Raw genomic sequence first — 72089 nt, 5'->3', positions numbered from 1 at the left:
TGCGCCTGTCACCAAGTGCATTTAACCCTCAGTAGTGTGGTTGGTCAAGCTGTCACACCAAGTGCATTTAACCAGCAATAGTGTGTTTTTTTTTTGGCCATATCCCAGTCTAATTCTGTCAGTAAATCCATACCGGTCACCCAGCGCCTAAATACTAGGCCTCAAATTTATATCCCGCTAAATCTGTCGTTACCGCTGTACTGTTCTGGCTGGGCAAGTTATTTAGTGTCCGTCAAAGCACACTTTTTTGTTCTGGGTTGAAATACAATTCCCAATTTAGCAATTTCATAATTTAGTGGTTTCTGCTGTATCAGAGCTATTTGAAATCTATCCCTAAAAGGGTATAAAATATTCAAGGTGCACATAGGGTCATTCAGAATAACTTCACACACACGCTACTGTGCATTTCCAAGTCTAATTCTGTCAGTAAATCCATACCGGTCACCCAGCGCCTAAATACTAGGCCTCAAATTTATATCCCGCTAAATCTGTCGTTACCGCTGTACTGTTGTGGCTGGGCAAGTTATTTAGTGTCCGTCAAAGCACATTTTTTGTTCTGGGTTGAAATACAATTCCCAATTTAGCAATTTCATAATTTAGTGGTTTCTGCTGTATCAGAGCTATTTGAAATCTATCCCTAAAAGGGTATAAAATATTCAAGGTGCACATAGGGTCATTCAGAATAACTTCACACACACGCTACTGTGCATTTCCAAGTCTAATTCTGTCAGTAAATCTATACCGGTCACCCAGCGCCTAAATACTAGGCCTCAAATTTATATTCAGCTGAATTTGAATACAATACATTGGGCCAAATAATATTTTTGTTGTTGTGGTGAACGATAACAATGAGGAAAACATCTAGTAAGGGACGCGGACGTGGACATGGTCGTGGTGGTGTTAGTGGACCCTCTGGTGCTGGGAGAGGATGTGGCCGTTCTGCCACATCCACACGTCCTAGTGTACCAACTACCTCAGGTCCCAGTAGCCGCCAGAATTTACAGCGATATATGGTGGGGCCCAATGCCGTTCTAAGGATGGTAAGGCCTGAGCAGGTACAGGCATTAGTCAATTGGGTGGCTGACAGTGGATCCAGCACGTTCACATTATCTCCCACCCACTCTTCTGCAGAAAGCGCACAGATGGCGCCTGAAAACCAACCCCATCAGTTTGTCACATCACCCCCATGCATATCAGGGAAACTGTCTGAGCCTCAAGTTATGCAGCAGTCTCTTATGCTGTTTGAAGACTCTGCTGGCAGGGTTTCCCAAGGGCATCCACCTAGCCCTTCCCCAGCGGTGGAAGACATAGACTGCACTGACGCACAACCACTTATGTTTCCTGATGATGAGGACATGGGAATACCACCTCAGCATGTCTCTGATGATAACGAAACACAGATGCCAACTGCTGCGTCTTTCTGCAGTGTGCAGACTGAACAGGAGGTCAGGGATCAAGACTGGGTGGAAGACGATGCAGGGGACGATGAGGTCCTAGACCCCACATGGAATGAAGGTCGTGCCACTGACTTTCACAGTTCGGAGGAAGAGGCAGTGGTGAGACCGAGCCAACAGCGTAGAAAAAGAGGGAGCAGTGGGCAAAAGCAGAACACCCGCCGCCAAGAGACTCCGCCTGCTACTGACCGCCGCCATCTGGGACCAAGCACCCCAAAGGCAGCTTCAAGGAGTTCCCTGGCATGGCACTTCTTCAAACAATGTGCTGACGACAAGACCCGAGTGGTTTGCACGCTGTGCCATCAGAGCCTGAAGCGAGGCATTAACGTTCTGAACCTGAGCACAACCTGCATGACCAGGCACCTGCATGCAAAGCATGAACTGCAGTGGAGTAAACACCTTAAAACCAAGGAAGTCACTCAGGCTCCCCCTGCTGCCTCTTCTGCTGCTGCCGCCTCGGCCTCTTCTGCTGCTGCTGCCTCGGCCTCTTCCTCCGCCTCTGGAGGAACGTTGGCACCTGCCGCCCAGCAAACAGGGGATGTACCACCAACACCACCACCACCTCCGTCACCAAGCGTCTCAACCATGTGTGGGGATGTGCTCGTGGTAGGCTACGGTAGCGGCGGCAGTATTGAGGCAATCATAGACAGTCTTTGTGATACACTGTGACTTTATTCACACCAACGGCATAACAGGCAATGTGCAGGCCACACAGGTGCATATCCACATAGTGCATAAAACAAAAGTCCTTCCATAGAAAATAAACAGCAGGTTTGAGTCACCTTGTTTTGGACAGACCACAGCAGTTCTGCAGGCTTCTAGGCTATCTGCCTTTGTCTCCCTCAGGCCAGAGCCCCTTCGGCTCGCAGCACCACAGGTCCCAGGGCTATCCTTCAATGTGTGCTGCGCCCAGACTCTCCTTCACCAGCACTCACTCTGTCTGTGGAAATCTCCAGCACAGCAAGACACACCCCACCCCCATCATCAGCAGGCTGGGTTCTTAAAGGCCCAGCTCCACCAAAAACCTGGGTGGCCGTGGGGAACAGTAAGAACCGGCCCGGACACGCTGCGCCAGCAGCATTCGCCGCTGTAACCGCAATGATCCGGTTCTTACTCCACCGAGGCCAGGACCTCTGGTGGCACGTATCGTCCGTCCATTATTATTCCGGGGACTCTCCTACATATCCCCCCCCTTTGTTCACCCCTGAGGGCTTGAACATACCGTTCAAGCCTGAGGGGGTGAACACACGCACAGCAGTGTACCCGGGACAGGGCATCTGCGTTCCCCTGTAAGCGGCCGGCCCTGTGCTCAACAGTGAACTTAAAGTTTTGGAGGGACAAGAACCACCTGGTAACCCGAGCGCTCCCCTCCTTAGCCCGACTCATCCACTGGAGAGGGGAGTGGTCGGTCACCAGACGGAACCTTCTCCCCAGAAAGTAATATCTGAGAGACTCGAGTGCCCACTTGATGGCGAGGCACTCTCTCTCCACAATGCTATACCGGGTTTCTGCTGGGGTAAGCTTGCGGCTTAGAAAAACCACGGGGTGCTCTTCCCCGTTGAGCTCTTGGGAAAGCACAGCCCCTAGTCCTACTCCCGAGGCATCTGTTTGAACTACAAACTCCCGCTTGAAGTCGGGCGTCACCAGAACTGGGGACTCACATAGGGCCGACTTCAAACGGGAGAACGCCTCCTCCTCCTTCTCCCCCCAGCGAACCATCACCGACTTTCTACCCTTCAAGAGGCCGGTTAACGGGGCTGCCAAGGTGGCAAAATGGGGAATGAACCTCATGTAGTACCCAATCAGGCCCAAAAATGACCGTACTTGCTTGGACGTACGAGGTCTAGGCCAATTCCGGATTGCTTCAACTTTATTCACTTGGGGCCTAATGACTCCGCGTCCAATCACATACCCCAAATAGCGAGCTTCCTCTAGTCCCACCGAGCATTTTTTTGGGTTGGCAGTTAACCCCGCCTTCCTTAGAGAATCTATCACTGCCTGAAGTTTTGACAAATGACCCTCCCAGTCTGGGCTAAACACGACTATATCATCCAGATACGCGGAGGTATACTGGTGATGGGGCTTGAGGACGACATCCATCAGACGCTGGAACGTGGCCGGGGCGCCATGCAACCCAAAAGGCAACACCCTATACTGAAAAAGCCCCTCCGGGGTGACAAAGGCCGTCTTCTCCTTTGCCGCCTCCGTCAGAGGTACCTGCCAGTAGCCCTTCGTGAGATCTAGGATCGAAAAATACCGGGCTTTTCCCAGCCGCTCTATCAACTCGTCTACCCGGGGCATGGGATAGGCGTCAAATTTTGATACCTCATTCAATTTCCTAAAATCATTACAGAACCGTAATGAACCATCCGGCTTGGGAATAAGGACAATCGGGCTAGCCCACTCGCTCTTTGACTCTTCTATGACCCCTAGACGTAGCATCGATCTTACCTCCTGCGAAATGGCCTGTCGCCGAGCCTCCGGTACTCGGTATGGTCTTAGGCGGACTTTCACCCGGGGCTCGGTGACAATGTCATGCTCGATCAAGGTGGTACGTCCAGGAAGGTCAGAGAATACGTCCCTATTCCGACTAACAAATTCTTTCACCTCTTGTGCTTGTTTGGTCGACAGTCCGTCCCCTATCGTCACCCCAGCGGCGTTCTCCGGAACACCTGGTGACCCCGGGTCACTCCCTGACGTCCCGACAGAGGGCGGGCTGTCTGCAAACAAATTCTCTCTGTCTCTCCAAGGTTTTAGTAGATTCACATGATATACCTGTTCGGGCTTCCGCCTCCCTGGCTGGTATATCCTGTAATCAACTGGGCCCACCTTCTCCTTAACTTCATAGGGTCCTTGCCACCGGGCCAAGAATTTACTCTCGACCGTGGGCACGAGTACAAGAACTCGGTCCCCCGGGTGAAATGTCCTTACCCGGGCGGTTCGGTTATATACCCGACTCTGGGCCAGTTGTGCCGCTTCCATGTGCTCACGGACGATCGGCAACACGACCCCTATTCGGTCCTGCATTTTTCCTATGTGCTCTATCACACTTTTATGAGGCGTAGGCTGTTGCTCCCATGCTTCCTTAGCGATATCCAGTAGCCCACGGGGATGTCGCCCATATAACAACTCAAAGGGCGAGAACCCCGTGGACCCCTGGGGCACCTCCCGTACCGCAAACAAAACATAGGGCAACAGTAAGTCCCAATCCCTCCCGTCCTTAGCCACGACTCTTTTTAGCATGGACTTCAGGGTCTTATTAAACCGTTCTACTAACCCATCGGTTTGGGGATGGTAGACGGACGTGTGCAGGTGTTTAATATTTAATAGCTTACACAATTCCTTTGTTACTTTGGACATAAAGGGTGTCCCCTGGTCCGTCAGAATCTCCTTTGGTATCCCCACCCGGGCAAACATACTCATGAGCTCTTTAGCTATTACCTTGGCCGACGTATGGCGCAATGGGACCGCCTCCGGATAGCGAGTGGCATAGTCTAACACTACCAGGATGTGTTGGTGACCTCGGGCTGACTTAATAATGGGGCCTACCAGATCCATGGCGATCCTTTCGAAGGGCACCTCTATAATGGGCATAGGTACCAGTGGACTGCGATAGTGAGGTTGGGGGCTAGTCAGCTGACACACTGGACAGGACTGACAGAACCTCCGGACTTCCTCAAATATCCCAGGCCAATAGAACCGTTGTAGAATTCGCTCCAGCGTTTTCTTAACCCCTAGATGACCACCCAACACATGCGCATGCGCTAAATCCAAAACCATTCGCCGGTAAGGCTGGGGCACCACCAGTTGTTCCACCACCTCCTGCCTCACCTTGTCTACCCTATATAACAGGTCCTGGTTATAGGCCAGGTGAGGAAATACGGTATCGGCGCCGGGACGCTGGGCAACACCATTAACCACCGACACACCTTCTCTAGCCCGCAATAACGTCGAATCCTGGAGCTGTGCGGTCCCGAAGGTTTCTCGGGGTACCTCCAGATCCAGGATGGATGAACTTTCTACTGTCTCACCCGCCAATACTTCTAGGGGAAACCGGTCAGGGTTACACTCTACCTCCTCTACGGTGACCCCTACAGCTGGGGTCCCTGCCTCGGGGTCCTCGGGCTCGGGACCTGGACATTTTCCTTCCCCATAGGTAGGCAACCCGTTCCTCCACAAAGTCCAGAACAGGGGAAAGTCCCTCCCCAATATTGCGGCATAAGGGAGCCGTCTCCCCACCCCGACGACATGTGGTACCTCCTGTCCACACACTGCCAGGGTAACCTTAGTGGTGGGATACTCCCTGCGATCCCCATGTATACAGACAATGGTAAGGGTTCGCCTTTCTGGGAGTTTTTCCGTTACCAGCGACTCATGGACCAGAGTTACCAGGCTCCCAGAGTCCAGCAGGGCCTGCACAGAGTGTCCATTAACAACGACATTACACACCGGAGGGTTGTCCGCCGCCAGCAGGGGGTCAGCTATATACACCGGTTGGGCATAAAAAGAGGACCGGCGAGCGAACCCGCAGTCCATGGGTTCGGATGCCCTAGGGCAGTTGGATGCCACATGTCCCCAGTCCTGACAATGCCAACATCTGATCCTCGCAGCCTCCCTCCTCCCCAGGGTATTCCTCCCACGGACTGGAGATCCACTCCCCTCCTTATGTGGTGGGATCCCTTTTTCAGGATCCCGGGTCGGCAGCGGGGGCTGACGTGACTTCGGTAGTACCGCTGAGTCCCGCACCAAATCCTGAGTGGCCATATACCTCTCCACCAGGCTAACCAGTTGTTCCAGGTTGCCTGGATCGCCTTGTCCCACCCAGCGCTGTATGGCTCTCGGGAGGGTACGCACGAACCTGTCGACCACGACCCTTTCAACCATCTGAGAAGTGCTCAATATTTCAGGCTGAAGCCATTTTTTTACTAGGTGAAGTAAGTCATAGGCGGGTCGGGACTCGGCAAACACCCACTGATACACCCTGTGCGCTCGCACATAGGTGTTTACCCCCAACCTGGCCAACACCTCAGTTTTTAGCCTCTCATAGTCCTTGGCCTCACCGCAGCTGAGGTCAAAATAGGCCTTTTGTGCGTCCCCCACCAGAAAAGGCGCCACCACCTCGGCCCACTGCTCCAACGGCAGCCTCTCTTGCTCCGCGGTTCTTTCGAATACCATCAGGAATGCCTCTATATCATCTCCCGGACCCATTTTCCTCAGGGCGGATCGGACTTTGTCCCTGGCGGTAGACACAGTCGGGGTTGTCGCAGTTGAAACTCCTTGCAGGGATGTTCGCACCGACTCTTGCATGGCTAGCAGCTGCTGCATTAGGAGATTGTTTGTTTGCTGCTGTGCACACATAGCCTCATCATGTCTTTCCTTCTGAGCCTGCAATGCCTGTTGCTGCTGTACATTACTCTGAATCAGGTGCTTAATGGCCTCCTCCATCTTGTCAGGAACCATAAAACTTGCAGGCCTGATATATGACATGCAGTCCAACACAACTTTTGCCTCAGGCCTGCCTCACTGCAGGAATGCCCGCTCCAAGCCACCAATTGTGGGGATGTGCTCGTGGTAGGCTACGGTAGCGGCGGCAGTATTGAGGCAATCATAGACAGTCTTTGTGATACACTGTGACTTTATTCACACCAACGGCATAACAGGCAATGTGCAGGCCACACAGGTGCATATCCACATAGTGCATAAAACAAAAGTCCTTCCATAGAAAATAAACAGCAGGTTTGAGTCACCTTGTTTTGGACAGACCACAGCAGTTCTGCAGGCTTCTAGGCTATCTGCCTTTGTCTCCCTCAGGCCAGAGCCCCTTCGGCTCGCAGCACCACAGGTCCCAGGGCTATCCTTCAATGTGTGCTGCGCCCAGACTCTCCTTCACCAGCACTCACTCTGTCTGTGGAAATCTCCAGCACAGCAAGACACACCCCACCCCCATCATCAGCAGGCTGGGTTCTTAAAGGCCCAGCTCCACCAAAAACCTGGGTGGCCGTGGGGAACAGTAAGAACCGGCCCGGACACGCTGCGCCAGCAGCATTCGCCGCTGTAACCGCAATGATCCGGTTCTTACTCCACCGAGGCCAGGACCTCTGGTGGCACGTATCGTCCGTCCATTATTATTCCGGGGACTCTCCTACACATGTCACACGGCAGCGTTCAGCTCTCCATCTCACAAACATTTGAGAGAAAGCGTAAATTCCCACCTAGCCACCCTCGATCCCTGGCCCTGAATGCCAGCATTTCTAAACTACTGGCCTATGAAATGCTGTAATTTAGGCTGGTGGACACAGACAGCTTCAAACAGCTCATGTCGCTTGCTGTCCCACAGTATGTTGTTCCCAGCCGCCACTACTTCTCCAAGAGAGCCGTGCCTTCCCTGCACAACCAAGTATCCGATAAAATCAAGTGTGCACTGCGCAACGCCATCTGTAGCAAGGTCCACCTAACCACAGATACGTGGACCAGTAAGCACGGCCAGGGACGCTATATCTCCCTAACTGCACACTGGGTAAATGTAGTGGCAGCTGGGCCCCAGGCGGAGAGCTGTTTGGCGCACGTCCTTCCGCCGCCAAGGATCGCAGGGCAACATTCTTTGCCTCCTGTTGCCACCTCCTCCTTCTCGGCTTCCTCCTCCTCTTCTTCCACCTGCTCATCCAGTCAGCCACACACCTTCACCACCAACTTCAGCACAGCCCTGGGTAAACGTCAGCAGGCCATTCTGAAACTCATATGTTTGGGGGACAGGCCCCACACCGCACAGGAGTTGTGGCGGGGTATAGAACAACAGACCGACGAGTGGTTGCTGCCGGTGAGCCTCAAGCCCGGCCTGGTGGTGTGCGATAATGGGCGAAATCTCGTTGCAGCTCTGGGACTAGCCGGTTTGACGCACATCCCTTGCCTGGCGCATGTGCTGAATTTGGTGGTGCAGAAGTTCATTCACAACTACCCCGACATGTCAGAGCTGCTGCATAAAGTACGGGCCGTCTGTTCACGCTTCCGGCGTTCACATCCTGCCGCTGCTCGCCTGTCTGCGCTACAGCGTAACTTCGGCCTTCCCGCTCACCGCCTCATATGCGACGTGCCCATCAGGTGGAACTCCACCTTGCACATGCTGGACAGACTGTGCGAGCAGCAGCAGGCCATAGTGGAGTTTCAGCTGCAGCACGCACGGGTCAGTCGCAATGCGGAACAGCACCACTTCACCACCAATGACTGGGCCTCCATGCGAGACCTGTGTGCCCTGTTGCGCTTGTTTCGAGTACTCCACCAACATGGCCAGTGGCGATGACGCCGTTATCAGCGTTACAATACCACTTCTATGTCTCCTTGAGAAAACACTTAGGGCGATGATGGAAGAGGAGGTGGCCCAGGAGGAGGAGGAGGAGGAGGAAGAGGGGTCATTTTTAGCGCTTTCAGGCCAGTCTCTTCGAAGTGACTCAGAGGGAGGTTTTTTGCAACAGCAGAGGCCAGGTACAAATGTGGCCAGCCAGGGCCCACTACTGGAGGACGAGGAGGAGGAGGAGGAGGAGGAGGAGGATGAAGATGAAGCATGGTCACAGCGGGGTGGCACCCAACGCAGCTCGGGCCCATCACTGGTGCGTGGCTGGGGGGAAAGGCAGGACGATGACAATACGCCTCCCACAGAGGACAGCTTGTCCTTACCCCTGGGCAGCCTGGCACACATGAGCGACTACATGCTGCAGTGCCTGCGCAATGACAGCAGAGTTGCCCACATTTTAACGTGTGCGGACTACTGGGTTGCCACCCTGCTGGATCCACGCTACAAAGACAATGTGCCCACCTTACTTCCTGCACTGGAGCGTGATAGGAAGATGCGCGAGTACAAGCGCATGTTGGTAGACGTGCTACTTAGAGCATTCCCAAATGTCACAGGGGAACAAGTGGAAGCCCAAGGCCAAGGCAGAGGAGGAGCAAGAGGTCGCCAAGGCAGCTGTGTCACGGCCAGCTCCTCTGAGGGCAGGGTTAGCATGGCAGAGATGTGGAAAAGTTTTGTCAACACGCCACAGCTAACTGCACCACCACCTGATACGCAACGTGTTAGCAGGAGGCAACATTTCACTAACATGGTGGAACAGTACGTGTGCACACCCCTCCACGTACTGACTGATGGTTCGGCCCCATTCAACTTCTGGGTCTCTAAATTGTCCACGTGGCCAGAGCTAGCCTTTTATTCCTTGGAGGTGCTGGCCTGCCCGGCGGCCAGCGTTTTGTCTGAACGTGTATTCAGCACGGCAGGGGGCGTCATTACAGACAAACGCAGCCGCCTGTCTACAGCCAATGTGGACAAGCTGACGTTCATAAAAATGAACCAGGCATGGATCCCACAGGACGTGTCCGTCCCTTGTCCAGATTAGACATTAACTCGTTCAACATATGGCTTGGTAAATGGTGTCAAGAGCAAGGATTTGGCTTTGTTTCTCATAATAGCTCTACTTGGAATAGTAAGGAACTGTACAAAAAATATGGTTTGCATCTTTCTCTCAAAGGAACAAATGTACTTAGTGAACAACTCCAAGAATTTGCGAAAGAGTATTTAAACTAGGAAGGGGGGGCAAAAGAGTGAAAATAAAAGAGTCCAATTGCCCCCCGAAACAATGCCAGAACAGGTCAGAAGCACAGAGGGTAAGAAATGATAAGCTCCGAGTTCTCTCTACAAATGCTCGCAGTTTAGGTAAAAAAATCAATGAACTTGGGTCAATAATGGCATCTGAGAATGTAGATTTAGTGGCTGTTACGGAGACATGGTTTAATGAAAGAAATGACTGGGACATAACCATACCAGGGTACTCTTTATACAGAAGAGACAGAGAAGGCAAGAAAGGAGGAGGAGTGGCCCTGTATGTGAAAGATAGCATTAAATCTAACCTAATACAAGTTGGTGAGGCCAACATAGAGTCAGTTTGGGTTACGTTGCAGTTTGCTAATCATGCAGTAACTCGTGTAGGTGTGATATATAGACCACCTGATCAAGTTAAAGAACTAGATGATCTACTAGTTGAAGAAATAGCTAAAATGACAATGAAAGGAGAAGTTATCATTATGGGAGATTTCAATCTTCCAGATATAAACTGAAAAACCAAAATAGCAAGTTCTACCAGGAGTACAGATATTCTAAATTCCCTACTGGGGTTATCACTACAACAAATGGTTGAGGAGCCAACCCGGAGGGAGGCCATTTTGGATTTGATATTCACAAATGGGGATTCGGTATATGATGTCATTGTAGGCGAAACCTTGGGATCTAGTGATCACCAGTCAGTGTGGTTTAATATAAGAACTGTGAAAGAGTCCCACCACACAAAAACAAAAGTTTTAGATTTTAGAAAAACAGACTTTTCAAAAATGAAATTAGTCATAAATGAGTCCTTATCAGACTGGAACGGATTACATGGAGTCCAGGAGAAATGGGACTACTTAAAAGGTGCATTATTGAAGGCAACAGAAAATTGCATTAGACTTGTCAGTAAAAGCAAAAAAAGGAAGAGACCACTGTGGTACTCAATAGAAGTGGCCCAAATCATTAAAAATAAAAAGCTAGCATTTTGTAATTATAAAAAAACCCAGAGCAATGAAGATAAGGAAATCTACAAGATTAGGCAGAAAGAGGCCAAGCAAGTTATAAGAACTTCTAAAGCTCAGGCAGAAGAAAAACTAGCTCAGTCTATGAAAAAGGGGGATAAGACATTCTTCAGATATATAAATGAAAAAAGGAAATTAAAACAAGGAATAACTAAATTAAAAATAAAGGACGGAAGGTATGTAGAAGAGAATAAAGGGCTAGCCGACTGCCTTAATGAATACTACTGTTCAGTTTTTACAAAAGAAAAAGAAGGAGAAGGACCTCCACTAGAAAGGATGACTATTAAATAGTTTGAGGCATGTGTCTTTACAGAGGAAGATGTTCTAAGTTTGCTGTCTAAAGTGAAGACAAATAAGTCACAGGGGCCTGATGAGATACACCCAAAATTATTAAAAGAGCTTAGTGGTGAGCTGGCAAAACCGTTAACAGATTTATTTAATCAATCATTAGTAACAGGAGTCGTCCCGGAAGATTGGAAATTGGCAAATGTCGTGCCCATTCACAAGAAAGGTAGTAGGGAGGAATCGAGCAACTATAGACCAGTGAGTCTGACATCAATAGTAGGCAAATTAATGGAAACCCTATTAAAGGATAGGATTGTGGAACATCTAAAATCCCATGGATTGCAAGATGAAAAACAGCATGGGTTTACTTCAGGGAGATCATGTCAAACAAATCTTATAGATTTTTTTGACTGGGTGACTAAAATAATAGACGGTGGAGGTGCAGTAGACATTGCATATCTAGATTTTAGTAAGGCTTTTGACACTGTCCCACACAGAAGACTTATCAATAAACTGCAGTCATTGAGCATGGACTCCCATATTGTTGAGTGGATTAGGCAGTGGCTGAGTGACAGACAACAGAGGGTTGTAGTCAATGGAGAACATTCAAAACAAGGTCATGTTACCAGTGGGATTCCACAGGGATCTGTACTGGGACCAATTTTGTTTAATATCTTCATAAGTGATATTGCAAAAGGCCTCGATGGTAAGGTTTGTCTTTTTGCTGATGACACAAAGATATGTAACAGGGTTGATGTTCCTGGAGGGAAACGCCAAATGGAAAAGGATTTAGGAAAACTAGAAGAATGGTCAGAACTCTGGCAACTGAAATTTAATGTGGATAAGTGCAAGATAATGCACCTGGGGCGTAAAAACCCAAGGGCAGAATATAGAATATTTGACACAGTCCTGACCTCAGTATCTGAGGAAAGGGATTTAGGAGTAATTATTTCAGAAGACTTAAAGGTGGGAAGACAATGTAATGAAGCAGCACGAAATGCCAGCAGAATGCTTGGATGTATAGGGAGAGGTATAAGCAGTAGAAAGAGTGAAGTGCTTATGCCGCTGTACAGATCACTGGTGAGACCTCACTTGGAGTATTGTGCGCAGTACTGGAGGCCATATCTCCAGAAGGATATAGATACTCTAGAGAGAGTTCAGAGAAGAGCTACTAAACTGGTCCATGGATTGCAGGATAAAACTTACCAGGAAAGGTTAAAAGACCTTAATATGTATAGCTTGGAAGAAAGAAGAGACCGAGGGGATATGATAGAAACTTTTAAATACATAAAGGGAATCAACTCAGTAAAGGAGGAGAACATATTTAAAAGAAGAAAAACTACCACAAGAGGACACAGTTTTAAATTAGAGGGGCAAAGATTTAAAAGTAATATAAGGAAGTATTACTTTACTGAGAGAGTAGTGGATGCATGGAATAGCCTTCCTGCAGAAGTGGTAGCGGCAAATACAGTGAAGGAGTTTAAGCATGCATGGGATAGGCATAAGGCTATCCTTCATATAAGATAGGGCCAGGGACTATTCATAGGATTCAGATATATTGGGCAGACTAGATGGGCCAAATGGTTCTTATCTGCCGACACATTCTATGTTTCTATGTTTCTAACTACCTCCCCTTAACCATATATTATTGTACTCCAGGGCACTTCCTCATTCAATCCTATTTTTATTTTCATTTTACCATTATATTGCGAGGCTACCCAAACTTGAATGAACCTCTCCTCTGTCTGGGTGCCGGGGCCTAAATATATGCCAATGGACTGTTCCAATGTTGGGTGACGTGAAGCCTGATTCTCTGCTATGACATGCAGACTAATTCTCTGCTGACATGAAGCCAGATCCTCTGTTATGGGACCTCTCTCCTCTGCCTGGGTGCTGGGCCTAAATATCTGACAATGGACTGTTGCAGTGGTGGCTGACGTGAAGCCTGATTTTCTGCTATGACATGCAGACTAATTCTCTGCTGACATGAAGCCAGATTGTCTGTTACGGGACCTCTCTCCTCTGCCTGGGTGCTGGGCCTAAATATCTGACAATGGACTGTTGCAGTGGTGGCTGACGTGAAGCCTGATTCTCTGCTATGATATGAAGACTGATTCTCTGCTGACATGAAGCCAGATTGTCTGTTACGGGACCTCTCTCCTCTGCCTGTGTGCTGGGCCTAAATTTATGAAAATGGACTGTTGCAGTGGTGGGTGACGTGAAGACTGATTCTCTGCTATGACATGAAGACTGATTCTCTGCTGACATGAAGCCAGATTCTCTGTTACGGGGCCTCTCTCCTCTGCCTGGGTGCTGGGCCTAAATATCTGACAATGGACTGTTGCATTGGTGGCTGACGTGAAGCCTGATTCTCTGCTATGACATGAAGACTGATTGTCTGCTGACATGAAGCCAGATTCTCTGTCACGGGACCTCTCTCCTCTGACTGGGTGCCGGGGGCTAAATATCTGAGAATGGACTGTTCCAGTGGTGGGTGACGTGAAGCCAGATTCTCTGCTATGGGACCTCTCTCCAATTGATTTTGGTTAATTTTTATTTATTTAATTTTAATTTTTATTCATTTCCCTATCCACATTTGTTTGCAGGGGATTTACCTACATGTTGCTGCCTTTTGCAGCCCTCTAGCCCTTTCCTGGGCTGTTTTACAGCCTTTTTAGTGCCGAAAAGTTTGGGTCCCCATTGACTTCAATGGGGTTCCGGTTCGGGACGAAGTTCGTATCGGGTTCGGATCCCGAACCCGAACATTTTCGGGAAGTTCGGCCGAACTTCTCGAACCCGAACATCTAGGTGTCCGCTCAACTCTAGTGAGTAATTAAGTGCAAAAAGTTCAGATGGGTTGGGGCTTATTTTGATTCCCAAATAGGTTAAATAAGGAGATGACCAATCAAATGGAGAGTTTTTCTTAAGGCTTTGTTGGGTACGTTGAGATATCTTTATGCATATCACTAGGGATTTTTGTTTATTAATTTTAAAATTGGATAGAAGGCCATAGGTATCAATATGTTTTTGGATTATAGGAAGTGAATTTTTCAGATTAGAGGTCATGATCATAATATCATCAGCGAAGGCCGCAATCCTATGGTCATGATCCCCCAGCGTCACTCCCTGGATTTCCAAATCTGCTCTCAGTTTGATAAGAAGAGGTTCCAGAGCTAAGACGAAAAGCAAAGGAGAAAGGGGACATCCCTGACGGGTGCCATTCTGTATGCGGAATGTCTCAGATAGGTCCCCATTAATTAATACTGAAGCTGATGCTTGAGAGTACATTGCAAAGGTGGCTTGTACATGGGGATCAGGCAGGCCAAACCCATATAGGATCTGTTTCAGATATGTCCAATTGATTCTATCGAATGCTTTTTCCGCATCTGTACTCATAAGGAGCAAAGGTTTAGAGCGGAAGTTAGAATGATATATTACGTTTAGGACCCTGGACATATTGTCTCTGCCTTCTCTTCCCCTGACGAAGCCTACCTGATCCCCATGTACCAGCAAGGGAAGAAAGGTTGCAAGCCGGTTTGCTAGCATTTTCGCTAATAATTTGAGGTCTATGTTGAGGAGAGAGATGGGTCTGTAACTTGCGCATTGTTTGGTATCTTTCCCTTCTTTGGGTATCAGGGTTATATGAGCCATCGTCATATCTCTGGAAAGTTGTTTCCCCTGTAAGGCCAGGTTGCAAACCGAGAGCAGATGAGGTAGGATAATTTGTTGATAAGTTTTATAATAATATACTGGTAGTCCATCCGGGCCTGGACTTTTACCATGAGGGGATTGTTTCAAAGCCATAGTGAGTGAGTAAACTGGGATGCCAGTTCAAGTTTTTGGCTGGGTGAGATGTTTGGTAAGGTAATTGAGTCAAGGAATGACGCTAGGAGAGATGAGTGGGCTTCTGAGTTCAGTGTTGGTGGAAGGTTATATAATGATTCATAGAATGTACGGAATTAAGTACCTATTAGTTTTGAGGAATATAAGAGGCTGCCCTGGGGGGAGTCTAACTGATGAATATAATTTGTTGATCTTCTATTCCTGACCCTTCGCATCACAAATTTAGATGCTTTATCTCCATGCGCAAATAATTTGTGTTGCGAATTAAGGAAGTATTTGGCTGTGGAGTGTTGCAAAAGGGATTTCAGTTCTGCTCTAAGGTTTGATAATTCTATACCTGTAAGGTAACTGTAATTCTGAAAGAGAGTGTTTATGTAAGGATTCTTAGGAGTGTATCCTACTACTTTGATATTCTGGTTGTCTAATAGGGACTCTTTCAAGCGCCATTTAAATTTATTTGGGCTGGGTATAGGTGGGGAGATCGAAAGGAAGATAGGGGCATGGTCCGATAAAAGAATGGAACCTATTTTTGACCCATGACAGAGCTGGAGATGTTCCTTGGACACAAAAAGGTAATTCAAGCAATGATATGTGTTGTGGGGATGGGTATAGAACGTGTAGTCAATCGTGTCAGGATTTAATGTGTGCCACACATCAATAAGGTGCAAATTCCAAAAGCCCTCTCTTATGAAACGTAAACTTCTGTGAGCTAAAGCTGATTTACGGGTTGATGAGTCGAGCTGTGGGTTTAACGTGGCATTCAGGTCACCTCCCACGACTATCAAGCCCTCAGCAAAGGATTCTATGATGGGGAAACAAATATAATACCATACATGTTGTCTAATGTTTGGGGCGTAAAGGTTAATTATTGTATAGGTTTGGGGGCCAATAGAACCTTTGACTAATAGGTATTTCCCTTCTGGATCTTGTAGGTGGGACATGTATTTAAAGGGAACTTTCCTCTGGAATCCAATGCTCACCCCCCCAGAGGCAGCAGAGTCACCTCCACAGTGATACCACTGGGGATAGCTGGAGAAGGATAGATTAGGATAACGATTGAATTTGAACTGCTTTTCCTGGAGGAGAAGGACACTGGCCCCAGATTTGCGCAGCAATGCAAAGACTTGGCTCCTCTTAGAAGGGGAGTTAAAGCCTCTAACATTGTAAGACGCAAATGATAGATCAGCCATATTGTCTATTGTAAAGGGGATTACCTTGCTGGAGCCAGGTCCCCCTCCAGGAAGTCAGCTTTTGAATGAGTCCGCTGTGAGAAGTCTGGGAGGGTGAGGTAGGAGCCAGAGGGGTTCTTAGTGTTGTCATTTGCATTGGAATGGAGAAGACCAGTACCTTGAACATAAAGAAAACAAAAGAACATGTAACTAAAAGATAAACTTTTGAGTAACAGAACCCATTAGCATGGGTTCCCTCCAGGAAGTCAGCTTTTGAATGAGTCCGCTTTGAGAAGTCTGGGAGGGTGAGGTAGGAGCCAGGGGGGTTCTTAGTGTTGTCATTTGCATTGGAATGGAGAAGACCAGTACCTTGAACATAAAGCAAACAAAAGAACATGTAACTAAAAGATAAACTTTTGAGTAACAGAACCCATTAGCATGGGTCATTCTGAAAGTTAGAGTAAGGATTGCAAGGGGGGAAAAGGTTTATCAACCCTATTGTGACCCTCACAGCACTAGAGGAAGCCTCAACAGTGAGGCATATCGACAGACGAATAGAAAGATGTTAATGGAAGGAGGGGGAGGGTAAACCAGGAATATCAAGGTAAGGTGAATCGAGGGTACGTTGCAGCCATTAATGACAAATCAATGGTATACGGAGGGGTTAGGTGAGTGGCGGGGGGAAGGTAAGTCGGGGGGAACGATGAGGAAGGAAGTTCGTAAGTTGTCAGAGCAGTTCTGATGCTTAAGTTACAGTCTTAAAGCCAGACTCTACGGTGCCATCTGTGTGGTCCTCCGCTTGAACCTCTGAGACTTCAGAGTGTGTGGTGGCTCAAAAAGTGAGATCTTCGGTAGTTCCGGCAGATCCGTCAGGTCTTGGTATAATTCCCAATTTTCAATCTCCAATTGAGCTATTTGGAGATGGTCGTACACTCCGTTTAAATCGGCGAATGAAGTGATAGTGAGACGGCGCCCCTCATAGAAGAAAGAGATTCCAAATTGGAAAGTCCATCGGTACGGCATCTTCTTGTCTCTAAGCCAGTTGGTCAAAGGCTTCAGAATCCTTAGTTTTTTTTTGTGTAGAGGGAGCCAGGTCTTGGTATATGGATATAGGGACTTCTTCATACATCAGATCTGTGAGGTTTCTTGCGGCTTCCAGAACCGCCGTTTTTACCTGATAGTTGAGGAATCTTCAGATGATATCTCTGGACGGTTCCAACGGTTTAGGCTTGGGTCTCAATGCTCGGTGTGCCTGTCCCACGATTATCTCTGTCTGCTGTTCTGGGCCCAGAATGGAGCTGCAGACCGCCGTCACTGCCGCTAGGATGTCCGATGCAAGGACAGATTCAGGTATTCCCCTGAAGCGCAAGTTGTTTCTGCGCCCTCTATTCTCCTGATCCTCCAAAGCATTATGGAGGTCATTCAGGTAGGTGCAACATTTCTGTAAGGAGGTAGCAGTTGCTGACTGATGATCCAGGACCGCAGCTTGACGTGTTTCCAGGGCTACAACCCTGTCTCCTATCTAGTGAACATCGTGGCGAAGGGCCGTTAGTTCGCTCAAAATCGGCTCCATGGCCTTGCTAAGCGATTGCTTTAGGAAGCGGTGAGTAATCGGGAGAGCTGTTTTGCAATGGGAGTCCTCTGTATCACTTTCCCCCTCGGAGACTTCAGTGGAGCGAGCCTTGTGAGATGGAGTCGGCGCCATCTTAGCTTCCCGGGCCACAACAGTGGCGGCCGCTTTTTTTATGAATTTGTCCATATCTCCACTGCTGTTCGGGGGTTTGATGGAACCTGGGTTTTCTCCGGCCCTGGGGTGACCAATCTTGACCATTCTCACGTCTGTCTGCAAACAACGGAACGTGAACGGGCCGAGTCAATACCAGGAGAGCAACAATGTACAAATGGAGCAAGCGGAGAATAGTCAGGAGAAGCCGGGGTCATAAATACCAGGAGTGTTGTGAAGTACCAAAGGAGTCAGCAGAGGATCGTCAGGAGGAAGCCAGGGTCAGAATACCAGGAGAGCAGCAAAGTACACAAGGAGCAGGCAGAGGATTGTCAGAGAATAAGCAGAAGGTAAGTACGCCAGGAAATGCAAAATCACAGAAGGAACCTAAATAACAGGCAACCTGTGCCAGCAGGCTGCCTGTTTAAATACTGAGCAACAGGTGTCATGTGACGTGGCTAGCGCACATGACTCGCCCTGCTGTAAGTGGCTGAGCACCGAGTGCCTAGCTCGGTGCTCAGGCTTCATCTGGTTGCTGGGGAAAATGCGGAAGCCGGCTGCACTGAGAAGACGTGCGCGGCCGTGTCCGTCCCGCCCCCCATCACCTGGAAGATAAGGACGCTACATGCATCATCGCTCCTTGATAACAATGCTATGTACACATAGAAATACACAGTGGGGAAGATTTATCAAAACTGGTGTAAAGTAGTTGCTTAGTTGCCCATAGCAACGAATGAAGCTGTGAAAAGTTAAAGGTGGAATCTGATTGGTTGCTATGGGCAACTAATCCAGTTCTACTTTACACCAGTTTGATAAGTGACATATATATATATATATATATATATATATATATACACTGCCTGTCCAAAAAAAAGGCCACACCTGGATTTAACTAAGCAAATAGTTATGAGCCTCCTATTGGATAATTACTGCATGGGCAATTATCTTTCAGCTGGCAATAAGTTATTTAACCCCAACTGGTGCAATGAGTTGCTTCTCATTTCTTAAGCAACCATGTCGAAAGACACATCTCGTGGTGGTGGACAAGATGCTAGTCTGATTGAGAGGGGTCAAATCATTGGCATGCATCAAGCAGAAAAAACATCAAGGAGATTGCAGAAACTACTAAAATTGGGTTAAGAACTGTCCAACTCATTATTAAAAACTGGAAGGATATTGGGGACCCATCGTATTCGAGGAAGAAATTTGGTGATAAAAAAATCCTGAATGATTGTGATCGGCGATCACTTAAACGTTTGGTGAAATCAAATTGAAGAAAATAAACAGTAGAACTCAGGGCTATGTTTAATAGTGAAAGTAAGAGCATTTCTATACGCTCAATGCGAAGGGAACTCAAGGGATTGGGACTGAACAGCAGTGTAGCTTCAAGAAAACCACTAATCAGTAAGGCAAACCAGAAAAAAAGGCTTGAATTTGCTAGAGAGCATAAAGATTGGACTCTGGAGCAATGGAAGAAGGTCATGTGGTCTGATGTTCCAGAGTGATCGGCACATCAGGGTAAGAAGAGAGGCAGGTGAAGTGATGCACCCATCATGCATAGTGCCTACTGTACAAGCAATGTGGGGGCAGTGATATGATCTGGAGTTGCTGCAGTTGGTCAGGTCTAGGTTCAGCAACAGTATGTGCTCTAAGAATGAGGTCAGCCGAACTTTAGGATTTTTGGACCCGAATCAGAACATTTCAGTAAAAGTTCGGGTTCAAGTTCGGTGTTCGGCGCTTTATGGTGCTTTTTGAAAGGCTGCAGAGCAGCCAATCAACAAGCGGTTAACTGTCTGACCTTAGAAGCCATCATAGCCATGCCTACTAATGGCATGGCTGTGATTGGCCAGAGCAGCATGTGACCCAGGCTCTATATAAGCTTGAGTCACGTAGCTCTGCACGTCACTCTGCTGTTACAAGTGTAGGGAGAGGATGCTGCTGGACTTGTGATTTCAGGGAGAGAATAGAAGTGAATCTAACTCAGCAATCTACATAGAAATAGTTGCACAATCGTTTTACCCTGCCCCGAGCCCATTGACCCCCCAAAAAAAAACTTTTATTATTCTGTTAGTTAGGTGGGCAGCGGCGGCAACCATTTTATACAAGCTCAGTGAACCAGCACTGCATCTGAGCTTTTGGGACATTGCAAATCACAATTTTTTGGGCAATCTACAACATCTGGATTAGTGTGCAATTTAAGGTAGAAATACACCCATCATTTTCTGGGGTTTTAAAAACACACTTTATTGCCAAAAAAAACAGTATTTTCCTGATCTGTAAGTGTTAAATTCAATTTTAATATATACAACTTTCATATTCTGTTATCAAAAATACACTTTTTTGGCAATCTATAACATCTGGATTAGTCAGTGTGCAATTTAAGCTAGAAATACACCCATCATTTTCTGGGGTTTTAAAAACACACTTTATTGCCAAAAAAACAGTATTTTCCTGATCTGTAAGTGTTAAATTCAATTTTAATATATACAACTTTCATATTCTGTTATCAAAAATACACTTTTTTGGCAATCTATAACATCTGGATTAGTCAGTGTGCAATTTAAGCTAGAAATACACCCATCATTGTCTGGGGCTTTACAAACACTTTTTTGACAAAAAACAATATTTTCAGGCCTTGCAGCATCAGCACATGTGAAATATCAGACTTATATACTGCTGTCAAATTCAGTTGTTAAACGAACAATCGTTTGGGCCAAAAAAAAATTGTTGGCAGCCTTTGATGCAGATGTCATTGTGAGATACAACCTTAATACATATGGGTTAGATTCAGAGATTTGAAATACCACCATTTTGTGCACCAATATTGAATTTAGGCCTACACTGGTTCAGGTCGTGTGAGATACACCCTATAAATACAGGGGTTTGATTCAGGCATTTGAAATACAGCCATTTTGGTCAAAGAAATCTTTAATTCAGGCCTACACTGGTTCAGACCGTGTGAGATACACCCAATACATACAGAGGATTGATTCAGGCATTTGAAATACAGCCATTTGAAATACAGCCATTTGGGGCAAATAAATCTTTAATTTAGGCCTACACTGGTTCAGGCAGTGTGAGATACACTGCCTACATACAGGGGTTTGATTCAGGCATTTGAAATACCGCCATTTGGTGCACCAATTTTGAATTCAGGCCTACACTGATTCAGGCCGTGTGAGATATACCCTCTACATACAGGGGTTTGATTCAGGCATTTCAAATACAGCCATTTGAAATACAGCCATTTTGGGCAAATAAATCTTTAATTTAGGCCTACACTGGTTCAGGCAGTGTGAGATACACCCCTCTACATACAGGGGTTTGATTCAGGCATTTGAAATGCAGCCATTCGAAATACAGCCATTTTGGACAAAGAAATATTTAATTCAGTCCTACACTGGTTCAGACCGTGTGAGATACACCCTCTACATTCAGGGGTTTGATTCAGGGATTTGAAATACAGCCATTTGGTGCACCAATTTAGAATTCAGGCCTACACTGGTTCAGACCGTGTGAGATAAACCTTCTACATACAGGGTTTTGATTCAGGCATTTGAAATACAGCCATTTGGTGCACAAATTTTGAATTCAGTCCTACACTGGTTCAGGCCGAGTGAGATACACCCTGTACATGCAGGGGTTTGATTCTGCCATTTGAAATACAGCCATTTGAAATACAGCCATTTTGGGCAAATAAATATTTAATTCAGGCCTACATTGGTTCAGACAGTGTGAGATACACCCTCTACATACAGGGGTTTGATTCAGGCATTTGAAATGCAGCCATTTTAAGGAAAAAATCTTTAATTGAGGCCTAGAATGGGTCAGGCCGTGCGAGATACACCCTTTACATACTGTTGTTCTATTGTACTATAAATTAAACACCCATTTAGGGCAAGATCCTAAATTCGAAAAATATGAGGAGAGCGTCAAATAAGGGACGTGGCCCAGGTTGTGGTGCTGCTGGTGGAGCTCCTGTTGCAGGGAGAGTACGTGGTCGATCTGTTCCAGCTACACGCACAAGTGAAACCTCTTCCTCAGGTGTGAGTAGGCGTCAAAACCTGCGGCAGTATTTAATCGGGCCTAATGCTGCTCTACAAATGGTGAGGCCTGAACAAGTACAGGCGATAGTAGATTGGGTTGCTGACAGTGGATCCCGTTCCTTCACATTGTCTCCCACCCAGTCTCCTGCTGAAGGACCTCAGTCGGCACCTGCAGCCGATGTCCATCAGTCTTTCACCTCAACCCCTTGCAAATCAGCCAAGCAGACTGAGCCCCAAGTAATGCAGCAGTCTCTTCTGCTTTTTGATGACTCTGTTAGCAGGGTTTCCTAGGGCTATAAACCTAGCCCTGCCCCAGAAGTGGAAGAGATTGAGTGCACTGATGCCCAACCACTTATCTTTCAAGATGAGTACATGGGAGGACCATCGCGGAACGTCTCGAATAATGACGAAACACAGATGCCAACTACTGGGGCTTTCGAAAGTGTGCAGATCGACAAGGAAGGCAGGGGTGAAGACTGGGTGGAAGATGATGTGGAAGATGATGAGGTCCTCGACCCCACATAGAATCATGGCCATGCGAGTGACCTATGTAGTTCGGAGGAAGAGGCGGTGGTCGCACAGAGCCACCAGCACAGCAGAAGAGGGAGCAGGGTGCAAAAGTGGAGCTGCCGCAGCAAGGGGCCGAGCACACCAAAGCCAGCTCCAAGGAGTTCCCTGGCGTGGCGGTTATTCAGACAATGTGCTGACAACAAGACACGAGTGGTTTGCACGCTGTGCAATCAGAGCCTGAAACGAGGCATAAATGTTCTCAACCTGAGCACAACCTGCATGATCAGGCATTTAAGTGCACAGCACGAGCTGCAGTGGAGTAGACACCTCAAAAACCAATAAAGGTCTCTGGCTAGCCCTGAATGCAAGCATTTCTAAATGACTGGCCTTTAAAATGCTGTCATTCCGTCTAATGGAGACGGACAGTTTAAAAGGCCTTATGGCGGTGGCTGTCCCACAGTACGTCGTGCCCAGCCGCCACTACTTTTCAAGGCGAGCCATCCCTTCCCTGCACAACCAAGTAGGGGACAAAATCAGGTGTGCACTGAACATTGCCATCAGTGGCAAGGTGCACCTGACTACGGATACGTGGACCAGTAAGCACGGTCAGGGACGTTATATCTCCATAACAGCACACTGGGTAAATGGAGTGGCGGCTGGGCCTGAGGCGGATAGCAGGTTTGCGCATGTCCTTCCACCACCGAGGATTGCAGGGCGCTCCAGTTTGCCTCCTGTTGCTTCCTCCTCCTTCTCTGCTTCCTCATCCTCTACCAACTCCTCATCCGGTCAGCGTAACACCTTCACCACCAACTTCGGCACAGCCGGGGGTAAATGACAGCAGGCAGTTTTAAAACTTATCTGTTTGGGTGACAAACCCAACACCGCGCAGGAGCTGTGGACGGGCCTTGAACAACAGACCGATGAGTGGTTTGTGCCAGTCAACCTCAAGCCCGGCCTGGTGGTGTTCGATAATGGGCGAAATCTCGTAGCAGCTCTGGGACTAGCCGGTTTGACGCACATCCCTTGCCTGGTGCATGTGCTGAATTTGGCGGTGCAGAGATTCCTTAAAAATTACCCCGATATGTCAGAGCTGCTGCATAAAGTGCGGGCTGTCTCACCTTGCTGTTGCTCGCCTGTCAGCGCTACAGCATAACTTCAGCCTTCCCGCTCACCGCCTCATATGTAACGTGCCAACAAGGTGGAACTCCACCTTGCACATGCTGGCTAGACTGTGCGAGCAGCAGCAGGCGATAGTGGAGTTTCAGCTGCAGCACGCACGGGTGAGTCGCTCGGCGGATTAGCACCAATTCACCACCATTGATTGGTCCTCCATGCGAGACCTGTGCTACTTGTTGCGCTGCTTGAGTACTCCACCAACATGGCCAGTGCCGATTACGCTGTTCTCAGCGTTACTATCCCACTTCTATGCCTCCTTGAAAAAAACGATGATGGAAGAGGAAGAGGGATCATTTCGTAGGGTTTCCGGCTAGTCATTCCCAAGTGGCTCCGAGGGTGGGTTCCTGCACCCACAAACCCAAGGTACACAATTGTCCAGCCAGGGCACAGTTCTGGAGGATGAGGTGGTGGAGGATGAGGAGGAGGAGATGGAGGAGGAGGAACCATGTTCACAGCTGGGTGGCACCCAGACCAGCTCATGGCCATCACTGGTGCGTGGATGGGGGGATACAGAGGACACAGACGATACACCTCCTACAGAGGACAGCTTTTTGTTGCCTCTGGGCAGCCTGGCACACATGAGCGATTACATGCTGCAGTGTCTCCGCAACGACCGCCGAGTTGTCCACATTCTAACTTGTGCTGATTACTGGGTGGCCACGCTGCTGGATCCCTGCTACAAAAACAACGTATCATCCTTATTTCCCTCAATGGAGCGTGATTGTAAGATGCGTGAGTACAAGCGCACGCTGGTAGACGCGCTGCTGGTGGCATTCCCACCTGACTGCGGGGGCACAGTGGAAACACAAGGCGAAGGCAGAGGACGATGAAGAGGTCGCCAACGCGGCTGGGGCACCGCCAGCACCTCAGAAGGCAAGGTTAGCATGGCCGAAATGTGGAAAAGCTTTGTCAGCACGCCACAACAACCAGCAGCACCAGCTGATATGGAACGCTTTAGTAGGAGGCAGCATTTCACCAACATGGTGGAGCAGTATGTGTGCACACGCCTGCACGTATTGAATGACAGGTGTGCCCCTGCAACTTCTGGGTCTCCAAATTGGGCACATGGCCTGAGCTCGCCCTTTACGCCTTGGAGGTGCTGGCCTGCCCTACAGCCAGTATATTATCTGAACGTGTGTTTATCACGGCAGGGGGTGTCATCACAGACAAGCACAGCCGCCTGTCCACAGCCAATGTGGACAAGCTCACGTTCATTAAAATTAACCAGGCATGTATCCCTTAAGGACTTGTCCGTACCTTCTCCAGAATAGACATGTATACCGGCACTAACCAGCCATTTTTATACTGCAGCGCAATTGCTCATCTTTGTATTTTGGTTATTTCACACTCGTTTGGAGTGTACCCTAATTTTAAAAAATTAAATTAAAACCAAAGACCAGTGTTGGCTTCCCCATCCTCCACCACTGCCGCTTCCACCTACACCACTACGTCCACCGCCTCCTCAAACTCCTACTCCATATAGAACTTCACCTCATAAATCAAATTTTTTATTTTTATTTGTACGTGTTTTATTTTATATAATTTCACTACTTTGTCATTAACATTTTCAGGTGAAATTGACCAATTGTTGGGTGTATAGTACCACTGCTATACCTAGTAGGCCGTTTAAAAAATAAAATTAAATTTCATTTACATTTTAGGGTGAAATTCACAAATTTTGGTCTGTGATGTACCACTCCCATACCGAGTAGACAGGTTTAAAAAAAAATACAAAATTGTCTTTTACATTTTTTTGTGAAATTCACCTATTTTTGGGTGTAATATACCACTCCTCTACCTAGTTGACAGCTTAATAAATTTCAATAATTTTTCTGTTACATTATTGGGTTGACATTATACAATTTTAGACGTGAATAAACACCTGCTATGCATAGGTGACAGGGAATAAAATTTTATATATTATTCAGTAATTAATGCACACAACATCCTTTCATTCAATGCTTAAACTTGAAAAAAGTTTTCACACTTTTATGCTTTAATAATTTCTCCCATATTTCAACTCTATAATTTTAAATTTGGAAAAAATAAATCCTCCCTTGGATTTGGTCTCTCTTTCTCACGCTCCCTCTCTGGCCTGGATCCCTTATTCCCCGCCACCCGTGATCACCATGGTAGGCGCATAAAAGAACATCGAAAGTTGATAGAGCAGATATCAAATTGGATCGTGAACATCACAGGGACGTGCGAAATGGTGATGCAGTAAGTGTGCACACGCCTACACGAACTGACTGACAGGGGTCAGCCCCTGCAACTTCTGGGTCTCCAAATTGGGCACATGGACTGAGCTTTCCCTTTACCCCTTGAAGGTGCTGGTCTGCCCTGCAGCCAGTGTATTGTCTTAACGTGTGTTTAGCATGACTGGAGGGCGTTATCACAGGTTATATTTCCCAATGTTTTGGGGTGTACCCTAATTTAAAAAAAATACAAATTCATTTAAAACCAAAAAGAAGTGTAGGCTACCTACTCCTCCTCCACCGCCACTTCCACCTACACCACCACATCCACTGTCTCCTCAACCTCCTACTCCATATGGACCTGGTCCTCCTAGAGCAGGGATGTCAAACTCGTGGCCCTCCAGCTGTTGCAAAACTACAACTCCCATCATGCCTGGGCATACTGCAGCTATCAGGGAATGCTGGGAGTTGTAGTTTTGCAACATCTGGAGGGCCATGAGTTTGACATCCATGTCCTAGAGCAAGATTTATTTATTTATTATTATTACGTATTTTATGTAATTTTAAGTAATTTCCCTATCCACATTTGTTTACAGAGCACTTGCCATGCTCTTAACCACATTTTGACAACATTTGCAGCCCTCTAGCCCTTTCCATGACATTTTTACAGCCATTTTAGTGCTCACAAGTTCAGGTCCCCATTGACTTCAATGGGGTTCGGGTTCAGAGTCAAGTTCGGGTCAAGTTCGGGTCCCGAACTCGAACTTTTTTCTGAAGTTCGGCCGAACCCGTCGAACCCGAACATCCAGGTGTCCGCTCAACTCTAGTCAGCTGACTACCTGAACATACTGAATGACCAGGTTATTCCATCAATGGATTTTTTCTTCCCTGATGGCATGGGCATATTTCAAGATGACAATGCCAGGATTCCTTGGGCTCAAATAATTGTGACAGAGTGGTTCAGGGAGCATGAGACATCATTTTCACACATGGATTGGCCACCACAGAGTTCAGACCTTAACCCCATTGAGAATCTTTGGGGTGTGCTGGAGAAGGCTTTGCACAGCAGTCAGACTCTTCAATCATCAATGCAAGATCTTGGTGAAAAATGTATGCAACACTGGATGGAAATAAATCTTGTGACATTGTAGAAGCTTATCGAAACAATGCCACAGCGAATGCATGCCATAATCAAAGCTAAAGGTGGTCCAACAAAATATTAGAGTGTGTGACCTTTTTTTCTTGGTGGCAACCTTTTTTTGGGACAGGCAGTGTATATTGTGACACAGTGAGGCGAATGGTCTGGGAAAACAGATATTTTTCTCCCAGCGTGTGCTGCTGGGCTGATTTGCAGCCAGGTGGGGTCAAATACCGGACTGGATTTTATTTGCCGGTCCGGATTTTTGGCAGCACCTGGCTGTGCTTAAATAGGCAGCTGGGCTTAGCAGAAGGATCTCTGTGTTGGGATCTGAGGCTTGGTGCCAGGTTAGAGGGCTTAGACCCGAGCAAACAGGTCCCCTAAAGCCTGCCGTGGACTGCTGGAGGCAGAACTGACATCACGGTGACTTGTCTTATATGAACTTTCCAATTTGTGTGAAGTAACACCAAGATGTACTTTCCATTGTGTGTCAAGTAAACACCAAGACAGCAAAGTAACACATTTGTGCATTTGATTCAAGTGTGAATAAAACACTGAAGTTTTGCATTAAGAACTTGTCTTTTGCCCCTGTACTGCGTCCACTTACCTTATCTAACAGAGCAAAACCCCACAATTGGTGGAGGAATGCGGGTAAGCACAGTAAGGCAGGCGTGATCGCCAAAATATAGTTTCTTTCATTTTTCCGCCGGTCACAGTTGTATGGCTTGCATTAAACCCGCTACATTTCAACCGGTGACCCTCAATAAAATGGAGGCCATAATGAAGGCTCTTGTGGAGGCTAACCAGCAGCAGCGAGAAACCAACCTGTAACAACGGGAGGCTAACAGGCAGCAGCAAGAAACAAACTAGCTGCTGTTACAACACATGATGGCCATACAGATGGCAGGAACATCCCAAAGCATCCATGATGTCCGGAAAGCAGTCCATGCGGTGATCCCCAAGATGACACCCTTAGATGACGTTAAAACCTACCTGGCGATGTACGAGAAGGTGGCCACAAGGGAGAAATTACCCCGAGACCAGTGGGCTGAGGTCATCGCTCCGTTCCTAGCATCCAATTCTCAGCGATTGTATTTCAAGTTGCTGAACGATCAAGCGGCCGACTACCAGAAAGTAAAGTGAATGTGTTGGTCCGGGCCCACCGGGTGCATCAGTGGGGGTTTAACCCGGCTGATCCCGTGAGACCCCAGTATTATGACTTATTTCACCTCTTGCAAAAGTGGCTACAGCTTGATGTGCTGAGTCCCTACAGCTTGATGTGCTGATATGTTCTGGAAAGCTTTGTCACCCCTTCTCCAGTACCGGATTGGCCAGGTGTCTCCTGGCAATGCCCTGGAGATTGTGGACCTGGTGGAATGCTATGAGGTTACTAAGAATCTACAGGGGAGTTCCTTTGGGAAGGGGGCAGTCTAACCCCGTAAATTTCCACCCCAGACCCAGAGATTTGAGCCGATGATACCCACCCCGAGATATACCCACCTTGGGTCTGGCTCCGTTAGTCTGCTGGCAGTGTCAGGAGCATGGCCATGTAAGGGCTGACTGTCCTCATCGGGTTGAGCCCATGGACACTAATTGTGGTTACCATCAGTCGCTATATACCAGGAAACTGTGTGCAACAGGTACCCCGGAATCTATAGACCACTTGTGCCAGGTAGAAGTGGGAGACACTCAAGTGGAGGCACTGCAAAACTCAGGGAACCTCGTGACCCTAGTAAGAGATACCCTAGTGCAGGCCACTGAGTATACTGGCCGGAAATTTGGGGTGATGTGCATCCATGGAGGCTTTAAAGACTACCCCACCGCACTGGTGTCTTTAACCACAGTAGCTGGCAGGTGGACACACGAGATGGCAGTCGCCACAAATCTACACTACAAACTCATAATAGGGGGGAAACTTTCCGGGCTTCCCAGTCCTATGTCCGGTTGTGAGAGTTACTGAGTGGGGCTACCTAAAGAGATTCTGACTGACCAGGTATTACAGTCCTTCAGGTGACTGATGTCAGGAAATCAAGGAGATTGGCTGAACTTGGAGGAATCTAACAGCCTCCATGATTTCTCTTGATTCAGTGTTTATAGGGTTAATGACCGCTTCCCTTTTCGCAGCTGTTTCTCAGTGGTCATCACGTCTATCCTTTATAGTCTCAGCCCACCCTTCTGACTATGCGGCTGATAGCTTAATTTGAGCTGGTGTGAGATCCTCTCTGGTGTTCCTGTTCTTCCATCTCTACTGAAGTTAAGTGTCACGTTAGTTTGTATTTGTTATATTCCCTATTGTTGTATCTGGTCATGAGACAGAGACTTCCATTCGTCCATCTGGGGACGAATGGGGTGTCTCTGGTCTAATACTTATTCCAGGGCCTTATAGGGGCCTAGGTATACTGCTTATGAACATTCCTACCTTAAAGGTCTATTCATATTGATAGGTAGCCAGGGCCCGGATTAGGGTTGTCTAGGAGGTGACCTGTTTCTTCCTTAGTTTCCAGGCCCAGTTACTGCTCCCCTTCCCTCCTGTTTTCAGTGTGGAATCCCCCCCCCCCTACTGATCGTGACACCAGGGGACCCCTTTTATGTTCAAGGTCATGAGGGAACTCTATAAGTTGCTGCACATCAAACAGCTACGGATGTCCGTTTATCATCCGCAAACTAACAGCCTGGTAGAAAGGTTTAACCAAACATTAAAAAACATGTTAAAAAGTGGTGTCTAAGAATGGGAAGGACTGGGACCTCCTTCTTCCCTATCTCATGTTTGCAGTGTGAGAGGTACCCCAGGACTCTACTGGGTTCTTGCCCTTCGAACTGCTATATGGCAGACATCCTCCTGGTCTGTTGGACATAGCCAAAGAGGCATGGGAACAACAACCACCCCATATAAAAGTATTATTTAATGCGTCACCCAGATGCAGAAACGTATGGAAACAGTGTTGCCTCTTGTAAGAGAGCATATGGAGGCAGCTCAGCGAGCTCAAAGTTGGGTCTATAATCAGCAGGCTCGGGTCCGGATCTTTAACCCGGGAGATCGGGTTTTGGTTCTGGTACCGACCGTGTACAGTAAGTTCCTGGCTAGGTGGCAGGGACCCTACGAAGTAATTGAAAAAGTTGGAGAGGTAAGCTACAAAGTACACCAGCCAGGGCGGTGAAAGCCAGAGCAGGTGTACCATGTGAATTTACACAAACCTTGAAAAGATAGGGAGACTGGCACTGACGACAGCCTGCAGCTGGAAGAGGTTCAGGAATTCAATGGGGAGGAACATCCTGTTGTTTTCCTGAGCCGCAAACCCCAGCCGAGACTAGGTACAGTATAATGGAGAGAGAGTGCCTGGCCATCAAATGGCCACTTGAGTCTCTCCGCTATTACCTGTTGGGGAGAAAGTTCCGTCTGGTGACCGACCACTCCCCTCTCAAGTGGATGAGCCAGGCCAAAGAGAGGAATGCTCGGGTGACCAGATAGTTCTTGTCATTACAGAACTTCAAGTTCTCAGTGAAACACAGGGCTGGCCTCTTGCAGGGAAACACGGATGCCCTGTCCCGGGTATACTGTCTGGCAAATTTTCACCCTTCAGGGTTGAACAAAGGAGAGAGGTATGTATGAAGGCAAAAGAGTCCGTTTTTTTTTGTTGAAAATCTTTATTTATGTCAAATTTTTCCGCATAAAGACATACAGAGTTCAAATAAGTACATCAGATATTAGCCAAAGTCAACATTATTGCATCAATTTGACCTTCAAACAAAGCAGAGAGAGGGTCAACCGGATGCCCGGGTCGTCTCCAGCCACAAGTAAGAGATGCCATGTATCCGCCTTAAAGGCCAGAGTCAACTAACTCTTCCATTCACGTTACTTCATCCGAGATGTAGAATTGGCCGAGATGTAGAATTGTCTGAGAGACAAACCCCCTCCCAGTCATCGCCTCCACCCCGCTCAAGGCAGTATAAGAGGAATACATAAAAACCATTGAACAAAAGGACAAGGGGGAAAAATACAAGTCAGTCAGGATGTCAAGCATTCAATCCTAAGGCTATCACCATAGTACCTACAACTCTGTGATATATGGGATGTGAATGAATGAAACATGCATTATCTACTGTACCTCAATAGTGTGGATGACACTAACCCGTGCCCTGAGCATATTTCTCCTCCATATGCACGAGCCAGGGTTGCCAGGTTTTAAGGAACAAGTTCCTTTTGTTGTTTTCCCACCCCGCCAACTCCTCCATCCGACATATCAGATTCATTTTATCATACCACATTGTCAAGGTTGGTGGGTCTACCTCCCTCCACTTAATGGGAATAAGGAGTTTTGCAGCCTGTAATCATATGAGTGGCCAGCGAGGATCTATTTGGTCTAAAGTTTTTCTCTGGACGCCACAATAGGACTAATGGGCCCGTGAGAACAATTTTGGCATGGCATATCTTATTAATCGTAGTTTCAATTTCATGCCAGAAATGTCTCAGTGACTGGCAAGCCCACCAAATGTGTGAGATGCTACCTACCCCATTGGAACACCTCCAGCAAACATTGGAAGGGATTAGGTTAATTTTGTGGAGAAATTCCGGCGTTCGATACCACCCGCACACACCTTGAGAATCCATGGGAATGAGATAGTATAAATGCCTTATCTAGGTCATCCAATGAGATATTCAGTTCTCTCTCCCACTCCCTCAAATAAGCTGGGGTCTGCTTATCTCTCCCAGTCAGTAATTGTCTATATATCAAAGAGAAGCACTTTGGGGGAGTGGAAGGGAGAAGGACATAATTTTCCAACCAGGTAGGATCTGGAAGGGGCAGGAGCGAAGACCTTGAGAACCTGGCACATGTACTCTCAAAGTCCCATTTCTGAATCATATCTATCTCATCCACAGGGTTTCCAGTTAGGGCAGTGTAATAGTCAGAGTTCGGGATGATTTTAACTAAGTCCCCTAATCTGAGGTCATGAACAAATCCCCAGATCTTGGGTCGTTTAAGTGACGTGGTTGAGAGTATTTGTGGGAGTAGCTGAAGAGGCACCATGGGTGAAAGGCAGTCCTTCCCCATATTGAGAGCTGAGGTAGCATTACAGTGCATAATTGTACACCTAGTGATGTCGCTCAAGACTACCTGTCTATTGGGAATCTTGCTACTGTGTCTCCATAGGAGGTGTTCTTGATTCACCCCCAGAAGGGCCTTTTCTAGAGAAATATGTAGGGGGAAAGGTTGCGTCCTGGAAAGAGTCAACCATCTCTCCAAGTGAATAGCCTGAATGTACATAGATAGATCCGGAAGGGAGATACCCCCTTGTTTCCAGCGCCTGGTTAGGAGTGCATAAGACAGTCTGGCTCTTTTGTCGGCCCAGAGAAACCTACCCATGAGTGTTTTCAGTTTGTTCAGGAATGACTTTGGGACCGTGATTGGAAGAGACCTAAATGTGTACATAACCTGAGGTAGGACATACGTCGTCAAGACCAAGAAAGGTTAGGTAATGAGGGTTTAGAGAGGAAAGCTTTTATTTTATTTAGTAAGGGGACATAATTAAGCCTGAAGAGGAGAGCTGGATTAGCCGGCACCATGATCCCAATATATTTTATAGCTTCAGAGGGCCATCTAAAAGGGGTCAGAACTTCTAACTGCTTCTTTTTGGCCGGATCCAATGAGAATCCTAAGGCTTCAGATTTTTCCATATTTATTTTGAAATTAGAGACACATCCAAACTGTTCAAAAATTCCCAGGACATGAGGCATGGCTTCCTCTGGGTTCGTAATGATCAAAAGAAGGTTGTCAGCAAACGCCACCATCTTATGATGTACGCCTCCAATTCTCAATCCTTTAATGTTGGGGGACTGTCTAAATTTCAATAAAAGAGACTCCAAAGTCAAAACAAACAGGGCTGGGGAAAGTGGGCATCCCTGCCTAGTTCCATTTTTAATCTGAAAGGCGTCCGACAGAGTTCCATTAACCAACACTTTGGCCGAAGGGGCAGAATATAACGAAAATATTGCATCAATGACCTGCAAAGGAAAGCCAAACGCAACCAAGCAGGATTTCATGAAAAGCCAATTAACTCTGTCGAACGCCTTTTCAGCATCTGTCCCCAGGAGCAGGAGTGGGATCTTTCTTTCCTTAGCTACAAATATGGAGTGTAGTACTCTACTGATTTTGTGTCTTCCCTCCCTCCCTGGCACAAAACCCACTTGTTCTTCTCCTATTAGATCTGGGAGCAATTTGGATATGCGCTGGCTCAAGAGCTTCGCCCACCACTTCAGATCCTTATTAAGCAAGAAAATGGGTCGATAACTACCGCAATCCTCCGGATCTTTTCCTTCTTTATGCAAAATAGTTGTGTGAGCCAATTGGGCCTGGGGAGTGAGTGAAGAACCGGACATCAGAGAGTTGCATAAATTACCGAAGTGAGGCAACAATACCTCCTTAAATTTTTTATAACAGGAAATCGGGAACCCGTCAGGACCCAGACTTTTGCCAGACGGGATAGTGCGGAGAGTTGTTTCTATCTCCTGGATAGTGAAAGGTGTTAAGAGGCTAGCTTTCCCAGCTTCAGAGAGAGTAGGTATTTTGATGGATTGAAGGAACGTATCAATGTGGTCATGCATGTGGGGAGGGGCGTTCCTAGAAGCGTCCTCTAGGTTGTATAGCGAGGTGTAGAATTTACAAAATTCTTCGGCTATGGCAGGGGTCGTAGTCAATCTATTACCCGATTTAGTCTTTACCGCGCTGATAAAGGTCTTATTTCTCTGGGCCTTCAAAAGAGCTGACATTAGTTTAGAACCCTTGTCTCCATGTGAGTAATATTTAAACCTTAACGTTTGCAGAGCCCTGGCCGATTTAACATTGAGCACATCCTTTAATTGAGAACGTAAGAGATTTAAATTATTTTGAGCTTCTTCTGACATATTGGATTTGTGCTTTTTCTCCAGATCGGAGATTTGCAGTAAGAGCATTTCTACTTTTTTTGCTCTTAATTTCTTTACCCTGGTTCCCATACTAATCAATTCCCCTCTAACAACTGTTTTATGGGCTTCCCACAATATGGTCTTTGAGGTTTCAGGAGTATCATTAACTTTGAAATATTCTAATATTTTATCTTTAATTATGTCCCTATTAACTATGTCATCTATAAGTGTGGTATTAAGCCTCCACGACCAAGCTTTAGGTGGAATGTCCTGAAGCCTAAAACAGAAACTGACAGAGGCATGGTCCGACACAGTTATAGACCCTATCGAAGCGCTAGTTACAGACAGTAGGGCCGTATTAGAGATAAACAAATAGTCCAATCGTTGATAGGATCTGTGATAATCTTTATTACTCGGATGGAGTATCCTCCATATGTCAGAAATTCCCAAATCCGCTAGGCTAATTTGAATCCTACGGATCTGTTTCTTGGGAACAGAGGCTTGCTTGGACGTGGAATCTTTTGAAAAATCTAAAGCCAGGTTAAGATCCCCCCCCCCCCACAATGAGGGTCCCCTCGGCAAATGTCCTAAGGGCTTCTAATGACTGGACCACCCATGACACCTGTTTAACATTAGGGGCATACAAGGTAGCGAGCGTGACAATAGAGTTCAAGATTTTACCTTTAATGAACAGATATCTGCCCTCCTGATCTACTCTTTTATCTAGCACCACCAAGGGAATGTTGCTGTTAATCCCTATAGAAACTCCTCTGGCTGCTGACGTGTAAGTAGCATGATGCCAACTGTTAAAATGCTTATTTACCATATTGGGTACGTGTAAATGCCTAAAGTGTGTTTCTTGCAGAAACGTGATGTCAGCTTTTTCCTTTCTGAGCATGTGATACACCTGGCTACGTTTTTGCGGCGTGTTCATCCCATTCACATTCAGCGTCACTACCGTGACTTCAGCCATATGAGAGTTGATTGAGGTACACAAGGAGCATTGTTATCAATTCCTGGATTGACAAAGGGGTTAACAAATGATGAACTAAAACTAACATCGGCCCCTCATAGAAGATGAGGTAAGCCACAAACCTACCATCGTAGATAACATAGATGACATACATGGTGATGTATGTGGGGGGAGGTAACTTATTGGTGAGAGCCACGATCTCATTTGGAGCACCGCCACCCTGGCTTGGGCAGCATATAACCTGCCTGATACTAAGGGAGCCTATGAAGGAAATAATACCTGTGTATATATATATACCTGTGGGTTGGTTCCTGGGTTCACTATCCCTTGCTAGGGCGACATAGTCAGTATCATGTCCGTCTCTATTAACACACTATATGGGGAACATTAACAATAAACTGTGCGAACAACCCCATCTTATAATGGCACTGTGTCCCCTGACCCAGGATGGTATTATATCAAACATACATAGGTATCAGCAATCAAGCAGTAGATAGCTATGGTATCAAGTCCCTTCATTCGGCCCTGAAAAGTAAAGAGCTAAGCAGAATTATGAAAGTCTCACGTGAGGGACCTCAATCCGCAGGACCAGCTCTCTTCTTGGGGGATTTGAACTTCCCCGCTCGACTCCATGGAGAAGGAACGGTTAAATTGGGGAGTTCGTCAAAATCCGCCACCGGCAGCCAAGGTGTTATTTCCATCGGCGCGATATCTAAAGCATCCCAGATCTTCTGCAAATCGTCCGGATGTTTCACCAGAACCTGCCATCCATTTATGGTGGTACTGAGACCAAATGGAAACAGCCACCTCAAGGGGTGCTTCCTAGCTCTCAATTCCGCTGTCAGCGGTCGCAGGGCCCTGCGTTTAGCAAGGGTGCTTGCGGCTAAGTCCTGAAATAGCAGGATCTTGCTGTTCTCAAGAAGAACTTCTTCCTTTTCCCTCGCCGCTCTTAGGATGTCTGCAGTGTCCAGATAATTAAGTAGAGCACAAATGGTGTCCCGAGGAGGGTCGCCCGCTGGAGGTTTCTGGCGCAAAGCTCTGTGAGCCCTTTCAATTGTGATGGCTGCCGCGCGGTCTGGTCCCAGCAGCGTGGCAAATACACGGCGGACCGCTTCCATCAGATCATCAGAAGAGACCGTCTCTGGGATTCCTCTCAGTCGCACATTCTTTCGACGACCCCGATTTTCTTGGTCTTCAAGGTACAGGTATGCATTATTTACCTGCGTGCAGAGCACTTGCATCTGTGATTGCATGCCTTTGCTGTGCTGGATGATCTCAGCCTGTGACTCCTCTAAGGCCTCAACTCTGTGCCCCACGTGAGTCACTTCAGCCTTTATATCGGCCAGTTCCTTCATAAGTGGTGAAAGGGCTTGCGCCAGTGTATGTTTCAAAAAGGATCTGGTGATAGGCATCGGGTTCTCCCGATCCTGAGGTTCGGAGTGGGTGCAGGAACTTGCGCCATCAGAGTCTTCCTCTTCATGCGCCGCATCGCTGTAGTCAGCCGGCGCCATTTTGCTGCGCTCGGCCGTTAGGGACAACTTCTTTTGGAAGAATTTATTCATGTCTCCATGCGACTTCTTGACCCTCGGGGTAGCCTCTGCTTCTTTCCCTCTCTCCTTGCTGAGTTTGCCCATGGTTTGACAGTAATAAATGCTGTTGTAGCTAAGAAGCCGGGTGGTGTGGTGAGGAGCTCAAGGTTCAAGCGTCCTGCACCATGCTCCGTTGGCTCCGCCCCCCAAAAGAGTCCATTGTTGACAAAAGGTATGTGTCACCGAGGTTCCTGACCTTGGTGAAGTAAGAGCCAGTATTTTCAGGTGTCAGCGGCAGCTAATGCTGATTGACACTTTACACTGTATAGCTGATCTGGGAAGGTTCTTACTGGGAGTAGTCAAAGTGCTTGGTGGGTGACTACTCCCCACGTTCCAGGCCTATAAAAAATCCATCTGGCAGTGTCAGCTGGGAGTGATTACCTCTCTCTGACAGAGGAGCTCTGTCAATCGCTGGTGTGGGAGCTGAGCCCTGTGTTGGGCTTTTTTTAATGCACAAACTGTCTACTCGGTGTGAACAAACGCCAACCTTGCAAAGAGTGTTTTTGTTTGACCTTATGTGTGAATAAACACGGACATTTGAATTACGAACTTGTACTTTGCCTCTGTACTGCACCCGCTTATCCCAACTAATAGAATGAATCCCCACACAAAGTATATTTTAGTATAAAGCTAGAACATTCAGCTTTTTGTTTCTTTTTTTTTTTAATTTAGATTATTGTACAACACCTGGTGTAAGGAATAAACTTAATAGGATGAAACTCACTAGACCTATGAAAATACTATACTCAGCCAGAAAAAAAATGTTAGGACATAATACAGAACTGTAAAAACACCTCTGGGCTATAAAACAGGCTGTAACAAAGTCCACACAAGAGAAGTGATGCTATGTACTGTATTTGTAACTTACTGAATGGTTTATTGTAGATTAATTCTATATCTAAACTCCTTCTCCCTGGCTGTAGCACTGTCCAATCACAGTGGAGAGCATCACAGCCGAGGAGAAGGTGAGTTTTTTTTTTCTCCCTGGCTGTGACGCTCTCTGCTGTGATTGGACTGCGCTACAGCCAGGGAGAAGGAGACACCCATTGAGAAACAGGGCAGTCTCCTCCTCATTGTTCCGATGCTAAAATTAGCATAACAGGCGGGAGAGTACAATGGGGGCCACACTGGGCGAACGGAGCGGTGCCCAGAAAAAAATAGTAAGTGCAGTTAGATCCCTGCACTATGCCCTATGTATCCTGATACTTTGTTTATAATGTCTGGACCCATGAAAGGTCAACGTTAAGAGTGGAAGAATGAGCCCACTTTTTAAGCATTTCTTTAAAATTCTGCAGCATAAGGCTACTTTCACACTTGCGTTCGGAGCAGCTCCGTCTGGTATCTGCACAGATGGATCCGCTCCTATAATGCAAATGATGGTATCCGTTCAGAACGGATCCGTTTGCATTATATTTCAGAAAAAAATCGAAGTCCAATTTGTACTCAGACGGATCCGTCCAGACTTTACATTGAAGTCAATGGGGGACGGATCAGTTTGAAATTGCACCATATTGTGTCAACTTCAAACGGATCCGTCCCCATTGACTTACATTGTAAGTGTGGACGGATCCGTTTGGCTCCGCACGGCCAGGCGGACACGAAAACGCTGCAAGCAGCGTTCGGGTGTCCGCCTGCTGAGCGGAGCGGAGGTCAAACGGAGCCAGACTGATGCATTCTGAGCGGATCCGCATCCACTCAGAATGCATTGGGGCTGTATGGATCCGTTCGGGGACGCTTGTGAGAGCCTTCAAACGGAACTCATAAGCGGAACCCAGAACGTAAGTGTGAAAGTAGTCTAAGTTGAAAACTGTACTAATTCAATTTTTTTATAGAAAAAATACTCATGATGGATACTTTTTCACACATTAATGTATGTCAATATCACATTTACATATCAGATAGATACTTTAAATATGTATTTACTAATTAAAGCTTGGTATGTTCACTTCTACATCAAGATTGGGTAATGTTACATCAAATACCGTCTTAGCTTCTGAGTTGAATTTGAACTTCTATTCTGCTATGTAGCCTCAGGTTGTAAATCTGACTCTAGACTGATCCAAGAAGGGCATGGAGCTAATGCATTCTCCTACAGTCTTAGGAGATATCGAAATGTAAACACAACTTCAACAGGAATAATAAAAATGCATCTCCAAGGATACAATGCAGGTTGTTCAGTATTGATTTTTTTATTCACTTTGAAAGTATTCTAATCTGAAGAATGAGTGGGTTTCTCTGTAATATAAAATTCAATCATACTTTCCAATTTCCTCCGAGATAGTGGTGTAAGCAATATGCTTATTAACAATTGTAAACTCATTACAATGAGGACATACTGAATAGCATAACTTAATCCTCCATATTATTCCTTGGAAAATGGTGACTCTCAATTTACAATTATTGATTTACAAGACCATTACATGTTGTGATATATAAAAAGTAAGAAATGATCCATGTATCTAAATCTATTGTTAGATGGATTATTTATTACCATATTGTATAACATTGACAGATGTAGCTGTGATGTCATTGTAGCTGCTTTATTAAGCTGTAAGTCTCAAATCAAAATAAAAAAATACTCAATTTTAAGGACATAAAATAGAATATTTGTCAAATTTTGTATGATGAGAACACCATGATACCTCATTGTTAAGTAATGCTACCTTCACACTGACGTTTCTGGGTCCGCTTGTGAGATCCGTTTCAGGGCTCTCACAAGCGGCACAAAACGGATCAGTTCAGCCCCAATGCATTCTGAATGGATAAGGATCCGTTCAGAATGCATCAATTTGGCTTCGTTTGTTCTCAGTTGCGCTTTTGAGGCGGACACTAAAACGCAGCTTGAAGCGCTTTGGCGTCCGCCTGATGATGCAGAGCCAAATGGATCCGTCCTGACTTACAATGTAATAAATGGGGACGGATCCGTTTTCACTGACACAATATGGTGCAATTGAACACTGATCCGTCCCCCATTGGCTTTCAATGTAAGTCAGGACGGATCCGTTTTGACTTAGACTTTTTTTGTTTTTACAAAGTTAACTATGAGATAAAACTGATCTGTTCCCTTCATTCTCCGGGTCCGTATGATTACAGAGATACCACATTTATATAATTTTATGAGTTTTGGTTTAACAGTGTTCTCTATGAGATAAAACTGACTTGTTCCCTTAGTTCATTGGGTCAGTATGATTACAACTACAGATGAGCGAATCGAAGCTGACGAAGTGGAATGAAAATTTCCTCGCGCTTTGTGGTAACGAATCGCATTTTTCCTAAAATGACGGCTACATGTGTGAGGACTGAGGACATGGGGCAATGAACTTTGGGAAGGCGGGATCACCCAGATTTACATGCCTACATGCAGCCAATCACAGCCCTATAAATACAGCAGCCATTTTAGATTCTGCCATTTTCCAGCATTCAGAGTGCAGGGACAGACGTGTGAAGGTAGTAAGGACAGCAATAGGAAAAATGATTGTGGGGAAAAAAAAGATAGAAAAATGATTTATAAGTGCAGGGATAGGATAGAGAGGAATCATTTCACAGCATCTTAGTGCAGGGAGAGATGTCAGAAGGCGACATTTATAGGAAAGTGATATACAAGTGCAGGGAACGATTATTTGGGGATCCAAATAGTCATTAGACAGCTCTGTCATTCAAGCTTTTTGTTATTGGGCTGCAAGTCTTATGTTGAAAAGCATTTAGAGGCTTATGTATTAGTATCTTATTCAGTACTACAAGAAAAATATATACGCACTTCACTTCTGCAGTAATTTCTGTTGAAACTATATAGGGGCATATTTCAGTACCAAAGAAAAATATATATGCACTGCACTGTTGCAGTTATTTCTGGTGAAAGTGTATAGGGGCGTATTTCAGCGCAACAAGAAAAATATATACGCACTGCACTGTTGCAGTTATTTCTGGTAAAAGTGTATAGGGGTGTATTTCAGTACTGCAAGAAATATATATACGCACTTCATTCTTTCGTTTTTTTCTGATCAAAGCGTACAGTGGCCTATTATAGTCCAACAATAAATATATATTCTCAGTTCGCTGCTGCAGTTATTTCTGTTGAAAGTGTATAGGGGTGTATTTCAGTACTGCAAGAAATATATATACGCACTTCATTCTTACATTTTTTTCTGGTCAAAGTGTATAGTGGCCAATTTCAGTGCAACAAAAAATATATATTCTCAGTTTACTGCTGCAGTTATTTCTGGTGAAAGCGTATAGGGGTGTATTTCAGTACTTCAAGAAATATATATATATGCAGTTCACTATTTAATTTTTTTCTGGTGAAAGCGTATTGGGTCGTATTTTAGTACAACAAGAAAAATATATTCTCAGTGCATTTCAGCAGTTAATTGTGGTAAAAGCATTTAGTGGCCTATTTCAATACAAAAAGAAAATTATATTCCTCGCTTTTAGGTTTGTTTTAATTTCCATTTAATTTGTTTAGTTCAGCTACAAGTATGTCAGGCAGAGAAGTGCCAGGCCATGCACAGAGGAGTGTCAGGGCAGAGCCCTGAATGTTTCTGGCGCAAGCAGAGGTCGCAGCAGAGTAAGGGGTCATGGCAGCAGTAAAGAGAGGACTGAGCTCCCGGTGTCATTTAGCGGTCGTGTCTGACCAGCAACCCTGCTGTTCTTAAATTGGTTAACTCGGTCATCCACGTAATCCCAAGTGACATCAGACACCCCCAGCCAACTGTTGGTGAGTTCGTCAGACACAACCTTTAGTTGACATCGCCCGGAAACAGGAACTGTGCCATCACTTGTAATCAACCTGCCTCTGGCCTTTTCTGTTCCATCACCCAAAGAAGTACTAAATGCAGTGGGCTCAGCTTCACTTTTCAGTGAGGATGAGCTACTAGAGGACAGTCAGCAGCTACTGCCCAGATAAAATGTGGAGGAGACTTCCGCCACTTCCTCCACTAGGTGGGCAAGTAGTGATGAGAGTGGCATGGGAGCTTGTGTTGCGAAGGGTCAGGCTCCTGACCCAGAGGCCGTTGAGGAGTACATCCGTGATGTTTAGACACTACTTGATGATGATGAAGACAATTGCACTTGGGAGCAGGGTGGAGGAGGGGCTTTGTCATCATCAGGAGAAGAGGGTGGCAGCTTGCCCGTCAGGCAGCGGCTCAGCCAGCAAGTCACTATCATGTCACCTACTCAGTGGTGTGGCTGTTTTTTTCAAAGCGCCAGAGGAGGTGAACGTGGCCATATGTCGCATCTGTGGGCAGAATGTGAAGCGTGGCCAGGGTGCGTCAACATATGCATCATCGCCATACAGTGACCGATTTTGGGCACCAGATTTTGGGCAGTCAAGGTCGAAGGGAGCTTTCTGTCATTCCCATCTTCTGCTGGTCCAGATGATCCTGCTCCTCCTACTCTTTGTCAGTCATTCCATCAGCAATCAATCACAGAAGCGATTGCCAAGAGACAGCAGTATGCGTGCACGCATTCAACAGCGCAGAAGCTGAACATGCTCCTGTCCAATATGCTGGTGCTGCAGTTCCTCCCTTTCCATGTGGTGGACTCCACACCTTTCAGAGAACTGATGGTTTGTGCCGAGCCGAGGTGGAGATTCCCAAGCCGTCATTTCTTTGTGAATAAGGCAGTACCAGCCCTGCACAAACATGTAGAACAGAATGTGGGCCTACCCTTGAGCCTGTCGGTGTCTGCCAAAGTGCACGGCAGCGCCAACGTGTGGAGATGTAACTACGGTCACGGACAATACATGTCCTTTACGGCCCACTGGGTGAATGTGGTTCCTGCACAGCCACACCAGCAACTTAGTCAGGTCACGCCACCTCTGCCTCCATGTTGTCACGTTGTTTGTCATGCGACAATGTTCCCCTCTGGCTCCTTCACCATGTCCTCAGCCTCCACTCTGTGTTAAGCCACGCCCCCACAACCACACACCGCTTTGGGGTGTGGCTTAAGTTGTCCGGTATTTTTTGTTGGGAAAGGTGGCAACCCTAGGAGTACTCCACTGTGTAACTTCGATGTCAGCCAGTGGCAGCTCATGCGTTACACGTGCCGTTTGCTCAGGCTCTTTGAGGATGCCACGTCATTTGTCACTCGCCAGAACTACGGGATACTCAACATCATTCCACTGCTTCATGTCCTGGAAGAGATGCTGTTAACAATGGCTGGTCAGGGAACAGGAGACCAGACACCTTGATCTCACGGCCACATGAGCCCTGTGAGGGCTGAACTGGAAGAGGAGGGGGAGGAGGACATTGAGCACAAGCAATGTGTGGAGAAATGGGTGGTTTTTCTACTCAGATGACAGGACAGGAGGAGCAGGAGCAGCCAGAGGGGCTACAGGGCGATGAGAAAGGCGAGACATAGGACTCAGACACAACGTGGCAGTATGAAGTGGAGATAGAGGCAGGGAATCCCTCTGAGTCACTTGCAAAAATGGCACAATGTATGCTCACTTGCTTGCATAGTGACAGCCGAATTGTCACCATTTCATTTGGCAGAGGGGTGACTTCTGGCCCTCCACCTTGTTGGACCATGTCGATGTCATTGCGCGCCTGTGTCGAGAGGGACGCAGGACAATGAAGAATGCGCACCTGCCTCACCATGCCGGACACAGGTAAGTATTAGCTTTTCATTTTTGTTTTCGTTTCTGTGTGTGCCAACTTTGGGGGGGGGGGGGGGGGCAGAGGAGGACATGGGGCAGTGTGGTAGCATATCAGTTCGGGGAGGCAGATTATCAAATGGGGGCAAATTACTTCATGTGGTGCAGATTATTACTTGGGGCAAATTACTTCATGGGGGGCAGTGTGGGGGCAAATTCTTCATGGTGGGCAGTGTGGGGCTAAATTACTTCAGGGGGTGCAGTGTGGGGCAAAATACTTCAGGGGTGCAGTGCGGGGGCAAATTACTTCTTGAGGGCAGTGTGGGGGCAAATTACTTCATGGGGTGCAGCGTGGGGGCAAATTACTTCATGGAGGTGCAGTGTGGGGGCAAATTACTTTATTGGCGCCAGTGTGGGGGCAAATTACTTCATAGGGCGCAGTGTGGGGGCAAATTACTTCATGAGGTGCAGTGTGGGGGCAAATGACTTCATGGGGGCAGTATGAGGGCAAATTATTTCATGGTAGTGCAGTGTAGGGGCAAATTTTTTCATGGGAGTGCAGTGTGGGGGCAAATTATTTCATGGGAGTGCGGTGTGGGGGCAAATTACTTCATGGGGCATTGTGGGGGAAATTACTATATGGTGTAGTGTGGGGGAAATGACTATATGGGGCAGTGTGGGGGCATTTCTATTAGGGGACATCATTTTGGGGACACTATACAGGCATTATTACCTGGAGCACAATATAGGGTGTTAGCATTACTGGGGGCACTCTAGGGGACATTATAATTGCTGTAGACACTATCAAGGGATCTTTGGGGTAATTTATCAAACTGGTGTAAAGTAGAACTGGGTTATTTACCCATTGCAATTTCACCTTTCATTTTTGACAGCTCCTTTGGAAAATTAAAGGTGGAATCTGATTGATTGCTATGGGTACCTAAGCCAGTTGTACTTTAGATTTCTCATAATTTGGGTCATTTATCAAACTGGTGTAATGTGTCTGTGTAACAAACCCTGTAGAGACGAGATGCGGCTGAAAGATTTTGTCATGACAGTCTGGGTCAAACGGAGGAGAAGAGGAAAGAGAAGATCTACATGAAAGGAGATGTCACTGGATGTAACAGGTATGTGATGTTGTATTCCTCTATATGTAGAGCTGGCTCACTACTGTGACCTGTGTCTCATCTTCTCCTCTAAGTCTTTTTTTAATCATAATTGTATGTATTTAAAATTTGGCAACTAAAATTTTAATTTGTCACCTGCAGTCCTATGTAACAGCCCAGATAACAGTGATAACTTGCCATGTGCAGATAATGTGGTAGATGTTCCATGCAGTCCTATAGATGTCCCATGCAGTCCTATGTAACACCCCACATAACACAATAGTTCACTGTGTTATGTGGGGTGTTACTGTACATAGGACTGCAGGTAACATCTATGAAATCTGTACTCAGAGAGTTATGAGATGGTGGGGTTGGTCTGACTCCTGGCACCCCCACCAATCAGCTGTTTGAGGAGACCGCGATGTTAAAGTAACCGCCGCAGCCTCTTTGCTCCTTACCAAGCACAGCTCTGTCCATTTAATAGCACTGTGCTTGGTATTACAGATGAGACAGAGCTGCACCTAGACCATGTGAACGTCATATGGCCTAGGAAGAGACTTTGGTGTTTACGAAGCACTGCAGCCTCTTCTTACAGAAAAAAAAAGGGGGGGGGGGAGTTGCGTAGACAGCCCCGGGCCTATCCTATCTTCAAACTGCCGCCAACCCCAGACCCTGTCATTGTGCCGCTTGGTGGCCTCCTCATACTGCTGCCAACTCCAGACCCTGTCATTGGGCCACTCTGTATTTTCCTCATGCTGCTTCCACCTCACCACTATGTCATAGGGCCACTCTGTGGACTTTCTATGCTGTTCCCACCCTCCCCACTTCTTGACTGGTCGACTATTGTGGCTTTCGGCGTCGCTGACATCATGTCACTGCCTTGGTGTGTGCCGCGACACTTTAGCCGCGCATGCTGGTTGCCGGTGGCGACTTGTTTTTATGCATGTGTGTGCGCTTTCCTTTTTAGGATGCATTCTTTTCCTTCCCCTGCTTTGGTGTGTATGGGATTAAGGTGTGCTTGGTAGGTGTGGTGGGTGTGACCTCAGGCCTCCTATATGTATGGTGTGGTGGCGCCTGAGTGTCAGTTTGGTTTGTTTGTCAGCTTGGTGTGGAGCTCTGCTCCTGGGCTGAATGCTTGTGTCTGTGTGAGCTATCCCTATTTGTTATTTTGTATTTCTTGCTTTGTCTGTTGTCCCCTCCGGTGTGTTTCTGTCATTCCTCCCCCCACCTGGTGTATGTGGTGATGGTGCGGGTTTTGCTTGGAGGTTTGATTGTTGTATGAGGCTCCGGAAGGGGCATGCTTTCCTGGAGGGATTTAAGTGAAGACTCGCCTGTGGGCTTTTCCAGCTTGAAGCCACCTTCCATCATGGCTACGGCAGGTAAGTGAGGATTGCATAGTTATGTTACTGTGTAACTTACCTGCTGTACTGTTTAGCCCATGACCTTCTATCCTGCTTGCCACTGGGCCGTTTGAGACACCATTCATCCGTGGTGTTGGATGGATGGGTGGTCTCTGCCCTGTCATTAGGCCTAGGGCTTTGCAGGGATAGCGGGGTCAAAGGTTGGTGAGCATGAGCCCCCTTACCTTCTGAGGCGGCTCATGCGGTAGGAGTATAAGGTGAGTTCAGGGTTGCGCTAGGTGGTGACCTGCTCTCTGTTCCTTCCTATCTGGCATTGCAGTCTCTGCCTTTGCACGGTGGGGGGTTTTCCCCACTCCCCGCCGTGACACATCATCATTTATTTGACCTTTCTTCTGATCTGTCAGAAGGAAGAAAAAATTAGACACACAACGGATCCTGTCTGTGTAGCAGCTGTAAGGCCTGTATGGTCCCATCAGAAATGGCTTGTGATTTAGTAGCCAAAATCAGGAGTGGGTAGAAAACACAGAAGATATGCAAATATTCCATTCACGTGTCATCTCTGTTTTACATCCACTCCTGTTTTTTTGGGGGGCATTAGCAATACTGATGGATTAATGACCAAATTCTGACCAAGTGAAGGTGGATGCTCCACAGAGAGGATCCGTTTTTTGTGGGTTATTGTTCTGACGGATCAGAGTAAGGGCAAAATAATCAGTGACGTCAACACAAACTTACTGCTGAAGCCCTCTCCACTCTGTCCGGGGGGGCTCTAATTGTAATATTAATAGAACAGGTTCTGATAACATCTATGTGGAATCAGCTGGCGACTGTGTAAAAAAAGTGTGCTTCTATTTGACGCTAACATTGACCTGTAAGGCTGAGTTCATACTTGGGTTATTTGGTCAGTTTTGGCCCTGTGCCATAATAAGTGAATTGTGCAGTAATTCTAAGAGCGACACCTGTCATCTGCATGTCATATGGACTCATAGTATTATTTCACTACCATAGCAGACTCCCTATGCGTGTTACTACAAGGCACAGTGCTCTACATCACTATAAAGGCTCTCAGCAGCCAATAAATAGCCGTTTTGTAATGTAATTTGCCACAAATATATTCAAATCGAACCAAATGTTTCCCCAAAAATTTGACAAACTGGCAAATCTAATTTTTGAAAAATGTGCTCTTCTCTAATTACAACGATACCACATTTATATAATTTTATGGGTTTTGTTTTTACAGTTTTCCCTATCAGATAAAACTGACCTGTTCTCTTCAATCTCTGGGTCAGTACAATTATAGTGATACCGCATTTATATTGTTTTATGGGTTTAGTTTTTACAGCATTCCCTATGAGATAAAACTGACCTGATTCCTCATCCTCTGGGTTAATATGATTACAACCATACCACGTTTATATCATTTTTCTTGTGTTTTAAAAACTTTGGAAAACATTTTTCTTTTCATCATTTTTCTTATAGTTATATCTACAGAGTTGTGTAAGGGTTCATTGTTTACGGGATGATCTGTAGTTCTTAATTATACCATTTGGATAGATAGATAGATAGATCAGACTGACAGGTAGATGGGCACACCTACACACAGTGTATATATATACACCAAAAGTTTGGACACACCTTCTCATTCAAAGAGTTTTCTTTATTTTCATGACTATGAAAATTGTAGATTCACACTGAAGGCATCAAAACTATGAATTGACACATGTGGAATTATATACATAACAAAAAAGTGTGAAACAACTGAAAATATGTCATATTTTAGGTTCTTCAAAGTAGCCACCTTTTGCTTTGATTACTGCTTTGCACACTCTTGGCATTCTCTTAATGAGCTTCAAGATGTAGTCACCTGAAATGGTCTTCCAACAGTCTTGAAGGAGTTCCCAGAGATGCTTAGCACTTGTTGGCCCTTTTGCCTTCCCTCTGCGGTCCAGCTCACCCCAAACCATCTCGATTGGGTTCAGGTCCGGTGACTGCGGAGGCCAGGTCATTTGGCGCAGCACCCCATCACTCTCCTTCATGGTCAAATAGCCCTTACACAGCCTGGAGGTGTCTTTGGGGTCATTGTCCTGTTGAAAAATAAATGATGGTCCAACTAAACGCAAACCGGATGGAATAGCATGCCGCTTCAAGATGCTGTGGTAGCCATGCTGGTTCAGTATGCCTTCAATTTTGAATAAATCCCCAACAGTGTCACCAGCAAAGCACCCCCACACCATCACACCTCCTCCTCCATGCTTCACGGTGGGAACCAGGCATGTAAAGTCCATCCGTTCACCTTTTCTGCGTCACACAAAGACACGGTGATTGGAACCAAAGATCTCAAATTTGGACTCATCAGACCAAAGCACAGATTTCCACTGGTCTAATGTCCATTCCTTGTGTTCTTTAGCCCAAACAAGTCTCTTCTGCTTGTTGCCTGTCCTTAGCAGTGGTTTCCTAGCAGATATTCTACCATGAAGGCCTGATTCACACAGTCTCCTTTTAACAGTTGTTCTAGAGATGTGTCTGCTGCTAGAACTCTGTGTGGCATTGACCTGGTCTCTAATCTGAGCTGCTGTTAACCTGCGATTTCTGAGGCTGGTGACTCGGATGAACTTATCCTCCACAGCAGAGGTGACTTTTGGTCTTCCTTTCCTGGGGCGGTCCGCATGTGAGCCAGTTTCTTTGTAGCGCTTGATGTTTTTTGTGACTGCACTTGGGGACACTTTCAAAGTTTTCCCAATTTTTCGGACTGACTAACCTTCATTTCTTAAAGTAATGATGGCCACTCGTTTTTATTTACTTAGCTGCTTTTTTCTTGCCATAATACAAAGTCTAACAGTCTATTCAGTAGGACTAACAGCTGTGTATCCACCTGACTTCTCCACAACGCAACTGATGGTCCCAACCCCATTTATAAGGCAAGAAATCCCACTTATTAAACCTGACAGGGCACACCTGTGAAGTGAAAACCATTTCAGGTGACTACCTCTTGAAGCTCATCAAGAGAATGCCAAGAGTGTGCAAAGCAGTAATCAAAGCAAAAGGTGGCTACTTTGAAGAACCTAGAATATGACATATTTTCAGTTGTTTCACACTTTTTTGTTATGTATATAATTCCACATGTGTTAATTCATAGTTTTGATGCCTTCATAGTCATGAAAATAAAGAAAACTCTTTGAATGAGAAGGTGTGTCCAAACTTTTGGTCTGTATTGTGTATATATATACACATACACAGTTAGACATACACTTGCTTTGGACATAACAAGCTTCTGGTATGTGTCATGCTCGAATTGCCCAGGGGAGACATGTTAAGGCACACCATCAGTATTGTAGCTCCAGTGAGAGAGAAATGGAGGAAGTGAAGCTCAAGTGAGCTGTTAAGCAGACAGTGCCCTCTTCACTTTAAGTGCCTGCAAATTGTCCACGCAGAGACAGGAATGTGCCACCTGTGTCTGGATGAAGGAAAAAGTAACTGTGGGAGCTGCTAGTTTTTGACAGTGGATCAACTAATCCTCTCTACTGTTTGTCTGTCTGGGCCATCTGGAACATGTTCTCATGTAACCACTGCTCTCAATACCTCATAACAGTTTGTAAAAGTGCAATCTACTTAGAGTAACTACATATGCCCAACCCATTTTCCATTTCAATATTGCACTATTTAAAAAATATAAGGGGTAGTGTTGGGCACGAACATTCAAATCACTACTTCGAGAATTTGCAAAGATTTAGAATATAGTGCTATATTTTCGTATTCGCGAATATTCTAGATGTTTTTTTTTCCATCAGTACTTGCTACTTCTTGCTTGTGGGCCAATGAGAAGGCTGCAATGTCTTTGTCAGAGCTTAGTAACATCCCTAGCAACCAATAGGAAAGTTGCATACCCCATACTATACAAGAACCTCCCCAGCAGCTATTTTCTGTAGTTTTATGGAGTTCTGAGAGAGACAGCAGTTTCATTGCTGTGCTCTGTGCTTTACTGTTTAATTACATTACATAGTTAGCATATATATTACAGATAGTTAGTGTGAGATAGTCAGTGTAGGCTATATCGTGATATAATGTAGCTGATAGGTTCTGCTGTCCATTAGTGTTGATCAAGCATGCTTAGCCGAACACCTGTTCGGCTTGAGCATCTCGATGCTCAGCACATGGCGCTACTCGGCCAAGTACTGCATGTGCTACACAGCCAATAAACATGCAGGTAAGTACTGCCCTCACTGTAATGTCAGAAGCCAGGTTGGCTACTGGCATTACAGTGATTGGCTGGCCGGAACGCGTCATCGGGTGCTATATAGCACACAATGTCCCATGTTCGGCTTATTCATAGTCAGGGAGAGCTGAGCATAGGAAGGGACAGAGAGTGTAGAGAGTGTAATTGAATATTTTTTTTTGTACAAAAACGTTTCAGAGACCCAAAAGTCCTTGTAAGGACTATTCTGTGTGACATCAGCAATATATATTTGTAGCACTACCTGCGCTAAATTGCTCAGTGTTAGGGGTCATTGTGCCATTGTTTTTTGCAGTCCGCAAATTGCGGATCTGCAAAATACGGATGGCACCGGTGTACCTTCTGCAATTTGCGGAACGGAACAGGAGGCCTATTAGAGAAATGCCTATTCTTGTCCGCAAAACTGACAAGAATAGGACAGGACTCATAATTTTTGAGGGGCCACGGAACGGAGCAACGGATGCGGACAGAACACAGAGTGATGTCCGCATCTTTTGCAGACCCATTGAAATTAATTAGATTTAATAGAAATATAAGAATATACATATACACATATACACAGGGTTCTGTTACAGTTAATCCAAGGAGAGGCCAGAGTATAGTCAGGTATACAGGATAAATGGTGGATAGAAGCGGGGGGCCGGGGAAAGAATCCCTAGCACTGATTCCCTAAACTGATCCTCTGCCCAGGGACGTCTCCTGGTGGTGGGACGTCTCCTGTATTTATTTACGCACGTATCATTGGACTGGGACGGCCATAACCACTGGCAAGGGTCCCAGGGGCTGTAGGCTATCCATTTCAGTATATCCGTGTTTAATTGTGCGTGTGTTTGTTTGTATTAATAATTTTATCCTCTTGGTGTGCCCTGTACCTCTTGGATACGCCATGAGGGCGGTATACAGTGGACACCTCTTTAACTAATTCTTTCATTGTTGTGCTAGTTATCCGTCAGGACACCACGTATTACCTTTCTCCTTCCACCTGCCACCTCACCAGGGACAGTTAGGAATTTGAGAGTAGGTACGTGGACAGGGCGCCCCCACCACCAGGAGACGTCCCTGGGCAGAGGATCAGTTTAGGGAATCAGTGCTAGGGATTCTTTCCCCGGCCCCCCGCTTCTATCCACCATTTATCCTGTATACCTGACTATACTCTGGCCTCTCCTTGGATTAACTGTAACAGAACCCTGTGTATATGTGTATATGTACCGTATAAATAAATGAGGGGGCACACTCAAGAGGGAAACACTGACTGGATGTATCAAGTTATTTAATATGTTCAAAATATATTAAAAACAAACCCTTAAAATACACATAAAACATACATCAAATGATAAAATATGTGATATGCAGCATTAGCAAATAGAAACAATATCTCCTTTGAGGTTAATATAGCAGCCGACACACTGCTGTGTGTGTAAAGGGACAAACACAATGGTAACAGCAGTGTCCAAATTCCAATTGGGATGAATGTAGCAATTCTATAATAGATAATGTTCCAATTTAGATGGTATGGTATGGACGTCAGAATCAACAACTCTATGTATAGATAATGCTCCAATTAGAACATATGATGTGAATGTCAGGGTCGACAGCTCAAATGTCCCGTACCTTTCCACAAATGAGGCACTATACCACTTGGGGTAATGATTACGCGACTTATATGGGGCGCAGATTTTATGCCAGTGTCCGGTACTCAGGATATGTAGAGATGCGTGTAGCAACCTCCAAGTTACTCACAGTTTCTAGCCGCTGTAGTGTTCCAGTCTCCCCCTTCCTTGGGAGACTGGAACACTACAGCGGCTAGAAACTGTGAGTAACTTGGAGGTTGCTACACGCATCTCTACATATCCTGAGTACCGGACACTGGCATAAAATCTGCGCCCCATATAAGTCGCGTAATCATTACCCCAAGTGGTATAGTGCCTCATTTGTGGAAAGGTACGGGACATTTGAGCTGTCGACCCTGACATTCACATCATATGTTCTAATTGGAGCATTATCTATACATAGAGTTGTTGATTCTGACGTCCATACCATACCATCTAAATTGGAACATTATCTATTATAGAATTGCTACATTCATCCCAATTGGAATTTGGACACTGCTGTTACCATTGTGTTTGTCCCTTTACACACACAGCAGTGTGTCGGCTGCTATATTAACCTCAAAGGAGATATTGTTTCTATTTGCTAATGCTGCATATCACATATTTTATCATTTGATGTATGTTTTATGTGTATTTTAAGGGTTTGTTTTTAATATATTTTGAACATATTAAATAACTTGATACATCCAGTCAGTGTTTCCCTCTTGAGTGTGCCCCCTCATTTATTTATACGGTACAATCTCTTTCACTGGTCCTGAGGGTAGGACCTGAGGGTGAGCACCTATCCATACAAAACAGGGGTGAGCCGCTGTATTCCATTTTTTATATGTGTATATGTATATTCTTATATTTCTATTAAATCTATTTAAAATTTAGGTATCTAACGAATGAACAGGGTACCCCTGCTGGACTGGTTGTTTCATACACTAATACCCCGTTTTTGTATTTCTTGATATTTGTATTGCTGGACTTTCCCATTGAAATTAATGGTTCAGTATACGGACAGTATGCGGAATGCAGAAAACGGCCCATATGCGGAACGCAAAATATGTTCGTGTAAATGAGCCCTTAGGGAGAGCTGCTCAAAGGAAGGGACAGACAGTGTAGATAGTGTAATAGGAAGATTTTTGTACAAAAAACTTTTCAGAGACCCAAAAAATCTTTTTAAGGACTATTGTGTGTGACAGCAGCAATATATATTTTTAGTGCATCCTGCACTAAATACCGTGTAATAGACCGCTGCGGACAGTTAAATTATTCGCGCCACATCTCCTGTGTAAAGTGTGCGCATACCTAAAATATCAATGACATCCAGCGTACTTTTTCCATAGACTGTGTTAAATTATCCGCACCACATCTTCTGTTTAAAGTGTGCGCATCCCTAAAATATCAGTGACATCCACATCAGTGACATCCAGTGTACTTTTTCCGTAGACACTGCGAACAGTGACATTACCTGTGGTACCTGTCCTGTATAATGTTTCCTCATCACAAATACCTTTGTAAATGCATAAACTTCCAAATCCTACTCTACTGTATGTGTGACATACTTTCAAGCATATATCACATTTAAAATTAAGATGGCGAGCAGTAAGGAACAGGGAAGTGTTGCAGGGCGGCACAGGACAACGATCGCGAAGTCAGCCCAGTAAGAGCAGGTGGTCAGTTGGATTGCAGCAGATAATGCTTCCAGTTGGTTAAGCACCACCCTGTCTTCCACCATGTCCAGTCTCAGTAGCCAGTAGCCTGGTCAACACAATCCTCCCCCTGATCCTCTCCTTCGTTCCACCATGTACAGTCTGGCCAAACAAGTGATCCCACACGGATATTCCGAGGACCTCTTTTCATCACCATTACTTGATTTGGCCCTCTCGCCAAGCACGCTTGAAGAGGGACATGAGATCTTGCGCCCTGATTCACAACCTCTTGAGCAACCACAGTCACAAGAACATGACGGTGGGGAATGGCAATTAGTGTTTAATGAGGTGGATGATGATGAGACACAGTTGTCAATGAGTCAACCGCAATTACTGTCTCAGGAAATTGATGAAGAGGATGAGACACAGTTGTCAATCACTGAGGTTGTGGTTAGGTCAACAAACCTGGAGGATAATCAGAGTGAGGAAGTGGAAGAGGAGGTGGTGGGCGAGGAGGTCACTGACCCAACCTGGGAAGGTGAAAAGCCGAGCGAGGACAGTAATACAGAGGGGGAGAAATCTGTAGTACCGCAACAGGCTGGAAGAGACAGTGGGGTGCCAAAAGGAAGAAGACACACCAAACAGGCCAGCAACTGATCCACGGAGCACTCCCTTGTGGAAATCTCCCTTGCCAAGGGGTAGATGTTCTGCAGTATGGTGCTTTTTTGAGGAAAGTGGGGACAACAAAATAATAGTAGTTTGCAACCTATGACATACAAAAATAAGCCGGGGTGTGAACACTAGCAACCTCACCACCACCAGCATCATCCGCCACATGGCATCCAAGCACTGTAATAAGTGGGACGAACGCTTGGGTCTATAATCTGTGACTGCGGGTCACACCACTGCCTCCTCTTCCCCTATGTTACATGCTGGCCAATCCCCTGTCGAAGGTGCAGGCCTGGATGCCTCCCGCCCTGCACCTAGATCTTCGCAAGCACCATCAAGGACCACATCCACTTCCATGTCCCAGCGCAGCTTCCAAATGTCCTTACCTCAGGCCTTTGAACACAAGCGAAAATATCCAGCCACCAAACCACAGGCCATAGCACTTAATGTGCAGCTTTCCAAATTACTGGCCCTTGAAATGTTGCCATTTAGACTTGTGGACACTGATGCCTTCCGCAGCCTGATGTCGGCAGCCGTCCCTCGTTACGCAGTCCCCAGCCGCCACTATTTTTCAAGGTGTGCTGTGCCCGCCTTACATCAACATATGTCCGGTAACATCACACGTGCCCTGACCAACGCAGTTACTGGGAAGGTCCACTTAACCACGGACACATGGACAAGTGCATTCAGCCAGGGACGCTATATTTCCCTGACGGCAAACTGGGTAAAGGTTGTGGAGGCCGGGAGCAAGTCGTACCATGTGATGGCACAGGTGCTATGTACGCCAAGGATTGCGGGCCCTACATCAATCAGGGTTTCCGCCAGCACCTACATTAGTGGCTCCAAACCCCACTTCTCCTCCTCCGCCTCCTCCCCCACTTCCACCTACAAATTATCCACCTGCAGCACCAGTCAGTCATCAGTCAGTAGCTGGAAGCAGTGTAGCACTGCAGTGGGGAAGCGGCAACAGGCCTGGCTGAAGCTGATATTCTTTGGGGACAGACAGCACACCGCCGCAGAGCTGTGGCAGGGGATAAGAGACCAGACTGAGCTGTGGCTCTCGCCACTCAACCTACAACCAGGCATGGTTGTGTCTGATAATAGCTGTAACTTGAAGGCAGCTTTGGAGCTCGGCAAGCTCACACACATCCCAGGCCTAGCCCACGAGTTCAACCTTGTGGTTCAGTGGTTTATCAAAACCTACCCCAATTTGCTTGAGCTACTGATGAAGGTGTTCCCATTTCCGCAAGTCATTGCCAGCTTCCACTGATCTGTCAACGCTGCAGCAACACTTACAATTGCCAGCTCACCGGCTGTTGTGTGACATGAGCACACGCTGGATCTCCACATTCCATGTATTGGCCTGGCTTTGTGAGCAGCAGAGGGGAGTAGTGGAATACCAGCTGCAACATGGTCATCACCTTTCCAGTCATCTTCCGCTATTCACAAGCGAAGAGTAGACATGGATGTCGGCCCTCTGTAAGGTTTTAAGAAACTTTGAGGACTCAACAGAGATGGTGAGCGGCGATAACGCTATTATCAGTGTAACCATCCCACTTCTGTGTCTAATCAAATGCTTGCTGCTCACACTTAAGGTCGACAATTTGCATGTGGAAGAGGTGGAAATGGGGGAAGACGTTACACAGGGTTATAGCCAGACCACCCTCAGTTCATCTTCTCAGCGCAAATTGGACGATGAAGAGAAGGAGAAGAAGCAGGAGACGTTAGCCTCCGTTACAGAGGGTAGTACCCATGGAAGTTTAATTCCATCTGCTCAGTGTGTGTGGACAGAAGAGGAGGAAGAAGATGAGGAGATTGAGAGTGATCCTCCTGATGACGACAGCGAAGTCTTGCCTGTTGGTATTCTTGCACACATAGCTGACTTCATGTTAGGCTGCCTTTCCCGCGACCTGCACGTTATACGCATTTTAGACAACATGGATTACTGGTTGTTTACCCTTCTAGACCCCCACTACAAAGTCTTCTCATCTCTCATTCCTCTGGTGGAGAGGACAAGCAAAACGGTGCAATACCAGAAGATCCTTGTTGAAAAATTTCCATCTAACAATGCTGGTGGCAGAGTCCGTAGTTCCTTGGCCAACCGAGGAGGGGAGACAAGGGGAACACACAGCAAATCCAACAGAGGCAGGGCTACACTCTCGAAAGCCTGGGACAGTTTCATGACACCCGCCAGCACCCTCACCCTGATGCGCGGTCTAGTGTCACAAGGAGGGAAAATTTTTGGAAGATGGTAAAGGAGTACATAGCACACCGTCAGCGTCCTCAATGGTCCCTCAGTGCCTTACAACTGCTGGGTGTCCAAGCTGGACATGTTGTCGGGGATATAAAGCAAATGGCTTTATATAAAAGAAAGGATCAAAGAAAAAATGTAAAGCTGGTTGTTCCTCGAGGTGGACATATAGAACACCTTAAAAAGAGTTTGATCAGTTATTTAATTATATTGTGTAATCAGTAAAACAAGGTACAAGCATCTATGCAAAAATATAAATGATTTAGTATACAATAATTTAAAACACAATGAAAGATTAATCAATGTGAAACTCAAAATCTGCAAAGAAGCACAGTGATATGCAGTACCCAAAATTCAAATACCAGCGTATTGAGAGTACCTCTCAAACAGAAGAAAATAATACAATGTCTCAACCACAATTTTTAGATAAAAAAAACTCAATAATGTTAATAAAATATATGAACCCTTTTTCTGAACTCAACTGTGACAAATCTCAGATAATTGGGTAGCAATATAAATGATCAAGCCTGGTATTGATTATGGAATGAAATTATTCCAATCAGAGTTTCCTATTAAATCAATATTGGATCTTTTATCCAGCAATATGCATCTTTGCTGAATATTAACAATATTGACGTAGCGCCTTTTAACACTAAGCATCAGCACTAAGCGGGAAGTTGACTAAATATCAGTCTATTTAATTTATATTAAAACACAATACACAGAATAAAGTTATACATTACCGAGAATACAGATGATGTGCAGAGACTAAGGGAAGTCAGCTCTAAGGAACAATCTAGTGATTAGTATCTTTCTTTGTTTCTCTGTGTTTTTTCTTTTTTTTCCATGTTGTTGGTGGTGGTGGTGGTCCCTTTCCTCATGTGTGAGTGTGTGTGTGTGGTTTATGATCACAAACATCAGTTAGACACACCTTCCTAGCTTGGAGTTTTCCAATCATTGTCGGCTAGGCATGTATATGTGATAAGGGTGGTGATGTCACTATATCACCCAGAATGCACTTCTGCTACTGTTGTAATGTCACAAAAGCTAGGAGGCCAAGCATACAATGAATGACTCGGCCAATTCCTCAAAAAATGCAAATACAAATGTACTGATCCCCTAGGGGACAAAGGGGGTAAAACGTAACAATTAATAATTTGGTTTAAAATAGCCGCGCTAGAAAACGGGTAGAACCCTCAATGTCAGACAATAAAACAGCCTAGAATAGGCCTAAACGAACATACGTACACTGAATGGTGCCAATAATAAGTAAGGAACGCTCTCATCCATCAATGGCTGTGCAGGTTGGTGGTCGAACCTCTTCTAGTGAGGTGGGCTTCAAAGCGATGGATTTCCCAGTTTGATGGAAATGAAAAATCCAGTGGACTGTAGTACCATTCAGGAAAAAAATGTCAATGATAAACTTCAGTAAGTCCCTATTTCACCCTATCACACCAGCAGACCCTCACCTACAATGTTTTACAGGGTCAGCTCACCAGCAGTCCCTCGCATATAATGTTTTACAGGGTCACTCACCAGCAGTCCCTCGCATATAATGTTTTACAGGGTCAGCTCACCAGCAGTCCCTCGCATATAATGTTTTAGAGGGTCAGCTCAGCAGCAGGTCTGCACCTAAAATCTTTTACAGGGTCAGCTCACCATCAGGCCCTCGCATATATATTTTTTTTACAGGGTCATCTCACCAGCAGGCCTTCACCTACAATCTTTTGCAGGGTCAGCTCACCAGCAGGCCCTCACCTAATTATACCTACTGTAATAGGTAATTTGCGTGCATGCTGCCTTGCTTGGATGTGGAAGCCGTAGCTGTTTCTCAGGCTCCCTCCCCGGAATCTAACAATGATTCCCCCGTTACCCATGGTTACCATGGTTTGCGCTGAAAATAACATTGAAAGTTGATAGGGTGGACATCCGAATGGATCTTTGCCGTCACGGGGACGTGCGATCGGCCCCAGGTTATCTAGCGTCACCAAAGCGGCAGCAGGCCCTCGCCCATAATGTTTTATATGGTCAGATCAGCAGGTGCTTGCTCCAAATGTTTTTGAGGGTCGCCCGCAGGCCATCAATCATAATTTTTCAAGACTGTGTATGATTCACTTTGGTGCTCGATCAACACTACTGTCCATACATACATGCTACAGACATAGTGCTGTGATGTCACAAGTTCACAACAATACTTAGTGCACCAATCAGTAATATGTAGTGTAATATGGGGGAAGATCGCTCCAATAAACCAGGTGCATGAGCCAGCCCAGGGTTAAAGAAACAGATATTTATTTTCCAAAACGAAAATAGGTACAGCTTCCAGCAGCCAAGGTCCAAATAAACCCAACTTAAAGTCCGCTTAGTTCAGTACAACATAATCAATAGAACAGTCCGTTCAAAATAAAGGTATTTTTACCCTGGGTTCTTTTTAGTCCTTGGTAGATTCCAGTCGGCTTTCTTGCCAAACTTTCCAGCTCTGTTCACAGCCAACCACAGCAGTGTGTCCACCACACCACACACTTCACACCACCCTCACTCACTTCCTTTTCCTCTTATCAGGAGAGTGAGTTATCCCTGTGGTTACCGGATCCTAGGTAGTGCCTTCTTAAATGCACCACAACCCAAATATTGGTGATACATATCTGTCACTAAGGACCCAACCTTGGCGTCCTTTACAGTAGTCAGACCTGCTAAAATGTGAAGTTGCATGTATTGCGCAAAAATATTTGCAACAATAATTGCCGATTTGCACAATCGCGAATATATTGGAGCGGCTCGCTCTATCTCCATATAAAGCTATTGTAATGTTCTGCTGTGCCAACCATTTCCTCCAGTCTCAGGAAACTTCTAGCAGCTTGAAAAATGTAGCAAAAGTGACGCACGCCTGTATTGCACGTGCAATATGCACATATTACATTGCCTATTTTCGCAATCAAGAAAATAATCTCAAATTCTCAAATTTGCGAATATATGATTATATTTGCCCAAATATTTGTGGAATATCGCAAATTCAAATATTTCCCCTGCTGCTCATCTCACTAATAAGGAGTCATGTTGTAAGACTATCGTTTTAGATGCATGGCACTATGCACAGGTTTAGCACAGTTTTTGGCAGAAAGAGATTTTTTTTAAATCATGTACAACCCCTTCTTTGTATCTAGAAAATTTTGTCTGAATTGAAAGTGCCCGTATTGCCTTGAAAAGTTGTGTATGACTTTCTAAGGTTCCCTAGGATTTAAGATTTGTAAATGATGTGATGTAGATTATTGATTCACAAATTATTGCAAACAACTGTATAGCTATTGCAACTATACAATTACACACAGACAGTGCCCAAAGGACCCTTTTCACATGCAAGAATCCACATCAATATTTGAGTCACTGATGAGGGAGCAATGTCTGTAGCCATTATAATGAAGCCTGTTCGCCCTCCGACCAAAGTCATGTGATCCTTCTTCTCTGTATTCTGATCTGTAAAATTGAAGCCACAGTTTTGAACAGTTTGTGAGGGATAAATCCAAATAAGATTTGGATTCATTAAAGTCCGAATCTTTTGTGAAATTTGGAATAAATATAATTCTTGCCAGGTCAATTCATTCATCTCTACTACTCAAGGAAAATTATCTTCCCTTTAGGGCTCATTCAGATGATCGTATGAATGAGTCTGCATCTGTTCTGCAAATTTGCGTAATGGGTGTCAACCTATTTATTTCAATAGCTGCTGTCCACATCTGTTGTTCTGTTCTGCAACCCCGCAAAAAATATACAGCATGTCCTATTTTTGTCCGCAATCAGACCATGAAAACATGGCACGGTCGTCTGAATGCGTCCTTAATGAAATATGTTGCAGTGTAATTGTTTATAAATGTATGAATGTATTCATAGAGCAAATACATCTTAAGTTAACATAGTAACATATTAACATTGTTTATAAGGCTGAAAAAAAGACATCTGTCCATCCAGTTCAGCGTGTTATCCTTTAAGTTGATCCAGGGGAAAGCAAAAAAAAAAACAACAAAACAACCTGAGGTAGAAGCCAATTTTCCTCACTTTAGGGGTAAACAATTCCTCCCTGACTCCAATCAGAATAACTCTCTGGATCAACAACCCATCTCTAGTAACTATAACCTCCAGAAATACATCCAGGCCCCCCTTGAACTCTTTTAGTGAATTCACCATCACCACCTCCTCAGGCAGAGAGTTCCATAGTCTCACTGCTCTTACCGTAAAGAATCCTCTTCTTTGTGTACAAACCTTCTTTCCTCCAGACGCAGAGGATGTGTCCTCATCACAGTCACAGTCCTGGGGATAAATAGATGATGGGAGAGATCTCTGTACTGACCCCTTTGCGCGTTTGCTTTCCGAACATATGGCGATGTTTGCACGACGCGCCATATACTTTTGCATTGCGCCGACCTTTGACCCATGACACATCCATCAGGTGGGACAGGACAGCCAGTTGAGATGTTTCAGCACATGGACACACCCCCTACCCTATAATAGAACCCAATCTGGCAGCCATTTTACATTGTGTGTTTTGCCAGTGTAGAGAGAGGTTGCATTTTGGAGCAGGGAAAGGCTGTTAGGAACTTAGGGACACCAAACGCTAGCTAATAGGAACACAAAATTCCTTTTAAGGATTGGTAACATTGTGCTATCAATAGGTGTGACACACTTAGGGGTGTGATATACTTATCATATACTTTCTAACATAGAAAGTATATTACAGTGCATTTGTATGCTTCCAGAAAATACTGACTGAGGGCTGAGATCTATCAGCTTCCACAAAATAGTGATTGAGGTTTTCCATATACAGTAGCTGCATCCACAAAATTACTGCTTGAGGTTGATATACCAGCTTCAACTAACAACTGATTGAGGCCTTCCATATATCAGCTTCCACAAAATAGTGATAGAAGTTTTCCATATACCTGCGTCCACAAAATTACTGCTTGAGGATGATATACCAGCTTCAACTAACAACTGATTGAGGCCTTCCATATATCACCTTCATGCGATGTGCGATCAGGCCATGCGCACAGGCCATCTCACATCGCTATCAGATTTTAAGTCGGCACGCATGGGCAGCAGAGCACCTTTTTAAAAGGAGAAATGTATTTATTTTTTTCTTTATTTTATTTAATATTTTTATTATTATTGTTTTGTTAACCAAGTGCTCACACATTGGCTACCGGCGCAGGACTTGTGCACTGGGCATGTCTTGATTTCCCTTACTTTTCAGTTGGTGCGCTTGGGTAAAGGCACTCAGTGTCTCGGCTACTAGAGACTGGCATATTCACACACCTGCCGCCGGCGCAGGACATGAGCTTTGGAAAGCATCATCTGGCTGATTTTTTAAGTTGGAGCGCAGTGACCTGCTTTCATTTGTCAACAACAAACTATGGAGGGCAGCTATTCCAGATCTCTTACGTTCTCATTTGTCACTTGGTGTAGCTTGCTTAACTGCAATTGAATACCACACAAATCAATCACAGAATTGCAGCATATATTCCACCATCATGTCTGCCCAAACCCCTGAAGAAGCAAGTGATCTGATGAAACATGTTGAGGGGGGGGGGGGGGGCAGTTGATTGTTTTAAACAATTATTGTCCACTCCAGTGTTGGTTATTAGCTTAGAAGTCCTTGTATAGGACATTTCATTCAATATAGAAAGTTTTTTTTAGCTAGGTGGAGCGCTTAGCTGCGTGTGTGCAGTGTGTGAATGCGTCTTGACAGCTACTGATGTAGTGTCAGACAAGTGCGCTGTGCTGTGAACGTTTGTGTGTAGGAGCACAGTCACCTATTCCATTTAATCAATTTTTGCAGGCAACTACAGCTAGTTTGCTTACATTTATCTATCCACACATTGCCCCTCTATGTTCAAACTCTGCAGACATAGTTGTGGTGAATAGGAGATGCGTATTGGCTAATTTTTTGGCTCCTGTACTGGCCGACAGTTGCATATTTATCCTGTGACCGCCTAATGTACCTCCAGCCACAAAATCCAAAGTTCTTTGCTGTCAGGTGAATGCCTATTGCCTAATTTTTGGGGCCTGTACTGTCCGACAGTTATATTTTTTGTCTCTAGCCACATAATCACACCCTTGTCTCACTCCTCTGCCTCTCATTATGGTGGCGTATGAACCGCATTCACCATAAGGACCTTCTAATGTCACAGGGTTGTGTGACTGTGCCCCCCACCCTGTACTGTGCCCCTCACCCCATACTGTGCCCCCTTATACCCTGATTTGTGCCCTCTTACCATACCCTGTGCAGTGCCCTTAGTCATTTCCTGTACTGTGCCCTTTTATACCCTTTCATCCGGTCACGGTATAGCCGTGTTATCCGGTCCCTGTATAGAGGTGTTATCCGGTCAATGTATGGCTGTGGTATCCAATAACTGGATGGCCATAACTGTATCCCTTTCCCTGCCCACGCCAACCTTTTTTAGATGTGACATGAGCAAGAAAAATATGCAGATTGCGGTGCTAAGGACCTTTGCGCCACAATCTGTGTCAGAAATACGCCTAACATAGATGTATTTCTACATAATAAACGACCACCTAATTGTATTATACGGGGGTAGGGCTAATATCTTTATATTATATATATTCTAGTATATTATACTGTGCCCTGTATTTCCCAGTAGAAAATGATCCTTGGGAAACACAGTCCTCATCCCTGACCACCAGGACCAGGTAGCGCTCTGTCAGTACATGGCGACCTCCCCTCTCTGCTGTGTACTGGTGCTTATTCTGACACTAGGGCTGGGTTCAGATCCTATTTTTGAAATCCATTTAATGCATACCAAAAATGTATGCGTTAGGCCTCATGCACACGACCGTTGTGTGCATCCGTGGCCGTTGTGCCGTTTTCCGTTTTTTTTCGCGGACCCATTGACTTTCAATGGGTCCGTGGAAAAATCGGAAAATGCACCGTTTTGCAGCCAAGGCCGTGATCCGTGTATCCTGTCCGTCAAAAAAATATGACCTGTCCTATTTTTTTGACGGACAACGGTTCACGGACCCATTCAAGTCAATGGGTCCGTGAAAGAACACGGATGCACACAAGATTGGCATCCGTGTCCGTGATCCGTGGCCGTAGGTTGCTTTCATACAGACGGATCCGAAGATCCGTCTGCATAAAAGCTTTTTCTGATCTAAGTTTTCACTTCGTGAAAACTCATTTCCGACAGTATATTCTAACACAGAAGCGTTCCCATGGTGATGGGGACGCTTCTAGTTAGAATACACTGCAAACTTTGTACAAGACTGCCCCCTGCTGCCTGGCACCACCCGATCTCTTACAGGGGGATATGATAGCACAATTAACCCCTTCAGGTGCGGCACCTAAAGGGGTTAATTGTACTATCATATTCCCCTGTAAGAGATCAGGGCTGCCAGGCAGCAGGGGGCAGACCCCCCCCCCCAGTTTGAATATCGTTGGTGGCACAGTGTGCCCCCACCATCGCCCCCCCCTCCCTCCCTCTATTGTATTAAATCGTTGGTGGCACAGTGTGCCAACCACCATCGGCCCCCCTCCCTCCCTCTATTGTATTAAATCGTTGGTGGCACAGTGTGCCAACCACCATCGGCCCCCCTCCCTCCCTCTATTGTATTAAATCGTTGGTGGCACAGTGTGCCAACCACCATCGGCCCCCCTCCCTCCCTCTATTGTATTAAATCGTTGGTGGCACAGTGTGCCAACCACCATCGCCCCCCCCCCTCCCTCTATAGCAGTAACATTGGTGGCAGTGTGCGGTCTCAACAGTAGAAGATTCATACTTACCTGCTTGCTGCTGCGATGTCTGTGAACGGCCGGGAGCTCCTCCTACTGGTAAGTGACAGTTCTTTAGCAATGCGCCGCACAGACCTTTCACTTACCAGTAGGAGGAGCTCCCGGCCGGACACAGACATCGCAGCAGCAAGCAGGTAAGTATGAATCTTCTACTGTTGAGACCGCACACTGCCACCAATGTTACTGCTATAGAGGGAGGGGGGGGGGGCGATGGTGGTTGGCACACTGTGCCACCAACGATTTAATACAATAGAGGGAGGGAGGGGGGCCGATGGTGGTTGGCACACTGTGCCACCAACGATTTAATACAATAGAGGGAGGGGGGGGCGATGGTGGTTGGCACACTGTGCCACCAACGATTTAATACAATAGAGGGAGGGAGGGGGGCCGATGGTGGTTGGCACACTGTGCCACCAACGATTTAATACAATAGAGGGAGGGAGGGGGGCCGATGGTGGTTGGCACACTGTGCCACCAACGATTTAATACAATAGAGGGAGGGAGGGGGGCTGATGGTGGTTGGCACACTGTGCCACCAACGATTTAATACAATAGAGGGAGGGAGGGGGGGGGGGGCGATGGTGGGGGCACACTGTGCCACCAACGATATTCAAACTGGGGAGGGGGGGGGCTGCCCCCTGCTGCCTGGCAGCCCTGATCTCTTACATGGGAATATGATAGTACATTTAACCCCTTTAGGTGCCGCACCTAAAGGGGTTAATTGTGCTATCATATCCCCCAGTAAGAGATCGGGTGCTGCCAGGCAGCAGGGGGCAGTCTTGTACAAAGTTTGTAGTGTATTCTAACCTGAAGCGTCCCCATCACCATGGGAACGCCTCTGTGTTAGAATATACTGTCGGATCTGAGTTTCACGAAGTAGCTCATATCCTACAGTATATTCTAACATAGAGGCGTTCCCATGGTGATGGGGACGCTTCAAGTTAAAATATACCATCGGATTGGAGAAAACTCCAATCCGATGGTATAAAAGAACTCCAGACTTTACATTGAAAGTCAATGGGGACGGATCCGTTTGAAATGGCACCATATTGTGTCAACATCAAACGGATCCGTCCCCATTGACTTGCATTGTAATTCAGGATGGATCCGTTTGGCTCCGCACGGCCAGGCGGACACCAAAACGACTTTTTTTTCATGTCCGTGGATCCTCCAAAAATCAAGGAAGACCCACGGACGAAAAAACGGTCACGGATCACGGACCCACGGACCCCGTTTTTGCGGACCGTGAAAAAAAACTGTCGTGTGCATGAGGCCTTAACAGATGCCTCAGACTGACGTACAATGTCGTCCGTTCACCATACAGTTCCATGTTATAAAATAAATGTACGTTAACGTATGAATTTTTTTTAATGGACGTGGAGTGCTGCACATTTGTACACATCAAACCGATAGGAAATAAAAAAAATTCTAGGCTCCAGCAGAGCACATTTTTGAGAGTTTCCCTCTAAGACATATTAAAATGGCCCCTGATTAAAATACATATTTTTTGTGGGAATTTTTGCCAATAATCCCTTCTGGTATATCACTGTCCATGTTGTGGGACTATTTGTGTACTTCTAGTAAGTGTTTGCTGGTTGCAAATATGACCTGAAGGTTTTTCAGGTTCGTCTGCCATTAACACGCAGTTCGCGAACATTTGATCGCGAATCGTCCCGGCCAGCGTTCGTCCATCGCTATTGACCTCTGATATATTTATACATAGTTATTAGATCTCCCCTTAGTTGTCTTTTTTCTAGAGTGAATAACCCTAATTTTGATAATCTTTCTGGGCACTGTAAGTTCCAAATGATTTAATCAATTATAACAACTTATAGAGATATAAAGTAATTATATCAAAGGCAAAACCTTTAATAGGATTAGTAGGAAAAAAAACTGAAATATAATTTTATGGTGCATAAGGGTTTTATTTATTAATTTATTTAATTATAACGGATATATCAAAAATGACCAATTAATCATACCCATTTGATTCATAATGTGCTTTAACCAGTGAAACAAGACTTAAAAATATTCCTGTTACAATGAATAGATGGATGATCTATCAAGATGTATGTCTTACTAATTGCAACGTAATTCGTTTTCATTACTTTAAAAATAGAACAATATCCATCTTGAATGTCACATAGCCATAACATCTCTCATCATGTAGAACAAACTTTTACTCAGATTGGGATAAAAATATTGAAATCATTCACATACCAGACAGTGAAGCTGTTTTGGACATGTTTTACAAGATGAACCATGATTTCAGAAAACAATTAGACAAGGTAAGATGGTGATGAATGGGTGTCATCACCGTTCTTTGTTGCATAATTGTTTTCTAAACAGCACTTCAAGCCAATTGACACACAAAATTAATCTAGCAGCCAAGACCTAATTAATGCTTCTTATGACATTCAGTCGTTCTGCTCCACTTAAAAAAAAACATTTGAAAAGCAGCATTTTCTGAAGAAAAAAGTTTGAGAAAGTTTAAAAAAAAGGTATTTGTTCAATCATTTGTGCTTAAGATGAGCAAACCTTTTGAGGTTAAGTTTGGTTCAGCATCACTGAATTTTTCAAAAAGTTCAGTTCAGACTAAATCAATTCTACCCAAACCAAAGTAGGTCCAATTGTCCTTGACATTGGTACTGTATATAGCTATAACTAGGACCTAGGATTTTTTAGGAAAAAATGTTATTTCATCTTGTTCACTTTTCTTATGAATTTTTGCACAATGACAGCAATGACATATAATATCAGAGTAACACTGACATACATAGCTTTGGGTAAAGGCATGTGTGACCGAGTTAGCAAACAGCAGGTTTAAATACACACTGCATCACATTATGTTTTTTTTTTCATATTCCAGAGGTTCCAAAAATTGTCCCTTGGCAGATGGTGTTTAAACACACATGATATTATGGAAAATAAACAGTGACTTGTTGGCGGATCAAGCGTCCAAAAATTATGTCTTAAAGGGGTTGGCTACCATAATAAAAAAATAAAAAAAAAATTGCTCCAGACAATAACTAAAACCAAGAGGTAATTGTATCATGAGTTTTTCTTTTGCATTTAGCATATCATGATTACATTGATTAGAGGCTGTTTGGGCGGAGCAGATGCAAAGTGAAAGTAAACATCCCAGCATGCATCACAGCAAGCATCTTCAGAGGAGCAGTCACATGACATCTCTGCCTACTTGTTATGCCATAGTGACAACAGCACCTTAGGTGTAATCTCATCAGTCCTCCAGTCAAATAACTACATAGAGAAATCAACATAATGGTCGCAATCCTAAATTCCCAGCATTGAATAAAGGTTACTGCTTTTCCCACAATGTGATATATATAAAATACATACATGTGTGTGGATATGTACATAGGTGTACAGTGTGTGTTTATATATATATATATATATATATATATATATATACACTCACCTAAAGAATTATTAGGAACACCTGTTCTATTTCTCATTAATGCGATTATCTAGTCAACCAATCACATTTGCAGTTGCTTCAATGCATGTAGGGTTGTGGTTCTGGTCAAGACAATCTCCTGAACTCCAAATTGAATGTCAGAATGGGAAAGAAAGGTGATTTAAGCAATTTTGAGCGTAGCATGGTTGTTGGTGCCAGACGGGCCGGTCTGAGTTTTTCAAAATCTGCTCAGTTACTGGGATTTTCATGCACAACCATTTCTAGGGTTTACAAAGAATGGTGTGAAAAGGGAAAACCATCCAGTCTCCGGCAGTCCTGCGGGCGAAAATGCCTGGTTGATGCTAGAGGTCAGAGGAGAATGGGCCGACTGATTCAAGCTGATAGAAGAGCAACGTTGACTGAAATAACCACTCGTAACAACCGAGGTATGCAGCAAAGCATTTGTGAAGCCACAACACGCACAACCTTGAGGCAGATGGGCTACAACAGCAGAAGACCCCACCGGGTACCACTCATTTCCACTACAAATAGGATAAAGAGGCTACAATTTGCACGAGCTCACCAAAATTGGACTGCTGAAGACTGGAAAAATGGTTTCTTGAACATGACAATCAGTTCACCGTACTAAAATGGCCCCACAGTCACCAGATCTCAACCCAATAGAGCATCTTTGGGATGTGGTGGAACTGGAGCTTCGTGCCCTGGATGTGCATCCCTCAAATCTCCATCAACTGCAAGATGCTATCCTATCAATATGGGCCAACATTTCTAAAGAATGCTATCAGCACCTTGTTGAATCAATGCCACGTAGAATTAAGGCAGTTCTGAAGGCAAAAGGGGGTCCAACACCGTATTAGTATGGTGTTCCTAATAATTCTTTAGGTGAGTGTATATATATTGTGGCAATGTGAACATTGAGGTGTTGTTTGCACCAGGAGCGTGTCACCAAGGGGCCCGGCCTTGGTGGAGTAAAAGCCCTAGTCCAGGTGTCCACTAAAGTAGTTGGAGGACACCATATAGATAGTGTAGCTGGTTTAGCTATTTCAGGGCGGGCTTTTACTGGGAACCGGCAATCTGTTGGGTGGGTGCCTGTTCCACATGCTCCAGTCCGGGACTTAGGGCATGCTCACATCCAGGGATCCTATTTAATCCTGCTACTGGATCTTGGGTGTGGCACACTCTGGAGTGTCTTGTGAAGCAGAGTCCTGGTGAGGCTCTGTGTGAGAGGTCTCAGCCGGGTGGGCTGAGGGGCCACGAGGCAAGGCGATAGACGCGGTGATGCCTGTGAAACAAGGATTACGAGGCCAGAGTTGGGAGGACTACTGGGCTACAATCCCCCAAAAGGTATTGAAGTGTCACAGCCGGGAGGTTGCTGGACTGAATGGCTGAGGAAAGCCGCATTTGTGTTCCATGTGTGAGCAGGGCTCTCTAGGTGAGTCAGGGATACGCTTATGTGTTTAGTTAGAGCCTAGCCGGGCAAAGGTTTGTTATTTTGTGTGGATGTCACACGTGATTAGTTGAAGCTGCGACTTCTTAACCTGTGCATTGCTAAAGTGTCTGAAATAAAGCAAGAGTTTGGACATTATAACCGTGTCTGCGAAGATATCTGTGAGTGTGACCGCCTGAAAAGAGACGATCCCCTAATATATATATATATATATATAGATACAAAAATTGGACTGCACTCCAAGTAATTCGTGAAGAAAATCTGTGTTTATTCACCCATCTTGTGGCAAAGCGACGTTCGGCTCCAACTGAGCCTTTCTCAAGCCGCTTGAGAAAGGCTCAGTTGGAGCCGAAACGTCGCTTTGCCACAAGATGGGTGAATAAACACAGATTTTCTTCACGAATTACTTGGAGTGCAGTCCAATTTTTGTATCTTCATTACTGGGTAAGCACCTGCTGCCGTCTTTGGATTTGCACCCATATATCTGTAGGGTGGTGCCGCCTGTGGTTTTTCTTTTTATATATATATATATATATATATATATATACAAACCGGATTCCAAAAAAGTTGGGACACTATACAAATCGTGAATAAAAACTGAATGCAATGATGTGGAGGTGCCAACTTCTAATATTTTATTCAGAATAGAACATAAATCACGGAACAAAAATTTAAACTAATAAAATGTACCATTTTAAAGGAAAAATATGTTAAATCAGAATTTCATGGTGTCAACAAATCCCCAAAAAGTTGGGACAAGGCCATTTTCACCACTGTGTGGCATCTCTCCTTCTTCTTACAACACTCAACAGACGTCTGGGGACTGAGGAGACCAGTTTCTCAAGTTTAGAAATAGGAATGCTCTCCCATTCTTGTCTAATACAGGCCTCTAACTGTTCAATCATCTTGGGCCTTCTTTGTTGCACCTTCCTCTTTATGATGCGCCAAATGTTCTCTATAGGTGAAATATCTGGACTGCAGACTGGCCATTTCAGTACACGGATCCTTCTCCTACGCAGCCATGATGTTGTGATTGATGCAGAATGTGGTCTGGCATTATCCTGTTGAAAAATGCAGGGTCTTCCCTGAAAGAGATTACGTCTGGATGGGAGCATATGTTGTTCTAGAACCTGAATATATTTTTCTGCATTGATGGTGCATTTCCAGACATGCAAGCTGCCCATGCCACACGCACACATGCAACCACATACCATCAGAGATGCAGGCTTCTGAACTGAGCGTTGATAACAACTTGGGTTGTCCTTGTCCTCTTTGGTCCGGATGATATGGCGTCCCAGATTTCCAAAAAGAACTTCGAATCGTGACTCGTCTGACCTCAGAACAGTCTTCCATTTTGCCACACTCCATTTTAAATGATCCCTGAGCTTGTGGATCTTGCTTAGAAATGGCTTCTTCTTTGCACTGTAGAGTTTCAGCTGGCAGCGGCGGATGACACTGTGGTTTGTGTTCACTGACAATGGTTTCTGGAAGTATTCCTGAGCCCATTCTGTGATTTCCTTTACAGTAGCATTCCTGTTTGTGGTGCAGTGTCGTTTAAGGGCCCGGAGATCACGGGCATCCAGTATGGCTTTACGGCCTTGACCCTTACGCACAGAGATTGTTCCAGATTCTCTGAATCTTCGGATGATGTTATGCACAGTTGATGATGATAGATGCAAAGTCTTTGCAATTTTTCGCTGGGTAACACCTTTCTGATATTGCACCACTATCTTTCTGCGCAACATTGTGGGAATTGGTGATCCTCTACCCATCTTGGCTTCTGAGAGACACTGCCACTCTGAGAAGCTCTTTTTATACCCAATCATGTTGCCTATTGACCTAATGTGTGTTAATTGGTCTTCCAGCTCTTCGTTATGCTCAAATGTACTTTTTCCAGCCTCTTATTGCTACCTGTCCCAACTTTTTGGGGATTTGTTGACACCGTGAAAATTTGAATCAACGTATTTTTCCTTTAAAATGATACATTTACTCGGATTAAACGTTTGATCTGTCATCTACGTTCTATTACAAATAAAATATTGATATTTGCCATCTCCACATCATTGGATTCAGTTTTTATTCACAATTTGTTTAGTGTCCCAACTTTTTGGGAATCCGGTTTGTATATATATATATATATATATATATATATATATATATATGAAAATGGAGATCTAGCTATCCATCATCATTTACTGTATCTATTTACATCTCTATATCTATCTACTGCAGTGGAAGGTGTCTATATCTTACCCAGATACCTCAGCTGGATGAGATAACTGAAATCCAGAAAGCTGAAGTGGTTTCCACAAAGTGTAGTTTGCTGAGACAGGTTTGTTTACATTCTGTTCTGGGCTTCTGCTGTTTTAAAGAGACCCAGGGCTAATGTTTGTGATATAACATAATGGCAATCACAGACAGATGCCATGGTCTTTTGAAAACACAGCATCTGAGGTGGCTTTCCCCAAGGGTGCTGCACCACATATAGTACAGTACAATGCACAGGTACCAGCCGAGTCCAGGCAGTATGCAGATGTGGACCCATTCACTTCAATGGGTCTGCAATCCGCAAGATACGTTCCGCACCACAAAAAGATAGAACACACTCAATTTTTTTTGAGGTGCAGAAGCATGGAGAGAAATCCTTTGGAAGCACTTTGTACTGCTTCCGTGAGCTTCTGATCCTTGCCTCCACTCCATACCACTCTGTATCTTGCAGATTGCAGACCCATTCAAGTCAATGGGATGTTTGCTATCCACAATACAGGAACGGGGCACACACACTTGTGTGCATGAGCCCTTAGGGTGGACGGTATAACTGGAAATTATGACTTTTTTTCATTGCTTCATAAAAAATAAAAATAAAAGTGTTCACCCACACACTCCAAAGTGGTATAAATAATAAAACTACAGATCACAACGCAAAAAATGAGCCCTCATTCATTAACGTAGACAGAATTCTAAAACAGAAATGGGGATCAGAATATGGAGATGCATTACAACCCATCTGGATTTTACAGCTTTACATCTCAGCAAATTAAAAAGTAGATGGTGTCAATAAAAAATACTATTTGTCCCGCAAAAAAAAACAAGCCCTCATACAGCTATTTGAATGGAATATTACAAACCGGATTCCCAAAAAGTTGGGACACTAAACAAATTGTGAATAAAAAACTGAATTTTAGGGTACATATGATTTTTGGTTGCTCTATATTACACTTTTTGTGAGGCAAGGTTACAAAAAATGGCTGTATTGGCAGCTTTTTATTTTGTTATTTACAATGTTCATCTGACAATTTAGATCAGGCATCCTCAAACTGCGGCCCTCCAGCTG

This window comes from Bufo gargarizans, chromosome 6 (genome assembly GCF_014858855.1).
Source record: "Bufo gargarizans isolate SCDJY-AF-19 chromosome 6, ASM1485885v1, whole genome shotgun sequence".
In the NCBI taxonomy this organism is placed as follows: Eukaryota; Metazoa; Chordata; class Amphibia; order Anura; family Bufonidae; genus Bufo; species Bufo gargarizans.
This window is presented reverse-complemented; position numbering follows the sequence as displayed.